Source organism: Lathyrus oleraceus, chromosome 7 (genome assembly GCF_024323335.1).
Source record: "Lathyrus oleraceus cultivar Zhongwan6 chromosome 7, CAAS_Psat_ZW6_1.0, whole genome shotgun sequence".
Lineage (NCBI taxonomy): Eukaryota > Viridiplantae > Streptophyta > Magnoliopsida > Fabales > Fabaceae > Lathyrus > Lathyrus oleraceus.
This window is the reverse complement of record NC_066585.1, coordinates 168,203,837-168,275,925: the sequence shown is the minus strand read 5'-3', so window position 1 is coordinate 168,275,925 and position 72,089 is coordinate 168,203,837. Positions and strand designations below refer to the sequence as shown.

The following is a 72,089-nucleotide window of genomic DNA, read 5'->3' as shown; positions in this document are numbered from 1 at the left end:
AACGAGTTACAATGTCTAGTACTCGCATCAACAACATTAGAATAATAACAAATAGTAAAAACAAAACGTTCGTTCGCTCAGTGTTACAGATCAGAGCAACAAAATCTAAAACACTGCCTAAAGCAGGAAAAAGAACAACAACCTCAACCACATCTTTCATCTTCTAAGCATTTATTCATTTACCTGCTCGTCTGTACCCCAAGAAAGAGCACTGAACCACACAAACAACAAAGAGGTGAGAATACACTCGAAATATATAATGGTGCAAAAGTATGTGAGGGTAGCCTAAACAAACATCAACAATTATTCAACATAATTCGTTCGCATACACCATAAAAGTATTCTCAATCACTAATATCAACATAATCATTCAATACATATGCAAAAATGAATGCAATGTACTCGACACCACGACTCTATAATGCATGCAATACCATCATGGACAATACAAGTTCATCTCGCACCTGAATTCCCGCCATAGAACTAGAGCACACCAAATCGCTACTATCAACATAAGTAATACTTCACCGATTCCCATCTGGAACCAGCTACTCGCTCCTAAATCCATATCATCGGACCAGAGCACACCAAAACTGGATCAAAGTCCGTACATCATGATGCATGATTCTCAACAACATGCAATATCACCAATTATCACCATAAAATCGCCATAACTATGCACAACATCCTAACAATTTCTTAATTCACCAATCAATAATAAACAACACCAAAATATCTCCAAACAGTGGCCAAACAGTAGCCTATTCACAACACAACCACAAAAATCGGAACCGACGTTCAATTCCAAGCAACTTAGCAAACGACGATCATTCTAACAGCATGACGGATTATCCGTCACCAAGGTGACGCCTGTCAGCTTTCACACCATCTCACGTCATCACCAAGACGCTCGCCTCATATAAAATTATGCCTGGGGACCATGACGGTCTACCTGTCAGGCAGCTGGCGCCCGTCAGCGTCTCAAAGGCCATGACGACTTGGTCGTCACGAGGGTGACGCTTGTCACCTTGAAGCAGAAACAAAACCTGCATTTTTGCCATTGGAGTTCAAATCAGAACTTCAATTTTCCCTTCCCAAACCCCAAATCGAACAACAACATCAGGGAAAATAACATCTTACATCAATACACCAATTATCCATCAATTAACATGAGTTTTATTGGATTAATCATGGATTTACATACGTTATTCATCAAAATCATCACTCACATATGAACACCAATTCATACCAACATCATGAACAAGAACACAAATTCCATGGTAAAATAGTGCACGAACATAATACATCATATAATTCTTGTTATTTCAGAATTCCATTCATGTTCATCAACCATTCTGCAAAAGGAAAAATTAAGGAAAAACCTAATGGGATTAAGGCTTCCCTCTACCCACTCATGCATTCTACATCATATTATGAGTAATCCCCATACCTTAGATTTTCCAGCAAAAGCACCTTCAAGCTTTATTAATGAAGGTCGCTCTATCAATGGAGGTCCTCATCGTCCTTATTTTCCTAACCTCTTCCTTCTCCTAATTCTATTTCTACGTACTAACCCCAAAAATCTCTACTAACTCCTTTTTAATAGAAACATAATTCTCATCAATTAATAATTCTCACATTGCCCTCATTTATTCCTCCATTTACCAATACACCATTTTCGTCTCTAGTTTTTTTTAGATAATAATAACCTTCATTATTCTCTAATTTCCTATTTTCCACCCAAAAATCTCTTTTTCTATTTTATTTTAATTATTAATCAAAATAGCTATACTTCTACTTAATTTTTAATAATTTTAATTAATAAACCAAAATAATTACAATTCTAATAATTTAATTATTTTAGTCTTTCTAGTCCTTCTACCACCCTACTAAGATTCTCACTACACCCTACCAATGCTCCACGTACACATACAAATTACCATACATATTTAATTAAAAATGTACCAAATTACCAATTAATCAAATAAAATATGAAATAATCCTATTAAGTAATTTAATCAAATTCCAGGGCGTTACATTTTGGATATGTGTGATTAATACGTAGAGAGTTAGAGACCGAGATTGAGAAACACTTTAATAAAAAAAATAGAATTTATTCTTGAAAACTTGAGTGATTATTTTCTCATAACTCGTTTGTAATATTTTGTAACAACATTTAGAAATATAGTGAATCAGGTAGCTCTTTTTCCCCATATATAAAATATATTGTTTGATCAAATCAGATAAACAAGATATTGAATTTCTTGTATTTTATCTTCTTCTGACTTAGTTATGATTTGCTTTTATTTTTGACATTGTTTTAAACTATTTATTTTGAATGTCATTATTTTTGACATTGCTTTAAACCTATTTTTTTAGTGTCATTATTTTTTGTCCTCACACATCTTAAATTTTTTTGTTATGTTGTGTATTAAACTCAAATAATTCTTCTATAGTGTTTTGATTTTCTTTTACCAATTTTTCACAACAAATATATAGTTAAGATAATTAATACACTTACAAAGTTGTAAATAGTCCTTAAAAAATATGAGTGTTGTATTTGTTTATTAAAGCAAGAGTATTGTATATTTGGGCAGATGTATTATTTTTTAATAACTACATGTAATTGAAAGTATTAATATTCTAGATTACTCAGTCAAACAACAAGGATCAGAGTAAATTTTTTATGTTATAAATATTTTAATTAATTGAAATTTTTCTCAAACACCTTGATGTGTACCAATAATAAAGGACAAATGAATAATAAAATCTTAGACCTAACATTAACATGGCTAGCTCAGACCCACCACTCAATTACTGTAACATCATCATCCAAGTCAGGTAAACTTCCATGCTTTCAATTAGGAGCATATTATATTTATGCTCTTTTAGTACACCTCTCCACTCTTAACTAAATCAACTTTAACAAATATATTATGTTATATATAAAGGTAAAAGATACATATTTAGTATAATGGAGATTTTTTTAATGTCTCAATCAGCATAAAAGTGACTAAAAATATTACTTGAGAATGTGGCAATGAAGTGGAAATATACCAAAATTCTACATTATGAATGAAACTGATCTAATGTAACTCTTGATTGCCTTGCACTAGCAACCTTTATCCATTCATTTTGATGTGTAGGCAGGTCTATAATATATGGGATGGGATAGATTTACAGTTTTAATATTATAAATGATCTTGTACCTAAAATTAATTAAGATGTTTCCTATGAAGAAACGTGTTCGAATCACGATCCAAGATTATTCTCGAAGATAAAATGGAAGAAGTGCTCCACGAATGATGGTTTTTGGCTGAAACTCATGTTGTGTTTTTTATATTTTAAAAGTTAAGAAGTCCCGCTTAAGAAAATCTAGAGCGTTTTTTAGTCTATATACATTATGTAATATAAGTTTCAAAACAAGATAAAAAGAGTTTAGTAATATGTACTATTCGCAAGCTCATACAAAAAGGTTTAAGAGCAAATTTTGAGTTAAAAGTCACAACATTTGTAGATCTTTGTGCTAATCAGAAGCATACAATTACATCCTCCAAGGTTCGGTCATTATCCGATTTAATTTGACGATTGTCTGTATAGTATGTCGCATCACACACGAGCGATTTAATCTGACGATTGTTTGTACAGTACGCCGCACACCGTATCACACACTAGCGATTTCAACTGCTCTTGATATATAAGAGTAAAATGCGTCATTTCAGACATTCAAATTCACTCTCACTCACACATTACGCCTTGTTTCTCTCACTGATTAGAGCGTTAGAATGTTATCCTTATAGATCCGCTAAATCCAATTGAAAATAATATTCCACAACAACAAGATACAACTTCACCACCCTGTCTTTCATTTTTAGTTCTTAACCAAACAGTGGCACCGTATGTGAGAATCGACTTCAAATTCCTACTAATTTCCACGAAAAACCACTATTTCTCCACCACAAATCCAAATCATTTATCTTCTTTTTTAAAGTTTCAACCTCCTCCTCAAACAAATGTATTATCAAATCCATCAAGCATGGTGACATCCAAAGTCACTCGAACTGTCATTCAAAAACCAGTTGCTCCTATAATCACTAGAGCTACCAAAATTATGCCTCTTCCCCTCCTTCTCCTCTAGTGGAAGACGATCTATTTTTGATGGTGTCTCCATCAAACCATATACAACAAGATTATGCTCCTCTAAAAGCTGGTCAAGGAGCATTCCAAGCTCTCTCGTTCTTCTTATCCACGTAACACCATCACCAATGAGAACTATCACAATGACCTTCTTCATTACCTATTATACATAAACAGGAGATTCTCTCAAGCTTTAAGTTGCTGCAGGAGAATCTTTGAGTACAGGGAGCCATCAACGTGTTAAACAGCGTATACAACCTAGTACGCCGACTCAACTCGCAATTCTTGACCGATAGACTACTCCGAGATTGAAGAGAATTTTTAATACACTCCACCAAGGGACAAAATTATAAGCGACCGTCACACTTGAGTAAGTTCCCAATGACATAACGACACCATTGAGAGAAGTCCTCGGGTTAGTAGCTTGCAATCGGCACCAAGGATACACGACTTTCCCACTCGACTTTGGAGGAATGAGAGGTAGTAAAATTATGTTCCTCAGGGGATGAATGTCGAACACGGTGTCTTAGACAACTGGTTCGACAAGTTAAACCAGAAACACCACAAAAGCAAGTACTAGATGATGGAGCAGAAAAGTAGTAAATAACACGATAGGTGTTTACCCAGTTCGGGAAAACCACACATATGTCTTAGGGGTTGAGTCCTTATCCTAATAAAAGAAATTCATTATTAGTAGTTTAGTAGAATTAGTATTACAACCAACAATAAATCATATATTGTTCAATGTCTCTTCCTAATATTATCCAATGACTTTCTATTTAGGGTTCCCCCTAAATATGATAACCTACTCATTTTTTTATCAATCACACAACCCGTGACTAGAGATTACAAATCAATAATCAATATTGAATACTACCGGTCACTAGACAAAACCTTTTATGCCAAGTTACTGAAACATAGAGGTGTACATAAAGATGTTGGATATACAACTCAACTAGACAAGCCTTCTCTGCCAAGTTATTGAAATATAGAGGTGTACATAAAACAACAAGGACTCTTGTAAATCCTAGAACTATAAAATTTTCAATGTACATGCTTGGCTTTCAATGTAGGTTTTGAGCTCCTTATATAGCATAATAACTCTGAGCTTTTCCCCTTGGATAATAGCTTTAACTTTGTCCAGAATTAATGCAGAATATGTTGGATATTATATGTTACATAAATATCTCCAACAAGATATGATTTGTTTCAATTTAAATCCAAATTTAAATCTTCATTTAAATCTGAATCAATCTTCGTCCAGTTGTCAAACAAATCATCTAAACATATTGCTAACCTAATTAGCAATAAAATCTGATCTAATCTTTAACCAGAAACTCTTCCAAAATGCAATAATATTGACCTTTTATGCAAGGCCCAGATGTCATACCTCATGTTGTGACATCTCCTCCAGCATGTGTCCCTTCTGCACCTCCATACAACTTAAGCAAGCTAGATAATCTTGAACACTTTGAATACTTCTCATGTTGTTGTTTTGCAAAATGCAGTTAATTCAAAGGGTCAATCCAACAGGAACTATAATCTCCCCCTTTAGCAAATTATGGAAAAACAATTGTCTTTCAAATATCATGGATAAGCTCAGCAGCATAAAATCGGAAGCATTCATCACAAATGCCACAAAAAATAATGCTCTAGAATCAATCATATAGACATGCAATCATTCACAACTTAGTCATGCATGACACTCAGTCTGCTTATAGTTAGTAGCACGCAATCCTACTAACTAATAATTATTAACACACAATCATTCACATACTTAGTCATGCATAACCCAAATAGGTAGTAGTTAATACATGATATGCAAAAAATCTACTAACACAAAAGCACACGTCAAAAGAGCCATATGTCTTGCCTGATGCTCCAACATGTGAGCACAACATTAGCACTTACTAGAGATGGTTAGCGTTAAGAAATATTGTTGGGCCTAACTCAACCCTACAACACCGGTCGGTAGAGTGAGGACTGCCCCCTACTTATAAACACATGTTCATGCCATATATTGTGTGATGTGTGACTCTTAACAGTTAGTACTAAACAAAAACTTGTGTTACCGCAGCACTTAGCAAAACCATACTACTCCCCATTTTTCCGTTATTTTGCAAAGGGTTAGTTCTTAAAATAAACATCTAGAGGTTAGTCATGCTGAGGTTAGTATGTTAGCAAATACACAGCCAAAAACATGAGTAGAACAACATCTAGAGATGCATAAGCATTATATCTGTTTTGTTGTACATGAGTTCAAATAGGCTATAAATCTTTTATAAAAAAAGGGCCCAGATACAAGGGCCGGAACAACGAAGCTAGAACATCTGACCTTATTCTTCAATCCTTCCTCTATAATTCTTGTCAGAAATACAATTTTCATCCGCCTCTGAGTCAAAATCATGTTTTTGAGCATGTCTTTTCTTCACAACCTTCACCTTGGTGACAAACTCCATTCTAGTTGTATGATCCAACAAATCATTCACCAGATGCATCTCCATCATTTTCAATAGAAGATGAACCAATCTCCTTCTTCGTTATGTCCTCATGAAATATTTCAGTAGATTTCATGATGGAGATTCAAGTATTTGAGGGTCTCTTCTTTGAATTTATAGATTTTTGACTCATTTTGAAATAGACAAACAGATGTGGGAGAGAAGAAAGGATAGCAAGAGAAATATTGCAGAAGATTGAAATTCTTGCTTGTAACGAAGGTTTATATAAAAAGAGGTTTAGAAACGAGTGAATTTTGCATTGTGTCATGTGTAGTGTGTGTATATATATATATATATATATATATATATATATATATATATATATATATATATATATATATATATATATATATATATATATTATATATATATATATATATATATATATATAATATATATATATATATATATATATATATATATATATATATATATATATATATATATATATATATATAGAGAGAGAGAGAGAGAGAGAGAGAGGGGGGGGGGAAACATCTATCACTATAAGTATAACTTAACATGAGGTTCTCCTTTTTTTGTCACACATACTTCTTTCAGTAATGAACCACTTCTTCAAATGTTAAAACTTCTTTTGACAACCACATCCCCTTCAATATTCTACCGTCCAACCTTTTCTAAATGTTGAACACAATAAAAAATATATTTTCTTCAGCATCTGAATCTGATAGAAGCATTCCAGATTCTTTATAGTAACCAAGAACTACTTGCTTGTCCTTCTTCTGAGTTGGTAACTTAGTTACTATTATGATACTCAAGATGTCTTTTACAACTTGGAACACATCTTCCTTATCATGTGTATCATCCTTCATTAACTTTTCTTAAAATTCAGGAAGATACCCAACATCTACTATCATGCTTAACTGAAATTCAAATTGCATCTGATGAACAACATGCTCCACCATGTTTTTTGACAAATTAACCACACAAATGAGAGATTTATCATTGTTTTTCATAATGACTTGCTCTAGAAACTAAACATCCTCTTTAGAGATCAAATATTATTTTGGCAACATCCTGTCAAGGGTTATCGTCATTTGACATAAATATTTTAGCACAATATCCTCATTAAGAAGAGACATGTTACCAAGATCAACATCCTTAGCAACACTAATCAGATTTCTTAACAACATTATGAATGTTGTTACTCAAATTATTATCCATGATGTTCTACATTATGCTGGCAAAATAGAGTTCTTTAACTTCCTAACTTAAGTACAAATTGCGAAAGGAATTATGCACATCCATTTTATATAGTTTGAACTTCAGAAAAACTGACATTCTTTAACTTAATCTGATGGTTCCAAGAAGGGAAAGAGAATCATGGATACTCATGTCTTCATCAGCAAATATCATAGAGTTTCTTGATTTAACAATAATAATTTGCTTCATATCAGCATTATGGGCAGACCTATCCTTTGGAGTAATAAATCTATACTTCTTTCTATTTGTAGCATATACAAGAAGAATGCTCCCATTCTTAATTATCATTCCTTCATTCAGATTATGATCATGGTTATCTATACCACCATCCTTATCTCTCGTTACATCAACCTCAACATCTTCATGACTTTGATTATCATTCTCCTTTTTCCCTTGAGACTTTGTCAACATGTTGGAGAAAATGTCTGGCACATCACCATCACCATCTGGACTACTCAAAGTTGTTTCCTGGGAATCTTTAACAAAATATATTTGAACGTCATGATGATTTCTTATTGGTCCATACTTGAGTGGAACATTACTCATATCTCTACTAGTAGCTAGATCAAATTATCTGATACATACACCTTGTGACTAAACTTCAACACACAAATTTCTACCTCACCAAACATCATATCACTTTGTGGGTTATCCATACACATGAGAAGGAATTATGTCATATCCATTATTCTTCTCTGTCTTTTTCTTATGAACCATTGAAGATTGTTCAAAATTAGGAGGACCTTCAGTCTGACCATCAACCATCCCTTTAATGACCCAATCGTCGCGAGATAATTCAGACTCCTAAGAAAGATATTGATACATCTTGTCTAACATCTTGGTTTACCTTTCTTCTTTATACATAATAACTTAATCAATCCCGGGGTCTTGCAAACCTATGAAGTCTTCCTCAAATACAACCCTCTTCATAAGAACTTTTTTGACTTTGTTGTTGACAAATTGTTCAGACCATTTGAAGTTCATATACAACCTTTGATCACATAGTTGGTTCATATTGATATGTAGCCATTTTCTCAGCAGAATCTCTTCTTGACCGAGATTAACCAATTTCTTTGAGCCCTTGATTCTTCCATTTGCTCGATTTCCATGAGTTGCCTTATCTTTAGCCATGTGCCTGGTACTTTCACCATTAAAATACCAACCTTTACTTGAGGAAATTATATGTTCTATGTGAGCTATGGATTCAGTTGAAATAGCATTAGATTTCCACTTCTTCTTAGCATGAACATCCTTGCTTCCTATGATCTTTAACTTAAACCATTTGAAAAAATAATGCCTCTTATGTCCATATTTACCATAGTGGTAACATATCAGAGGTTTTTTCTTATTGTGATGGGGTGACATATGTTGAGCACGATGTTGTGAAATGTGATACAACCTCAGAACCTCGGTCTTCTCTTTAGGAATAACAACCTTCATTGGGAGAATCTTCTTTTTTTTATCTTCCAGGCTCATCCCAACATTGATTCTAGACGATAGGCCTATATCTAGCGGGGGTGAATAGATCCCAAGTTAAAAATTTATTAGAAAATTTCATGGTGCGGAAGCTGTAACACCCCGATTAAAATAAGAGAATTATTTAATTGAGTTAATATTATTTTATTAATTTAATTAAATAAAGTTGAATTATTGGATTATTATTATTATTATTTTGGAATAATAATTATTGGAAAATATATAAGTTGGAATAAGTAAAAAGAATTCATTTTTTTGGAAAAGAAGGTTCCACGTGAAAACTGAGAAGCTGCAGAGAAGAGGAGAAAAGGGCAAAGAGGCAGAGCAAGAGGAAGAAGGTTGGAGAAGAGCTTGGAGCTTTGAGATTTTGCCGGATTATCTCAGGTAAGGGGGGTTTATCGTCGCTTAATGGGTATTATAGATTAACATGTCATGGGTAGTGAGAAACCGTTGAATTGACCCTAATTGGGATTTTGAATGCTGGAAACTATGTTGGATAAATTGTGTTTAGACTGTAATTGAATCCGTGTTTGAGTGTATTGTGAATTTCTGAACGTATAGCTTTTTACGGAAATTGAATCGGAGGTCCGGAAGTCCTCCAACGGCGGAAAATGCGGAGAACTCTGCATTCTGCCTTGTGTTAGCGCAGGAACTGCTGTTTCGTCTGCGTTAACCGGTTAACCCAGGGCGTTAACCGGTTAACACTGTTATATTTTGTGAAAAGGTGCTGTTTTGCCTGCGTTAACCGGTTAACCCAGGGCGTTAACCGGTTAACACTGTTGCGTTTTGCCAGAAAATGTATTTTTCCTGCGTTAACCGGTTAACCCAGGGCGTTAACCGGTTAACACTGTTGCAGTGTGGAAAAATTGTTAATTTTTATGTTGTGAACACAATTGGTGAGTGGCCTATTGTAGTTAATTATGATGAGTAATTTTGTTGGGTTATGTGATGAAGAGTTGATGCAAATATGTTGATAAGTTGTGTTAAAGTTGTTGAAAATATTGAGTTGTAGGCTTGATGAGCCAAAATTGATTATAAGTTGTTTTGTTGAAAATACTGAGTTGTAGGCTGATGAGCCAAAGTTGATTATAAGTTGTTTTTGTTGAAAAAGCTGTGGTGTTGTTGTTATTATTATGTTGTTGAAATTGCAAGTCGTACATGCCATATACATTCATATGCATAGAGTCGGAGCTTTGCTCACACCACGTTGGCCTGGATTGGCAAAATTTATGGAGCTTTGCTCACACCACGTTGGCCTGGATTGGCAAAATTTTAAGTTGAAAGTTGAAGGCTTATGCCTTGATGCCCACTAAAATGGCAATGATTTTAAGTTGGGAGTTTTACTCCGAATGGTACCACATGCATGACGAGTCGAGTCTCATTTGAGTTGCATTTTATGTTGTTATTGAGTTGCATTTTACGTTGTTATTGAGTATGATATTTGAGTTGATGTGCCGTTACTGAATGCATGATATGATTAGGGTGATTAACGTGTAAGATTACTTAACATAACATGATAAATTATAATGTTTGTTATATCGATTGAGGAACTCACCCTTACAACTATTTTTCAGGTAACGAGCAGTGAGTGAGTAGAAGCTAGTGCTTGGAGTCTAGTGTAGTCTCCGTAGTGGGTCATGCTCTGATAGATGTAACATCGGGACGGGATGTTTTAACTTGTTGAACAATTTTATGTGTAATGTATTACAGATGTTGAATGACTTATATCCGCTGTGTATTTTGCAAGAAGTGTTTATGTTGAATTAAATAATGAGCATGACGGTTATTATGGTGTGAAATGTTGTGTGTGACACCCTTGGTGCATGATTACTCTGATTTATATATTTGTTGTTTTTATTAAATATTTGGGGTATTTTAGAAGGGTGTTACATTAGTGGTATCAGAGCAGGTCGGTCTGTCCGGCCAGTTGTCGTGTCGTTACTGTCTAACAATTGTGTAATTGTTACTAGTCTAACTTTTAAGTTGTGTTGTAGTGATAAGTTGAAATGGCTGGAAGGAATGACGCTGCAATGGCTGCCGCAATGCAAGCGATGGCACAAGCTGTGCAGAACTTGCCAAATGCTGGTGGGGATGCTGGTATCAGAGCAGGTCGGTCTGTCCGGCCAGTTGTCGTGTCGTTACTGTCTAACAATTGTGTAATTGTTACTAGTCTAACTTTTAAGTTGTGTTGTAGTGATAAGTTGAAATGGCTGGAAGGAATGACGCTGCAATGGCTGCCGCAATGCAAGCGATGGCACAAGCTGTGCAGAACTTGCCAAATGCTGGTGGGGATGCTGGATCACGTAGCTTGGCGACTTTTCAGAGAGAGAATCCGCCGGTGTTTAAAGGGAAGCATGATCCAGATGCAGCCTTGGGATGGTTGAAAGAGATTGAGAGAATCTTCCGTGTTATGGATTGCACTCCAGCTCAGAAGGTTCGGTATGGTACTCACATGCTAGCAGTCGAAGCTGATGACCGGTGGCTAGAGACTCACGAGAGGTTGACCGTGGTAGGTGAAGTCGTTACTTGGGATGTATTCCGTAGGGAATTTCTGAGGAAGTATTATCCGGAAGATGTCCGTGGTAAGAAGGAAATTGAATTCCTTGAGCTGAAGCAAGGAAACATGTCTGCCACTGATTATGCTGCAAAATTTGTGGAGTTGTCCAAATTTTATCCTCATTACACTGGTGCTGGTGCTGAATTTTCAAAGTGCATCAAGTTTGAAAACGGATTGCGCTCTGAAATTAAGAAGGCTGTTGGGTATCAGAAGATACGCATTTTTACTGAATTGGTTGATAGCTGCAGGATATTTGAAGAGGACAATAATGCTCATTATAAGATTGTCAGTGACCGCAGGGGAAAGCAGCATCAAAATCGTGGCAAGCCATATGATGTTCCAGCTGGAAAAGGGAAGCAAAGAGCTGCTCCGGCTCAGAGAACTAGTGAGGGAGGTGCTCCTGCTGGTATAGTTTGCTTCAAATGTGGTCAGGCTGGTCATAAGAGTAATGTATGCACTGCTGAAGTAAAGAGGTGTTTTCGCTGTGGTAAGATTGGCCATGCAATAGCTGATTGCAAGCACAAGGAAGTGATTTGTTTTAATTGTGGCGAAGAAAGGCATATTGGAAGTCAGTGTCAGAAGCCAAAGAAATCTCAGACTGGGAAGGTGTTCGCATTGACCGGAACTCAAACCTCCAGTGAGGACAGACTTATCCGAGGTACGTGTTATATTAATGGCTTTCCTCTTGTAGCTATTATTGACACAGGTGCGACTCATTCCTTTATATCTTTGGATTGTGCTGTGAAACTTAAGTTAGAGATATCTGAGATGCTTGGAGGTATGGTGATTGATACTCCTGCGAAGGGTTCAGTGACTACTACTTCGGTTTGTTTGAATTGTCCTTTGAGTATTTTTGGTAGAGATTTTGGGATAGACCTTGTGTGTCTTCCACTAGTGCAGATTGACGTTATCTTGGGTATGAACTGGTTGGTGTTTAACCGAGTTTCTATTAACTGTTTTGATAAGACTGTGATATTTCCTGAGATTGAAGAAGGAAAGAGTTTATTTCTATCAGCCAGACAGGTGGATGAGGAAGTAGCAGATGGGGCAGAGTTATTTATGCTGTTAGCGACTTTGGAGGCTAAAGATAAACTGGTGATTGGCGATCTAGCAGTGGTGTGTGATTTTCCTGATGTGTTTCCTGAAGAAGTGAATGAATTGCCGCCAGAACGTGAAGTTGAGTTCTCGATTGATTTGGTACCTGGTACTAGACCGATATCGATGGCTCCGTATCGTATGTCTGCTGTTGAGTTAGCTGAATTGAAGAGTCAGTTGGAAGATCTGTTGGACAAGAAATTTATTCGTCCGAGTGTGTCACCGTGGGGTGCACCAGTGTTATTGGTTAAGAAGAAAGAAGGTACTATGAGGTTGTGTGTGGACTACAGGCAACTGAATAAAGTGACGATCAAGAATCGGTATCCTTTGCCGAGGATTGATGATTTGATGGATCAGTTGGTTGGTGCAAGTGTGTTCAGCAAAATAGATTTGAGATCTGGGTATCATCAGATCCGTGTGAAAACCGAGGATATTCAGAAGACTGCTTTCAGAACAAGGTATGGACATTATGAGTATTCTGTAATGCCTTTTGGTGTGACTAATGCGCCTGGAGTATTTATGGAGTATATGAATAGGATTTTCCATCCGTACCTAGACAAGTTTGTGGTGGTGTTTATTGATGATATTTTGGTGTATTCGAAGTCTGAAGAAGAGCATGCTGAGCATTTGAGAGTGGTTTTGGAAATTCTACGAGAAAAGAAGTTATTTGCTAAACTCTCTAAATGTGAATTTTGGTTAGAAGAGGTTAGTTTTCTTGGTCATGTGATTTCAAGAGGTGGTGTTGCTGTTGATCCTTCTAAGATAGAAGCGGTATCTAAGTGGGAAGCTCCGAAGTCAGTTTCTGAGATAAGGAGTTTTCTTGGACTTGCAGGTTATTATAGAAAATTCATTGAGGGATTTTCTAAGTTGGCGTTACCATTGACGATGTTGACTAGAAAGGGGCAAGCGTTTGTGTGGGACTCGAAATGTGAAGAAGGTTTCCAAGAGTTAAAGAGAAGGTTGACTACTGCTCCTATTCTGATATTACCGAGTTCGTCGGAATCATTTGAAGTTTTCTGTGATGCTTCATTGTTGGGTTTGGGTGGCGTGTTGATGCAGAATAAGCAGGTTATAGCTTATGCTTTGAGACAACTGAGAGTTCATGAGAGGAACTATCCGACGCACGATTTAGAGTTGGCGGCTGTGGTGTTTGTTCTGAAGTTATGGAGGCATTACTTGTATGGGTCAAGATTTGAGGTTTTCAGTGACCATAAAAGTTTAAGGTATTTGTTTGATCAGAAAGAGCTGAATATGAGACAGAGAAGATGGTTAGAGTTTCTGAAGGATTATGACTTTGGTTTGAATTACCATCCGGGTAAAGCAAACGTAGTGGCTGATGCATTGAGTCGGAAATCATTACATATGTCTATGTTAATGGTTAAGGAATTGGATTTAATTGAGCAGTTTAGAGACTTGAGTTTGGTGTGTGAGAGTACTCACAATAGTGTTAAATTGGGAATGTTGAAGTTGACAAGTGGTATTCTGGATGAGATCAGAGAGGGTCAGAAATCCGATGTGCTTTTGGTTGATAAGTTGACTCTGGTGAATCAGGGTCAAGGTGGTGAATTCAGAGTTGATGAAAATGGTGTTTTGAAATTTGGTAATCGGGTGTGTATTCCGGATGTTACCGAACTTAAGAAGAGTATTCTGGAGGAAGGACATCGTAGTGGCTTGAGTATTCATCCTGGAGCTACGAAGATGTATCATGATTTGAAAAAGTTGTTTTGGTGGCCGGGAATGAAGAAAGAAATTGCGAGTTTTGTTTATTCCTGTTTGACTTGTCAGAAGTCAAAGATTGAGCATCAGAAGCCGTCTGGGCTAATGCAACCGTTGGCTATTCCAGAGTGGAAGTGGGATAGTATCAGTATGGATTTTGTTTCTGGTTTACCGAGGACAATTAAGAATTTTGAAGCTATTTGGGTGATTGTTGACAGATTGACGAAGTCGGCTCATTTCATTCCGATCAGAATGGACTATCCGTTAGAGAGATTAGCCGAGTTGTATATTGAGAAGATTGTAAGTTTTCATGGTATTCCGTCTAGTATTGTTTCGGACAGAGATCCTAGATTTACATCGAAGTTCTGGGAAGGTTTGCAGAGAGCTTTGGGAACTAAGCTGAGATTGAGTTCTGCATATCATCCGCAGACTGATGGTCAGACTGAGAGGACGATTCAGTCACTAGAGGATCTTTTGAGAGCTTGTGTTTTGGAAAAAGGAGGTGCTTGGGATTGTTATTTACCTTTGATTGAGTTTACCTACAACAATAGTTTTCATTCGAGCATTGGTATGGCGCCGTTTGAAGCTTTGTATGGTAGGAGATGTCGGACACCTTTATGTTGGTATGAGTCCGGTGAGAGTGTTGTGGTTGGACCGGAGATTGTTCAACAGACTACAGAAAAGATTAAGATGATTCAGGAGAAGATGAGAATTGCTCAGAGTCGTCAGAAGAGTTATCATGATAAGAGGAGGAAGTCACTTGAGTTCCAAGAGGGAGATCATGTGTTTCTTCGTGTTACTCCGATAACTGGTGTTGGTCGAGCTTTGAAGTCAAAGAAGTTGACACCTCGATTTATTGGTCCTTATCAGATTTTGGAGAGGATAGGAGAGGTAGCCTATCGTATCGCTTTACCGCCGTCACTTGCGAATTTGCATGAGGTTTTTCATGTGTCTCAGTTGAGGAGGTACATTCATGATCCGTCGCATGTAGTCCAAGTAGATGATGTACAGGTGAGAGACAACCTGACTGTTGAAACATCACCTATGAGGATTGAGGATCGAGAGTTGAAGCAGTTGCGGGGTAAAGAGATTGCCTTAGTGAAGGTAGCTTGGGGAGGACCAGCAGGTGGCAATGTGACTTGGGAACTGGAGAGTCAGATGAAAGAGTCCTATCCAGAGTTATTTGCTTGAGGTATGTTTTCGAGGACGAAAACTCTTTTAGTGGGGGAGAGTTGTAACACCCCGATTAAAATAAGAGAATTATTTAATTGAGTTAATATTATTTTATTAATTTAATTAAATAAAGTTGAATTATTGGATTATTATTATTATTATTTTGGAATAATAATTATTGGAAAATATATAAGTTGGAATAAGTAAAAAGAATTCATTTTTTTGGAAAAGAAGGTTCCACGTGAAAACTGAGAAGCTGCAGAGAAGAGGAGAAAAGGGCAAAGAGGCAGAGCAAGAGGAAGAAGGTTGGAGAAGAGCTTGGAGCTTTGAGATTTTGCCGGATTATCTCAGGTAAGGGGGGTTTATCGTCGCTTAATGGGTATTATAGATTAACATGTCATGGGTAGTGAGAAACCGTTGAATTGACCCTAATTGGGATTTTGAATGCTGGAAACTATGTTGGATAAATTGTGTTTAGACTGTAATTGAATCCGTGTTTGAGTGTATTGTGAATTTCTGAACGTATAGCTTTTTACGGAAATTGAATCGGAGGTCCGGAAGTCCTCCAACGGCGGAAAATGCGGAGAACTCTGCATTCTGCCTTGTGTTAGTGCAGGAACTGCTGTTTCGTCTGCGTTAACCGGTTAACCCAGGGCGTTAACCGGTTAACACTGTTATATTTTGTGAAAAGGTGCTGTTTTGCCTGCGTTAACCGGTTAACCCAGGGCGTTAACCGGTTAACACTGTTGCGTTTTGCCAGAAAATGTATTTTTCCTGCGTTAACCGGTTAACCCAGGGCGTTAACCGGTTAACACTGTTGCAGTGTGGAAAAATTGTTAATTTTTATGTTGTGAACACAATTGGTGAGTGGCCTATTGTAGTTAATTATGATGAGTAATTTTGTTGGGTTATGTGATGAAGAGTTGATGCAAATATGTTGATAAGTTGTGTTAAAGTTGTTGAAAATATTGAGTTGTAGGCTTGATGAGCCAAAATTGATTATAAGTTGTTTTGTTGAAAATACTGAGTTGTAGGCTGATGAGCCAAAGTTGATTATAAGTTGTTTTTGTTGAAAAAGCTGTGGTGTTGCTGTTATTATTATGTTGTTGAAATTGCAAGTCGTACATGCCATATACATTCATATGCATAGAGTCGGAGCTTTGCTCACACCACGTTGGCCTGGATTGGCAAAATTTATGGAGCTTTGCTCACACCACGTTGGCCTGGATTGGCAAAATTTTAAGTTGAAAGTTGAAGGCTTATGCCTTGATGCCCACTAAAATGGCAATGATTTTAAGTTGGGAGTTTTACTCCGAATGGTACCACATGCATGACGAGTCGAGTCTCATTTGAGTTGCATTTTATGTTGTTATTGAGTTGCATTTTACGTTGTTATTGAGTATGATATTTGAGTTGATGTGCCGTTACTGAATGCATGATATGATTAGGGTGATTAACGTGTAAGATTACTTAACATAACATGATAAATTATAATGTTTGTTATATCGATTGAGGAACTCACCCTTACAACTATTTTTCAGGTAACGAGCAGTGAGTGAGTAGAAGCTAGTGCTTGGAGTCTAGTGTAGTCTCCGTAGTGGGTCATGCTCTGATAGATGTAACATCGGGACGGGATGTTTTAACTTGTTGAACAATTTTATGTGTAATGTATTACAGATGTTGAATGACTTATATCCGCTGCGTATTTTGCAAGAAGTGTTTATGTTGAATTAAATAATGAGCATGACGGTTATTATGGTGTGAAATATTGTGTGTGACACCCTTGGTGCATGATTACTCTGATTTATATATTTGTTGTTTTTATTAAATATTTGGGGTATTTTAGAAGGGTGTTACAGAAGCAAGTTTCAAATATTTCTCAGATCAAAATCTTCTAACTGAACCTACTATTGAAATGCCCGGATATGCGTAAGAGTGTCAATGGTATGATAATAATTCATAATTTGATTAACAACACTTCAAACACTAAATTGAATACTCTACTATAATAAAGGTTTATCTCTAGTGATAACAACGCAGAAAATACTAGTTGAAACAATTTATCAAACATTTTGCGTGCGATTAACAAAGTTTGGATGTTTGTTTAGTGTTTGTAGTTCTTAGAAATCCAATCACTACCAAATGGTATGTGATTACTACAACAACACAAATTTCACAATGACTCAAAAATTATTATCCAAACAATATTGATCAAGAGATCAAAGTAATCGACAATTTGCAAACCGAAAAATTATATATATATATATATATATATATATATATATATATATATATATATATATATAGAGAGAGAGAGAGAGAGAGAGAGAGTACACAAAGATTTGTTTAGGCAGTTCTGCAATCGATCTCGCTATGGGTGCGACTTCCCTCAATTCGAATTCAAATTCAGATATTAATATAAGAAATCTTACTTTGCAAATGTATGTATACAAGAGATGAAAAATCAAATCCCACAAACCCTAAGTTTGTTCTTGACTCTAGCACCTCCAAAAACCTTGATCAAAGATTGGTCAAGTCACCAACAATGGCACTTCAATCCACCTGTTGTTGCTACTTCCTTGCATGACCTCCTTGTCTCAAGGCTTTTACTCGGCTGAATTAATCCCAAGCGCACACTTGTTGAACCCAAGATTTGTCAACGCGGTCCACCGTTTCACGCTACTCTCTTACCGACACACCCAGTCTCAAGGCTTTCACTCGATCGGATATGAATTGCACAATCTTATCAAAAACCTTCAAACCCTAAAGATCTTGAAGGAAAGCCCCAACTCAGTTTTCTTATTTGAATCCCTCAAAGATCTGAACCCAATATTCTTGATACAACAAACCTAATTCGACGTTATCAATCCTAATCTAGATTACACTCAATCAAAAAATGATTATGTGTAGTTTGATTGTGTGTATGCATAGATTGAATTTAAGATGATTAGATTCTTTAAAATCCTGGATTCCTGTAGGTTTTACTCACTCAAGAAATCTTACTAGAGAATGATGCATGTGTGAAGTATATATATGCATGGGTGAATGAGAGCAAAAAGGAATGCAATTAACTTTGAGAAAATATGAAAATATGCAAAAAAAAATCATCGTATAGGTCGACCTGTTGAATTCATGTGTCGACATGTACAAGGCATAGGTCGGCCTGTTGAAGGTCATGTGTCGACCTCTCAATGTCATGTGCCTCCTATGTGTCGACATGTGGAGTTATCACATGAAACAGTAGCTACGGGCTTTAATATTGCAGTATATGTGCCGACCTGTAGCAAGAATATGTCAACCTATAGCCTGGAAAATTTTACTATAGGCTGACTTGTTTACATGTGCGTCGACCTATCATATGCATGTGTCGATCTATCAAGCAATTTTTCATAAAATTTGATTTTTCATGCATGTTTAATGTATGAGACCTTTTCAAAGATGTTCCCAACGACTTATGTGCTTCCTAATCCTAAGATGCACATATAGAATAAGAGGATATCGTCTAATGTACATAGACGCTAAAGAATCCTAGTTTTGACATCATGCAAAACACTCCTAACGGAACTTAACGGAAGATGCACTCATAATTGATTCCTTTCATATCTCTGGACAACTCGCTGGTCTTTATTTTTCCATCAAGTATGTTTGAGTTATTTATCAAATTACTTTCAGAATGAGAAAAGTTTTCTAGTTGGGAGTTTAGTGATGAAATCTCGTTCTCTACACTTGTGATGGTTGAGGAAATCTTCTTGGCTTCCTTCTGAAGTAATCCTATGGTTTTATTTTGACTATCTATGGTTAAGAACGCTTCTTTCCATTTTGAGAGTAGGAGCTCGTATGATGTATCAAGATCTTCTTAAGATAGGTCTTCAGTACTATATTCACCATCAGACTCACATCGACCAGAATAAGCCATCACAATTTTGGTAATTTATTTCTCACTTTCAAAATTATACCAAGTGTTAGAAAGTAGCTTTTTATGTTTCCTTATAAAGGATATTCTGCTTTAATGTATTCATAGCCTTCATATTCAAAGCACTGAGTACCCTTGCCACCATTGGGTTCGTCTTCACTCCTATCTTTGATATGGGGAATGATGTTAGACCTCTTGTCTTGAACAATTATCCTCCACTTTCAATCCAGATATTTCTAGGAATTGTTGAATTTCTTTTTTAAGAAGAGTTATATCATCTTCCAAGCTCTCTTCTTTATCACCTTGAGTCCCAACTTCCTCTATGTTAGAAACAAAAGATATACATTTGTTCTTCTTTTCTGACCATTCAGTGATGGACATAACAAAGGTTCGCATGGAACCAATGAGTTCGTCAACCTTATATATACTCAAATCCTAAGCTTCTTCAATGGCGGTCACTTTCATCTCAAACCTCTTACATAATGATCTAAGAATTTTTCTAGCCAGCTTTTCTTCAGACATCTTTTATCCTAAGGCAAAAGAGGTGTTAGCAACGTCGCGTAATCTAATATGTAATTCATAGATCTATTCTTCTTTATTCATCCTCAGATTCTCAAACTTAGTGGTAAGAAGTTGCAGCCTTGACATACGAACTTTGGATGCGCATTCATGCCTAGTTTTAAGAATATCCCAAGCTTCTTTAGTTTCTGAAAATGTATTAATAAATTTTTACATGTTCTTATACACACCATTTAAGATAGAATTCAAGGTCTTGGAGTTTCCAAAATCTTCGTTATCTTCAGCACCAATTCATCCATCTTTTGTTTTTAAGCTCGTAGTTCCATCTTCATAAGTGATCACTGGATGTTTCCATCCTTTTATCACAACTTTCATGCTTTATTTCCCATGGATTTGAGAAATACCACCATCATATCCTTCCAATAATCATAATTGGTGTCATCCAAGACAGATTTTTTATTGACTGATCCTACATCTTTAATTGTCTCAATTTGAGTAGAACATAACTTCCTTATAGCTCACCCAACAGGATATGGTGTCTGCTATGATGACAATTGAAATTCTATTCCTTATGGGACATGTGTCTAACATGATGTCCTATATAACTGGTTCGACAAGTTAAACCAAAAATACCACAAAAACAAGTACTAGATAATGGAGCACAAAAGCAGTAAATAACACAATAGTTGTTTCCCCAAGTTTGTGAAATCACACCTACATCTAAAGGGTTGAGTCTACAACCCAAGAGAGGAAATTTACTATTAGTAGTTTAGTACAGTTAGTCTTACAAATAACAACAAACCAATGTTGTTCAATGCCTCTTCCTAACACTACCCAATGACTTTCTATTTGGGTTTCGACTTAAATATGAGAACCTACTCACTTTCTCTCAATCACACAACCCGTGATTAGAGATTACAACTCAATAATCAATGTTGAATATTAACACTCACCTAGACAAACCTTCTATTCCAAGTTACTGAATCATATAGGTGTACATAAATATTTTGAATATATAACTCAACTAGAGAAACCTTATATGTCAAGTTACTGAGACATAGAAGTGTACATAAAACCATAAGGACTCTTATAAACCCTAGAACTCTAAAATCTTAAATGTGAATGCTTGGCTTCTAATGTATTTTTTAAGCTCCTTATATAGCATAATAACTCTGGGCTTTTCTCCGGGGATAATAGCTTTAATTTCGTCCAGAATTAATGCAGAATGTGTCAAACAAATCACCTAATCATATTGCTAAGCCAATTAGCAATAAAATCTGATCCCATCTTTGACCTGAATCTATTCCAAAATGCAGCAATATTGACTTATTGTGCAAGGCCCTGATGTCGTACCTCATGATCTGACATCGTGTATAGCATGTGTCCCTTCTACACCTTTATACAGCTTAAGCAAGCTAGATAATCTTGAACCCTTTGAAAACTTCTCCAGGTCGTGGTTTTAGAAAATGCAGTCAATCCAATAGGAACTATAGGTAGTCATTTTTCTTATAAGTTTCATCATTCTTATCATTAACCGAAAGACCATTCCCAAATATGGGAAATACATGACACGGAAACTCCATCTCTAGAGCAAAAGAAGAACCTGTTGTTTGTGCATATCCTCGACAATTGAATCTCAATGTATCTAGACAAACCTCCAAAGTTGCAAAGTTACAAAGAAACCGAAGATCCAGGCGAACATGTTTAGCATGTAGACAATGGGATGTACTACTACGACTTCAAAAGGGTGGTGAAGTACACGCTCTTCACACTAACCCTGACCAAAGTCTTGGTGACGTTGTTTAAAACCCTTTCAAATGGGACTATAGATTCATGGAAGGATTTGTGTGATGCCTTCACTGGTTAGTTTACCGTCCAAAACCAGAAATTTGTAACCTTGGTCGTACTCAATGGGGGCACTCAGAAAAAGTAGAAGTGTTATGAGTATTTAGCTCCTCCCACTGAATATATGCATGTATGTGAGTGCATCTTCCGTTAAGTTCTGTTAAGAGTGTTTTGTATGATGTCAAAAGGGAGGAACTTATGAGAATTATCATAAAACACGCATAAACGAATATAAACCACACAAAGGCGAAATGCAAAGATAAGAGAAACAATACGATAGCGCTCATGATTTTCATATTGAATAAGAATGCCTGACATAAATAAGAGCAAAGAAAGCAAGAATAGAATATAATTGTTATATCAACTGCTTAAAAATAAACAAAGCACAAGAATGAACAATGAAGAATAAAAAGTGAACATAAAATACTTGACATGCTACAAAAGCAACACAATTATGTGACATGTGTGCACACGCATGTGCTCTAGCAAGGCGATAAACGAAGTACACCATACAAACCAAAAACAGAGATGAAGACATAACAATAACATACAATCAAGAATATTGTTAACAATGTAACATGTTCAATCACAATTCATGATAGAATAGATATCAAACCGATGCACCAATCACTATATATCAAGTAAAATGAAGATAGCATAAATTTAATATAAGTATATAATTGACATACATCAATTAGACATTTTTTTAAGTCAACATACATGAACTATCTTATACGTCAAGAATATCAATTATATGGACCATAAACAACATCTGAAAGGAAAAGCTTACACAAAAACGGAAAATGAAATGATAGTGCCTTGCTTGGGAAATGATGAAGAATGCATTATTATGAAGTATGTATGACTTTTAAGGAAGGTTAGATGGACAAGGTATATTCAAAGTGCATATACATAACATTTAGGCAAGTGTTGAGATGTCAAGAATCCTTAATTCCCGTTGAATGTTAAAGAAGGGTTCGGTCGCAAGTGGTTTTGTAAAAATATCGGCAAGTTAATTTTTACTATCAACATGCTCAAAAACAACGTCGCCTTTCTCAACACGATCACGTAAGAAATGATGATGAATCTCAATATGCTTAGTACGAGAATGTAGCATCGGGTTCTTAGTTAGGTAAGTGGCACTAGTTTTGTGGCACATAATTGGAATACGACTTAGTTTTATATCAAAATCAAGTAATTGCTGTTTAAGCCACAAAATTTGAGCACAATAACTACCAGTCACAACGTATTATGTCTCGACAATTGACAATGCAACCGAAACTTGTTTCTTGTTATGCAAACTAACTAAGGAATTTGAAAATATGTGACAAGTCCGACTAGTACTTTTCCTATCCGATTTGCAACCGGAAAAATCAGAATAGGTGTAACCAACTAAGCTACAATCACTCCCTTTGGAATACCAAAGCCCATAACTCGAAGTACCATGAAGATACCTAAAAATGCGTTTGACGACTTTGAAATGGGATTCCTTAGGAGTCAATTGATATCGGGCACACATACAAACACTAAACATGATATCTGGCCTAGATGCAGTGAGATATAGAAGAGAACCGATCATACCTAGATATATTTTCACTTCCATACCCTTACCAATTTTGTTCCTTTCCAAGTTATTGTTTATAGCCATCGGAGTGTCAATCGACTTTGCATCAACCATGCCAAATATATTTAGCAGGTTCTTGCAATACTTGGTTTGACAAACAAATGTACCTTCATTAAGTTGTTTGATTTGAAGACCTAGGAAGTAATTTAAATCTCCCATAAGGCTCATTTGAAACTCTCCCTGCATAAGCTTAGAAAACTCTTTGACAAGTTGCATATTAGTAGATCTAAAAATAATGTCATCAACATATACTTTTACAAGAAGAGTATCATTTTCATGGCTCTTAATAAAAAGACTAGTATCAATATTTCCCCTTAAGTACTCTTGATTAGTAAAAACTTGCTTAGTCGCTCATACTAAACCCTAGGTGTTTGTTTGAGACCATACAAAGCGCATTTTAATTTGAAAACATGATTGAGATACTCGTGATTTTCAAAACCGGGAGGTTGAGCCACATACACCTCTTCATTAATGTAACCATTTAGAAATCTACTTTTCAAATCCATTTCAAATAATTCGAAATTCTTAGAGCAAGCAAAGGCAAGAAGAAGGCGTATGGCCTCATGTCGGGCGACTGGAGCATAAGTTTCGTCACAGTCAATACCATCATCTTTGTTATACCATTGAGCGACTAATCGGGCCTTATTTCGGGTTATCACTCCATCTTCATCAAGTTTGTTCCTAAAAACCCATTTTGTGCCTATTGCTTGATGATATTTTGGATGCGAGACAAGGTCTCAAACGTCATTCCTTTTAAATTGATTTAGCTCATCTTGCATTGCCATGAGCTAATGCTCATCAAGTAATACATCTTTAGCATTTTTAAGCTCAACCTGTGACACAAAAGCAAAGTGATAACAAAAGTTACTTATCTTAGAGCGTGTTGTCACGCCTCTTGTGATATCTCCAAAAATATTATCAATAGGGTGATCTTTGTATGTTCTCCAAGTCAAAGGAAGGTTATCCACTGCAGCCAGAATCTCCTCATTTTCCTCTTCTTGATCATCATCTTCTACTTTCTAATTTTCATCCATTCGAAGTTGATTAATCCCTTTATCAGCTTCCTTGAGAATTTCACGCCACACACTTATATCATGAAAAGACATACCTTTCCCAACATTTTTTGGAAAAGACTCATCAAAAGATACATGAACGGACTCCTCAAAAATAAGTAGCCTCTTGTTATAGACCCTATATGCCTTACTAGATTGTGAGTATCCGAGGAACATACCCCCATCGACTTTAGTATCGAATTTATCTTAATTATCCTTTCCATTGTTCAAAATAAATCATTTACATCCAAATACATCAAGGTGAGAAACATTAGGTTTTCTACCTCTAAGTAACTCATAGGGGTTTTATTTAGAATAAGACGTATTAAAATCCTATTCAAAACATAACACGCCGTGCTAATAGCATCGGCCCAAAAGTACTTTGGTAAATTACCTTCATTAAGCATCGTCCTCGCTAACTCCTCTAAAACTCAATTTTTACGCTTCACGGCCCCATTTTGTTGTGGAGTTCTAGGAGCCGAGAAGTTATGCTCAATACCATGTTTTTCACAATACTTTTCAAAGATAAGATTTTCAAACTCTCCCCCGTGATCACTTCGGATGGAAACGATTTTTAAGTTCATTTTATTTTGGAACAATCTAGCAAATTATTTGAAAGTCTGGTAGGTCTCATTTTTACTAGACAAAAACATAACCCAACAAAATCTAGTATAATCATAAACTATAACAAAGCCATAACAGTTTCCACTTAAGCTTTTGGTCCTAGAAGGAACAAAAAGGTCCATATGAAGAAGTTCAAGAGGTCTAGATGTTGAAACAACATTTTTTGATTTAAAAGAGACCTTGACATGCTTCACATAGGTGGTCTTTTGTGAACTTCATTTTAGGAAGACCAATTACTAGATTCTTTGAGGTTAACTTACTTAGAAAGTCAAAGTTAATATGAGCTAAGCTCATATGCCACAACCAAGAGTTTTCACTCATGGTAGCAAGGAACTTAGTACCAACAAAGGACACATCATCTAAATTTAGCATATAAGTATTATTGACTCTCAAGCCCTTAAACAAACAATCCTTCTTCTCATTATGCTCAAATAAATAACAAGTATTAGTGAAAGTGACTTTAAAACCCTTGTCACAAAGTTGGATAATGCTAAGAAGGTTGTGTTTAAGACCATCAATAGGCATTACATCGGAGATAGTAGTGGATGAGGGATTACCTACACTACATTTTCTAAGAATAACTCCTTTATTGTTATCTCCATAAGTGATGAACCCCTTTTTCTTTGGCACAAAGTCAATGAAAAGTGATATGTCACCCGTCATATTCCTTGAACATCCTCTATCAAGATACCATATCTTTTCGGTAGATTCAAGACATTCAACTTGTAGAATTAAACAAAGGAAATAGGTACCAAATTTTCATTGGGTCCTTGGAAGTGAGTGCAATCAATATTGCATTTGGGCAACCATTAAGAGGCTTCTTTAGGAACTAACATCTTCCTAAATTTGCACTTTTCAATAGTATGACCCTTTTTGCAACGATAATGACAAGATTGATTGCGATGAGATATGATTTTACCATTTGAATGCTTTTTGAAATTTTTATGATTTTTGTTTGAATGTTTCAAAGATATTTCATACTTAGAGTGATCAATAGCAAATGCACTCTTAGGTTGTAAAGCTTTGTCTAATTTTACTTAAAGAGCATTTATCTCTTTTTGCCAATTATGACAAGACTCACAACCAAACCTAGAAGGTTATTCACTCTCATTCTTGTCACTTTGAATACCTATCATAGATCTTTTAATAGCTTCTAACTTCCTTTCGGATTCTAACACTTTAGCTTTCAATTGCAAAAATATCTTTTCATGTAAAGCTAGTTTCTTAAAAGCATTTAATATTTCTCTATGAAGATTATCAAAAGCGTCTTGTAATTGAGAATAAGATAAATCACTAGTAAGCTCAAGTTTAGAAGGAATTACTTGTTTCTTCTTTCTACCATTAGCCATAAGAGAAATATGGGCCGATTCTACACTTGAAGTGGAGCTTTCATCGCTTGAGAAATCACTTGCATTCTCACAAGCTACATAAGCTCTTCTAGACTTACTAGGCTTCTTGTGATTCCCTATTTCTTTGTCTTTCTTAATCATGGGATATTTAGGTCTATAGTGACCAATTTCACCATAATTATAACAAGAGCTTCTAAATTTACCTTTCATATTCTCACCATCTTTATAAGACTTGAACTCCCTTATAAATTTGGCTAAGTTTCCTTTGGAGTGCTTAACCTTATTCTTCTGAATATACTTTTGGTATCTCTTGACAAATAGACAAACATCATAATCATTGGAGATCTTGTCACCCATTTCTTCATAATCACTAGGCTCATTCTTTGAGGACTTGAAACCAGAAGTCTTTAAAGCAATGGACTTATTCTCTTCTACCTTGTCTTTACCTTTTTCTTTCTTCATCATTTTCTCGAATTCTTTTTCATGTTTTTCCAAGCAATTGAGTTCTTTCTCATGTTCTTCCAATTTACCAAACAAAGTAGTAAGATCAAGTGCTTTATGATCATTTGCCTCTTTGATAGCAGTGACCTTGGGTTGCCATTCCCTATTAAGACATCTTAAAACTTTGTTAGTAGCAATAGCATAGAAGACAGGATTACCTAGAGCATTCAATCTATTAATAATATGTGTGGGTCTCTTTTGCATGTCGATAATGGTTTCACCATGCTTCATATGAAAGAGTTCAAACTATTGGTTTAATGTGTTGATCCTAGCTTGTTTGACCTCATTAGTTCCCTCATGGGCAACTTCTAATGCGTCCCACATAGCTTTGGCGGTTTCACAATGAGAGACACGATAATACTCATAAACACTTAATGTGGATATAAGAATATTTTGTGCTTTCCAATCATGAAACCACAACTTCCTATCATTATCATTCCATCTATTTTCCAGTTTTTGTACGATGACACCTTCACCATTGGTCATTGTAATTTCATTAGGACCATTGGAGATGATGTACCATACACCCTTATCAACGAAGTTAATATGGAGCATACAAGCTTTTCAATAGCCATAATATTCACCGGTAAAAATAGGTGCTCTATTATACGCCCTTTTTAGGTTCGATAGCCATTATCTAATAAGCAAATCTTAAGACGGAAAACAACCAGAGCTCATGATACCACTTGTTAGACGATATCCCTAGATCTAGAGGGGGTGAATAGATCCCAAGTTAAAAATTTATTATAAAATTTGACTTATAAAAATTTATGGTGCGAAAGTAAGTTTCAAATATTTCCCGTATAAAAATCATCTAACCGAACCTACTATTGAAACGCCCAGATATGCGTAAGAGTGTCAATGGTATGATAATAATCCACAAGTTGATTAACAACACTTCAAACACTAAATTGAATACTCTAATATAGTAAAGTTCTATCTCCAATGATAACAACACACAAAACACTAGTTGAAACAATTTTACAAACATTTTGTGTGCGATTAACAAAGTTTAGATGTTTGTATAGTGTTTGTAGTTATTAGAAATCCAATCACTATCAAATGGTATGTGATTACTACAACAACACAAATTTTACAATGATTCAAAAGTTATTATCCAAACAATGTTGATCAAGAGATCAAAGTAATCGACAATTTGCAAACCAAAATACACACACACACACACACATATTATATATATATATATATATATATATATATATATATATATATATATATAGAGAGAGAGAGAGAGAGAGAGTACACAAGGATTTGTTTAGGCATTTCCCCAATCGATCTCGCTATGGGTACACCTGCCCTCAATTCGAATTCTACAATCGATCTCGCTATGGGTACACCTGCCCTCAATTCGAATTCTAATTGAGATATTAATATAATAAATCGTACTTTGTAAATGTATGTATACACGTTATAAGAAATCAAATCCCACAAACCCTAAGTTTATTCTTGACTCTAGCACCTCCAAAAACCTTGACCAAAGATTGATCAAGTCACCAAATTTTTTGCTTTGATTCATCTGTTGTTGCTACTTACTTGCACGACCTCCTTGTCTCAAGGCTTTCACTCGGATGAATTAATCCCAAGCGCATACTTGTTGAACCCAAGATTTATCAACGCGATCCACCGTTGCACGCTACTCCCTTGCCGACACACCTAGTCTCAAGGATTTCACTCGATCAGATCCGAATTGCACAATCTTGTCAAAAACCTTCAAACCCTAAATATCTTGAAGGAAAACCCCAACTCGGTTTTCTTATTTGAATCCTTCAAAGGTCTCAACCCAATATTCTCGGTACAACAAACCTAATTGGGCGTTATCAATCCTAATCTAGATAGCACCCAATCAAAAAATGATTATGCGTAGTTTGATTGTGTGTATGCATAGATTGAATGGAATATGATGAGATGCTTTGAAATCCTGGATTCATGTAGGTTTTACTCACTCTAGAAACCTTACTAGAGAATGATGCATGTGTAAAGTATATATATGCATGGGTGAATGAGATAAAAAGGGAATGCAATTAACTTTAAGAAAATATGAAAATATGCACACACAAAAATCATTGTATATATCGACCTGTTGAAATCAAGTGTCGACATGTACAAGGCATGGGTCGACCTGTTGAAGGTCATGTGTCAACCTATCAATGTCATGTGCCTCATATGTGTTGACTTATAGAGTTATCACATGAAACAATATCTACAAGTTTTAATACTGCAGTATATGTATCGTTCTGTAGCAAGGATATGTCGACCTATATCCTGGAAAATTTTACTATAGGCCGACCTGTTTACGTATGTGTCGACCTATCATACGCACGTGTCGACCTAACAAGCAATTTCTCATAAAACTTGATTTTTCACTTATGTTTAATGCATGAGACCTTTTCAAAGATGTTTCCAATGACTTGTATGCTTCCTAATGTTAAGATGCAAATATAGAATAAGAGGATACCATCCGATGTACATAGACATTAAAGAATCCTATTTTTGACATCATACAAAACACTCCTAATATAATTTAACGGAAGATGCACTCACAATTGATTCCTTTCACATCTATGGATAACTCACCAGTCTTTATTTGAGTTATTTATCAGTCTTTATTTTTTTATCAAGTATATTTGAGCTATTTATCATATTACTTTCAGAATGAGAAAAGTTTTCTAGTTGGGATTTTAGTGATAAAATCTCGTTATCTACACCTGTGATGGTTGAGGCAATCTTCTTGGTTGCCTCCTAAAGCACTCTTATGGTTTTCTTCTGATTATTTATGGTTGAGCACGCATCTTCCAGTTTGGAGAGTAGGAGCCCATATGATGTATCAAGATCTTCTTAAGACAGGTCTTCAGTACTAGATTCACCATCAGACTCACATTGACCAGAATAAGCCATCACAATGTTGGAAATTTCTTCCTCACTTTCAGAATTATACCAAGTGTCAGAAAGTACCTTTTTATGTTTCCTTATAAAGGACATTCTACTTTAATGCATTCATAGCCTTCACATTCAAAACACTGAGTACCCTTACCACCATTGCGTTTGTCTTCACTCCTATCTTTGTTATGGGGAATAATGTTACACCTCTTGTCTTGAACAATTATCCTCCACTTTCAATCTAGATATTTCAAGGAATTATTGAATTTATTTTTTAAGAAGAGCTATATCATCTTCCAAGCTCTCTTCTTTATCACCTTGAACCCAAACCTCCTCTGTGTTGGAAACAAAGGATATCGTTTGTTCTTATTTTCTGGCCATTCATTGATGGACATCTCAAAGGTTTACAAGGAACCAATGAGTCTGTCAACCTTAATTTTACTCAAGTCCTGAGCTTCTCCAATGGCAACCACTTTCATCTCAAACCTCTTACGATATAAGAATTTTTCTAGCGAGCTTTTCTTCAGACATCTTTTATCCTATGGAAAAGATGTGTTGGCAATGTCAAACAATCTAATGTGGAATTCACATATTTATTCTTCTTTATTCATCCTCGGATTCTCAAACTTAGGAGTAAGAAGTTGCAGCCTTGCCATACGAACTTTGGATACACCTTCATGCGCAATTTTGAGAATATCTCAAGCTTCTTTAGATTTTGTACATGTTATTATACACGCCATTTAAGATAGAATTCAACGCCTTGGAGTTTCCAAGAGCTTCCTCATCTTCAACATCAGTCCATCTAGCTTTTGGTTTTAAGCTCATATTTCCATCTTCATAAGTGATTACTGGATGTTTCCATCCTTTTATCACATCTTTAATGCTTTATTATCCATGGATTTGAGAAATACCATCATCATATACTTCCAATAATCATAATTGGTGTCATCCAAGACAGATGGTTTATTGACTGATCATCCATCTTTAATTGTCTCCATTCGAGTAGAACATAACTTCCCTAGAGCTCACCCAACAGGCTAGGGTGCCTGTTGTGATGACAATTGAAATTCTATTCCTCGTAGTAAAGTTGTCTAACATGATGTCGTATATAACTGGTTCAACAAGTTAAACCAGAAACACCACAAAAGCAAGTATTAGATGATGGAGCATAAAATCAGTAAATAACATGATAGTTGTTTTCCCAGTTCGATGAAACGACACCTAAATCTAAGGGATTGAGTCTACAACCTGAGAAAGGAAACTTACTATTAGTAGTTTATTACATTTAGTCTTATAAGCAACAACAAACCCTATGTTGTTCAACATCTCTTCCTAACACTACCCAGTGACTTTCTATTTGGGACTCCACTTAAACATGAGAACCTACTCATTTTCTTCTCAATCACACAACCCGTGATTGAAGATTACAGCTCAATAATCAATGTTGAATATTAACATTCAACTAGACAAACCTTTTATTCCAAGTTACTGAATCATATAGGTGTACATAAAGATGTTGAATATACAACTCAACTAGACAAACCTTTTATGCCAAGTTACTAAAATATAGAGGTGTACATAAAACCACAGGGACTCTTGTAAACCCTTGAACTTTAAAATATTAAATGTGAATGCTTGGCTTCTAATGTAGTTTTTAAGCTCCTTATATAGCATAATAACTTTGGGCTTTTCTCCTATGATAATAGCTTTAATTTTGTCCAGAATTAATGCAGAATGTGTCAAACAAATCACTTAATCATATTCTAAGCCAATTAGCAATAAAATCTAATCCTATATTTGACCAGAATCTAATCCAAAACGCATCATTATTGACTTGTTACGCAAGGCCCTGATGTCGTACCTCATGATGTGACATCGCGTCTAGCATGTGTCCCTTCTGCACCTCTATACAGCTTAACAAGCTAGATAATCTTGAGCCCTTTGAAAACTTCTCCATGTCGTGGTTTTAAAAAATGCATCCAACCCAATAGGAACTATAGGTGGTCATTTTTTTTATGAGGTTTATCATCCTCATCATTCACCGGAAGATCATTCCCAAATATGGGAAATACATGACACGGGAGTTCCAGCTCTAGAGAAAAATAAGAACTCGTTGTTTGTGCACATCCTCAGAAGTTGAATCCCGATGTCTCTAGAGAAACCTCCAAAGCCTCAAAGTTACAAAGAAACCGAAGATCCAGGCGAACATGTTTAGCATGTAGACAATGGAATGTATTACTACCACGTCAAAGGGGTGGTGAAGTACATACTCTTCACACTAACCCTGACCAAAGTCGTGGTGACATGGTTAAAAACCCTTTCAAATGGAACTATAGATTCATGGAAGGATTTGTGTGATGCCTTCACTGCTTAGTTTATTGCCTAAAACCATAAACTTGTAACCTTGGTCGTACTCAATGGGGTCACTCAGAAAAATTAGGAAACCCTGCGTGAATATATTGATCATTTCACAAAATTGATAGTAGTGGGGACTCAAATGACATACTAAAATGAAGAATGTTCAATAAGAAAGGGAGAACGAATTGCATGTTTTGGGAAAAGAATGGGCTCGATGGAGTCTGTAATCTAAGTGATTTGCTTAATTTCAGACAACCTTATATCAATTACGAATAAAATCTCTTGGACGAATATGTACAAAGAGGTCGGGGAGTGATGACACTCTGTAATTACATAATTTTTATAAGCATTTTGTATCATTTTGAAGTGTTTTTGAGTTAATCAAGAGGAAATTGTAAAAGATATATAAAATATTTATTCAAGGGAAGAATATAGGAACATTGATGAAGAAGTACAATATTTGCAAGCAAAAACTAAGAAAACTACTAGAAAATTGTGTGGAAATTGTGTAGCATCGTGTACACGATGAGAGCTTAAAAAGGTATCGTGTCCATGATATGAAGCAATGTGTGCATGATGGTGAGCTAGCTAGACATTGTGTGCATGATATGAAGCATCTTGTGCATGCTAGATTACTCTTTGGATACATTTTTAGTTGTTTAAAAGGAGAAAAGTAGACTTTTGCAAGGGTTCGGAAATTGAGAAGACGAAGTGACAGACATGAGTTCTACAACAAGGATTTTTAGAGTTTTTGAGCCATTGAAGTCATTAGTCTTCCTTGATTATCAAGTATTCTTCATCTAAACTCATGGTAATGATTTTTATCACTATTAGTAGCTAGATTTCTCTTGATAAGGTCTTAGAAGATGAACTTGTTTTTACTTTGTTGGATCATATGATTGTTTTATGTTATTTGAATGTTTTGATTATTTAATTTCTATTCAATTTATTTTATTCTTAATGCTCTATGGGTGTTAATGAGAACACAAAGTGAAATTAGATGAGTAGGGATTATTGGCATTAAGTATACCGATTGAAAATAGAGAAATTGCTTAACTTAGTAGTTAACCAGTGTCATACCCTAATTTTTAACCCTAAGATCCCACATATCATTTGCATCCTTGCATACAAACAAGGTCACATCCTTGTCCTCTCCCTCTCATCTTTGGGTTTGCCTTTTTCAGAGATCATCAAGTACCTCTTTGTTGGTATTCTACCTTTGTATTTAATTGTTCATTTTTTATCTAACGACTTATCAAAATAGCAAAAATATGTTTTATTTTCTTGAAGTTTATTGTGAAAGGTAGGACTTTTCATCAAGAGCATCAAGCATGGCTCCTTAGCTAGGGATCATCGAATTTGTGATGAGGAGACGATCACATTGATGTTAGTCTCGTGTTCTGAATTTACCAAACGATAAAACTTCGATGAGGGATCATCGGGAAAAATGGTCGGAGTTATCTCAGTCCATCTGAGTTTGTATCCACGTTGGCTATTTGAAATGTTTTGATTGGTCTATTTGAAATTGGATTTCATGTTTCATTTTTGCTAATTTCTATCGTGCACCCCAGCCTGAGGATTCTTGGATTTGTCACTTCAATTAATGAGATCAGATCCAACGCTTCGTGTTTTTTCTGATTTTATTTATTTTATTTATTTCATTTTAAATTGCTTTTTTCTTTTAAAATTCATAGAAAATTCATTTTGCATCCAAAAAATACCAGAAAATTTTCTAAAAATTTTCTTTTATTTTTCTTCATCTGATTTTTTTTCAATATTTTATTTTCTTGAATTTTCTCTTTTCTCCTTTATTTTAATTGGTTTAAAAATACGTTTATGCATTTTTAAATTCTGAAAAAATTATTGTATGCTTCTTATTTTATTTCCAACCTTCCATAATTTTCTTGGTCGTTTATTTGGTGTTTTGAAGGACTTTATGGATTTCCTCTTTTATTTCCCTTTTAAAATTCACTTTAAAAATGTTTTTGATGCATTTTATATTTGTTTGGCCTTAGTTGACTTATGTTGGCTTTGGATCTTAGTTGATTTGATCATTGGTCTCATCAAACTCAATGGATCTTGGGTGTTGATGGGGTGAAAACCCAAATCCACCAAGATGGATGATTGATTTTGATAATTATTTGATCCAGCATTTGATACAATTTGGGTGTGATCTCTCTTGTCATCTTCTTCTTCATCTCTTTCTTTTCCTCTTGATCAATTGGACAGTTTGTGTCCATCTTGTTCATGATATGTGGATGGGTACTTGATGAACTTTCAGCATTTCAAATCTACCTCATAATTGATCATGGATCATTTAAGGTACTTTGGATTGATACATAAGTTTGTCCTAAGTACTAAGAAGTATTGATTGATATAATGGACCACTCTTATAGCCTTTGTGCTTGATCAATTCTCTTTTTTTATGGTATAGCTTTAGGAGAATGATTTACATATCAATTATCTAGCAAGTATTAACACAAACGTTATTATTGACCGGCCTCAGATAGTTGTGACTTCTACATAAGTCCAATTATGATTGCTTAACATAGCGCTAAATTTGTCCCGAATCTAAAAGCAAGTCATTTTTATAAGTAAGATTGTAAGTCTTATACTCCTCATGGTATTGTGTGAAAAATATTGTTTTCTTCTCACCTATGAGAGCTAGTGGCATACTTGTTAATTTTATCCAAGTTGGAGTCCTTCTTATATTGATGTAAAGGTCCATATTTTCATATTTGTATGTGAATAGTTGAGTATTCTCAAAAAAATGACAAATCATCTTTCTCTTTTTGATCACTAACATCACTTACTAATATATTATTGTATTAACTTTACTTTAATGTCATTTATCTTATGATCTTTACTTTATGCTTTTATTTTAGCATCCCATGTCATATTGTTTGTGCTTATGCTATTTTCTCTTTCTCCACTTGGACCTTTATTTATGTTTATGTTCTTTTTCCTTTTGCCCATTGGGACTTATTTTTATTTTAAAGACATTAATAAAGGGAAAAAAACCTAAAAAATTGGTTCTCTTGATCCATGGACTTGGGGTTACTATTCTTAATATTGTTGTGAAGTTATGGACTTAGAACTAGGACATTGACCCTTACTTTGGAAGCTTGTGATTTGAGACCTTGGGATTCATCTAGTACCTTTGACTTTGGACTTCTTTTGAAGACTTGGCTTGGTTACTTTGATTTCATTTGATGCATGCTTTATTCTTAGCTTATTTAGTTTACTTAAGGTTTAATCCAAAGGAGAGAATTCTTGCTTGACTTATGTCATAAAGCTTGCTATCTCTTGGTTAGATTTTTCCTCCCTAGCTTTTACTTTATGCTCTAGGATAGTCTCTTCTTCTCCTCTCCTTCTTTAATTTTCAAAATCTCCTCTCTCTTTTCAAAACTTTTTTGTTTTCAAACTTGAACCACTTTCTTAATAAACCTTGACTTTTGTCAAGTGATTTTCAAAATATTTTTCTTAATAAAATACTAACATATCTTAAGCATATTCAGACCAATTTTAAAAGACTAAAAAATGTATAACTCATTAAAATTATTTTGTGCCCTTTGTGCATTTTTTTCTTTTAAAACTTTTTCTCAAAGTTTAGACATGAGTCATTTCCATAGTTGATATGTAATTCTCCTATCCTCATAGTATTAGTGGTAATTCTTTTCCACTCAAGAGAGCTAGTGGCATACTTGTTGATCTTTATCCAAGTTGGAGTCCTTCTATGTGATGATGAAAAGTTATCATACTTGTGGGTGGCTAGTTGAGTGTTCTCCTTAAAATGATAAAATGTCTTTTCATTAAAAATGAATCCAAACAAACATCTTTGTTATTTTTACCATGAACTACGAGGTTTTGATCCTCCATTGCATTTTGTTGGTACGTAGGCATGAGACTCAGAAAGTCTTGGCAAACACAAAAATTATAAAAATATTTATTTTCTCATCTCTCCAGTATTTTGCAAACAACATCATTTCTACGCCAAAATGCACATATTTTTAAAGAGATTCCTATAGAGTACTATAGATGTTTAGAGTGATAATATCTTTCCTTTGCATAACTAACCCCCAAACTCTTATCTCTTTTTATTAGTTTTATTTTAAAACTTCTTTGGATTTTGTTCGTTCTTTTTCCCTTTCCTTTGGAAATAATAAAAGCACGGTGGCGACTCTTGCTTTATGAGTTAAGTTAATCAATAGCTTAATCTTAAATTTTTTACCGCTAGAGAATTAATGCACATAGATCTCCTAGTTTTACATCAAATTTTCCTAAGGAATTAGGGAATTATAGTTTTAATTAGTGATTTATGCGCCTAGTAATTGGGTACACTAATATTGTTAATTTGCTGTAAAATTGTGAAGCCGGTTCAATTCAAATAATGCATGATCATTGATAGGGGAAAATTAAGGGATTCAAATAAGATCTAACTACTTTCTTATTATCATATCTTTTACCAACTTTATTTTTTCACTTTATTTTCGCAAACCATTCTGAAAACCCCTTGTATTTGTGAATATTGTTTTGCAGGTGATATGCTTCTAACAAGAATAACATATTTGTTGAAGTTTTGATTATGACAACTTATTTATGATGACTTCAATGTCTTCAAACAAGTCAAACATAAGTGCTTAAGCGGATAAAGATGCAAACCTAAGTATTAGGGTTCGATGAACTTCACTATCTGATGATGGCAACTAACTGGAATGTAAGCTCAAGCCTTTTCTCATATAAACTCAAGAAAGTGTCTTAAAAAAGAAAACATATGACAAAGTCTTGAAGTGAAAGGAAACCTTACCTTAGTCCGAGTGAATATTGTGTAATGCAAAAGAGCATTCTCGTAAAAATACATGGCTAAAACACACAGATTAAAACTTATTTTTAAACTGATATTTCTCAGGAAAATAATTTCTAAAATGTCTTTAAGTTTTGTCAGATGAATTTGGAACAGTCAAAATTACTATGGGCAAAGTTTTGCCTTTTCTAAATGATTAAAGCACTTGTCTAATCGATTAGATCAGCTCAAAATTGAGCTTTAAGCGATTAAGACAACGCCTTAATGATGTACAATAGTAAGATACATTTTCTTTCCTTTTTGGAACTGGTAATCGATTACCATTGAGGTTTCTAATCGATTAGCATTAGGTTCTAGTCGATTAGATTGTTTTAAAAGACATTAAAACCAATTTCCTTTTTGAGTCAACCTCTAGCCTATAAATAGAGTTTTCTTCCCCCATTTTACTTCATCTAGAAAGGTGATTTAAAACTTCTCACTCTCTCATTCTCTCTCTAACTTGTGTGTGTGTGTGTGTGTGTGTGTGTGTGCGCGTGCGTGCGTGTGTGTGTGCGTGCGTGCGTGCGTGCGTGCGTGCGTGTGTGTGTGTGTGTGTGTTTTCCTTTTTTTTCATATATACATTTAATACATATTTTGTTTCCGTACGGAACATAATTTTATTTTGTTCTGAGAGGTTTCAGAAATACATCTCCAGAATAAGATAACAGGGCGGTATTGGAAATGCATCTCCGGAACATCTCCTAGTACAAGATAGAATTTTAGAGGTTCATATTTGTCTACAACTACTATAAGTATGAGTTTTTGTCTCATGTTTCATGCCAAAGCACATTACATCAAAATGAACATCAATTGGCATGTCACATATGTCTAATTCAATAGCGTGAAACCCTTAATTGAATTTAAGTTCAATGAGTACATCCCTCTTGCAGATCTGAAATACGTACTGCAAAATCTTCTACCTTACGAGGACAATCGAAAAATTGTGAAGTTCAAGTGTCGTTCACCGTCGATTGGCAATGAAGGGAAGATTGAGTTTAACAAATTTAAACCGAAGACAAGTGCAGATGTATGTGGAGTACTTTTTTCGTTTAGAAACAAAAGTTCTTATTGGAGTGGGTGCAATAATTTCAAAATTGATCGAAGGTATTATGAAGATGTTGAAACGTCCATCTGAATATTGAAATGTAATGTTTGATTTATGTTAACAACATATATATAATACTTATTTTATGTTATCAATGATAATTTTATTTTGTCAACCTACACCTTGCTAGTTTTTTTGCTTTTTTATTTTAGTATGAAACAGAAATGTAACTTCGTAAGGTTTGCAGAGATGCATCTCCAAATACAAAGTACACACAATTGAAAAGTAACTCAAAATCAGCTTTGATTGTATGTGTTTGAGATACATCCGAAAATATATCTTCGAATTTTAAAAATACTATTATATTTTTACAAGATGGGCTAGTAATATACATGACATTAAAAAATTCCATAAATATTTCATCTTATACCATATAGATAAGATTTCAAATAAAAAAACAATTAGTAGTGCGCACTAGTAGTACCTTTGTGGAATATGGATTGGCAACTCATAATCTGATGAATATGGTACATAGTACCAAAGAAAATGGGGATGAAGTACTTCCATAATTTCACAAAGTTGGGAACGTTTTGTTCTCCAGGCATGGTGGACGGAATTTTCCTTAGAAGTTGAAGTATGTCTATTAACTATTGGTCCACTAGAGCCCAGAAATGGGCCATATATTTTAAGACACTAAAGTTAAAGGACAATAGTGTGTGTATGTGATGCATTCTGAGAAGTTTTGCATCTGTTAGCGAACCAAACTTAGCGGTTAATGTCTATTAAAAAGTTGTTGCTTATTGTCATTCTCTTGGTAGTTGGTAGCAACTCAACCCAAAGGTAGAGAGACAATGACATACTACATAGTATATAAGAAAAACACCGTAAAACCTTGTACTCAATATAGTAAATCTTTATACATTTATTATAACTCACTCTCAATATTGGACTCAAATGGAGTAACATTTAGATATTTTCGATTAGTCATCAGAAACAGAATAATGTTGTCTACTTGAATGGAACAACAATTATAATTGCTGACCTCGTAAATCCAAAAGAGAAACCAATGAGCTACAAAACGCAATTCATGGTTGGAAAAGTTATAAGCAAAGTAGTTCAACTTCAATCCTAGTGAGCACTTATTTTCTTATGCAAGATTTAATAATTGATTAATTATATAAATAATGTGGGGGCTTTTTTGGCCCCAACCAAATCAGTTTAAAAAATCACTTGATTGGTTTGTTTCCATGTGGAATGTATGTGCAGTTCCCACTGTAGTACTCCTACTAATTTGTTGATTACAAAGCAAGGCAAAAGCATATGGGTAGAGAGAAAACAAAAAAGCTATTGTATTTAAATGTGGAAAACTTATGATAATTGCTTATAATTATGATGAACCATATGTAGGTACATTCCAACAGGCCCAACACCAAATATATACACTCTCTTGCCACGTGGATTTTGTACTTGGATGATATCAGCATGAAGTATGATGATGACTGAAAATAAACTATTTTTATTTTATTTTTTATTACATGTTTTTTAAGGTATTTGTTGTCTTGTGTAGATACAAATGCAAAATCCAAATGTTAAAAACCAAAATAGTATATGTATAATATTAAACTCTTAATTGCTAGGGTATTACAATTGTGCAACTTTTTGTCTTTTATATTTTATTTATACAAATATAATCTTTCATATGAAAATATCTAAAATGTTCATTTGACTACTTGTCCAAATATATTAACACTAAGAGTTTATGTGACTAGTTTGAATTTAGTGTGAGAGATTATAAATAACTAACATATGTTTTGCAAATTGCTTAATGCTTTTTATTAGAGGAGACTCAATTTCTGTGTAAATCATGATGAGAGTTTTTCAAGATTTTTCAGCCGCAATATGTCTAAAAGTTAATCTTGCAAAATGCAAGATCTACTTTGAAGAAGTATCGGGTGAAAATCAAGGTAAAATTCTTGAGGAGATTCATTTTACAATTGGTAAGCTACCCTTCAAATACCTCAGAGTGCCTCTGGATAGCAGAAAGTTGACAATTTATCACTGCATGCCTCTCATTGATAGAGTGGTGGCAAAAATCCAACATTGATCTGCAAAATTGTTAAGTTATGCTAGCAGATGTCAATTGATACGTAGTGTGCTCTTTCCTGTTGTTGGCTATTGGATGTAGGTATTTTCTATCCCTAAGAAAGTCTTAAAACAAATAGAGAATATTTTTAAAACTTTTCTTTGGACTAGAAACGAGGAAAAAACTAGGAAAGCTTTAGTAACTTCGGGTGTAGTATGTAAACCTAAATTTGTAGGAGGCCTCAACATTACATCTTTAGTTGAGTGGAACCAAGTAACAATGGGAAGCTTCTTTGCAATATTCAGAGTAAAATTGATAAGTTGTGGGTAAAGTGGAACAACACATATTACATTAAGGGCCAAGATGTAATGACCTTGCAAGTAACTCAACAATGCTCTTGGATTTTGAATAGCATATTGAAAAACAGAGAAAGAATAGTAAGAACAAAACACTGGGAAGTTGTTCTGGATAATCAAAAATATCAAATAAGATATTCTGTATAGAGGATTCAGAGGTGAAAAGGAGCAAGTAACTTGGAAGAACATTATACTCAACAACTATGTTAGACCAAAGGCAACTTTTATTCTTTGGCTTGCACTTATGGGAAGACTCAACACCAAAGATAGATTTGATATAATTGGAATAACAACTAATTGGAACACCAAAGATAGACTTTTATTCTTTAAAAGGTTGATAAATTTGTATTATAATAGTTTATTATGAATTAAATTGAATATAAGTGTATCATAAATTAGTACAAAGATGTACCTCTGTAAAATTTACGAAAATATACTTATGTAATAACCGTTAACCAGTAAGGTTTGACATTTTTTTTTAAAATACACTGATTTCTACCCACAAAAAATCAATTCACAATCCATAATATTAACAAAATGACAAATTAAAAACCATAATACTATCCAAAATCCATAATATAAATACTATTAGGCATATATGACCCCTTGTTCCTTTTATGTCTCTTGTATTGCTATATCGTATGTGCCTTGGATAGAATGGCATATAAAATAGTCCTTGTAGGAGTTCCTTCTGGAAACTCTTCTCTCTCTATACCTGCTCTCGCAATATCCATAGGACGACATATAGGTAAAACATCAGTGGCGTTATCAGAAATAGTTTGCTCATCCTCTAATATCTCCTAATGAGCTGACCTAGATGGATCTATGTGAGCATCTCATGTCATGTAAGGATGTAACAGTCTGAAATACCATTGCATGTAACTGAATGCACTATTCTATGGTTGAGGAGCTGGCGTACTTCATGCTTCCTCTAGTACCATATGATTATAGAAATCATCATATGTCGCGTCAATATCTATATGAAGCTGAAGATACATGAACTCTAGAAGTAGACGCTTCTATATCAAATGAATTGGTACCAACTGATGGTTGCGAGGGTCGGTATCTCTCCCTACGAATATATGCATGTTGGGACACTCTATTGAGCCTCAATCGTTTTTGGTTGTCACTCATTTTACATATAATTAAACCAGACAAAGCTGTAAAATTCAAACTCAGATTAAAGGCATTCAAAATCAAACAATGCAGACATAATATGGAAATGCACTTTCCTATTTCTAGAAAATAAAATTATGGGAAAAAACGGAAGTGCACTTTCCTGTAACTCATAAAACACAAAAATGGCAGAAAAATGAAGGATCAAAATAATGGTAGAAAATGCACGCCTCATTAAATTACCTAACTATGAGTATAAGTGTTTGTTTAGTAATGCACCTCAAACTTCCTAATGTACCTATTTAATAATGAATGAAGAGAAATAAAAAAAGGGAAATCAAAAAGTTTATTAAATGTATAGTTGAAGGAAGCACTTAGATTGAATGGATGTCGGAAAGTGACAGATAAAGCACTTGGATTGAATGAAGTGGAAAATTTTGAACACTGATTTGAGAAATGGTGGATTTAGGGGTATTAAAGAAGTGATTGATTTGGTTTTTTTTTTTTGCTAGAAACAAGGAATGTAAAAGGTCTGATTTGTATTTGACTCAAAACCCATCTAGAGGTATATTTTTGTATTTTTTTTTACAGAGATATATATCTGTATTAATTTTTGACTAAATGAGGGTGTGCCTCACTTACAAATGGATGAGCTATGTCCGAAAATTCATTTTTGAATTTTAGGGATATTTTGGATTTTTCACAAGGGTGCGCGAGCACCACTAAAGGTGCAATAAGCAACCCCCTTTAATGGAGGGATACGCTGAAACATGACCGGGTTGTCTATTTTTTCATTATTATTATATATTCATCCTAATGTAAAATTGATGGAAAGTTTTTCTATCTGCTTTTATATGTTTAAATCAACCAAAGTACACTAGTGGAAGAATTATTCTTGTAGTCTATTTTGATGGAAATTTTAGATAAATACAAGTATTTCATGAGGTGAATGAGAAGTATAATAGAGCTAAAAAAATAGAAAATTGGTTGATTGAAATTAATAAAATTGAATAAGTTTATAGAATTGGCAATAAGATGTGCCTTACATAGTTACCCTAAAGTATAATTAATATAACAAATCATATCAGCTTTCACATTTAACAACTATTGGATCGATCATATCAACTTTCAAGATTTTATGGCTGAATTTTGGAGGTCCTTTAAGATCTCAGGAAAAAAGGGATTGTTATTAAATAAAATATGAAACTACTCAAAGGAAAACTTATAGTTCGGAACAAGATTTTCGTTAGTTAGATTTGGAAATGGACAAATCAATGGCAGATTTAAATTCTTTAGACGCTTTGGTAGTAGATACGGCTTCAAGGTTAAACACGGTCTTTGTAAAGGTAGTCAAAGAAAATTCTTGAAGGATTTAAACCTCAAATGTAATCTCTTAAGGAACTCTAGGTACTTTCATGTGAGCATTAAAGGTAGAAGAAGAAATCAGTTAATCGTGTTTCACTCAAACACAAATATGATAGAGGAGTGAAAGAGATAAAATAAATAGTGAAAAATCACTTTGAGAACAAATTTAAAGAGGTTAATAATAGAGAAAATCTAGATGGTAAAAAAAGGATGTTGTAGATTTTGTAAAGGAATTCCATAGAAACGATATCTTTTCTGGGGATGCCATCATCTTTTCTATCCCTTATCCTGAAGGTAGATCACTCTCAAAGTTTGAATAATTACCAACCAATTTATTTAATTGAGATTCTATATAAAATCCAGTCAAAGTTACTTGATTTAATGTTGATAGGATAATAGGTCTTGTCATCTCAATGTGTAAATCAACATTTTTTTCGTGAAGACAAATTCTTGAATGAGTGCTCGTATTATGAAAATTGATTGATCTAGCCAAGAGAAGAAAAAGACTTGTCTTTCTTACTAAAAGTAGATTTCAAAAAGGTGTATGATTGTGTAAATTCGACATATTTAGAATATATGTTAGGTCGGCTAGGTTTTGGTGTCAAATGGATCAGTTGCACAAAGGTTTGTACCTTCTGTGAAACATACTCAAAGTTAATCAATAACAACTTGGTCGAAGAATTCAAAATCTATCGCGGGCTACATCAAGAGGATCACATTACTCCTTTCTCATTTTTCATCGTTGTCGAATGAGTGGTTGGCTTGGTGAACAAGGCATCAATTGTCGGGGATCTTGTGAGCTTCAAAGTAAATAATAGCTTGAGTTTCCAAGTACTATAATATGATGACAATACAAATTTGTTAGGTGATGGTTCTTAGAGTAATTTATGGAGTATAAAGATGGTTCTTCAGAGCTTTGAATTGGTTTTAGGTTTGCGTGTAAATAATTTTCAAAAGTAAGATGTATGACATTAATGTTAAAGAATTATTTCTTAGAGCAGCATCATCTTTCTTATCATATTGCATAGAATATATTCTAGTTAAATGTTTGGGTTTGTCGGTTGGTGTTAACCCTAAATGGAGCGGTATGTGTCTTTATGTCATTGAGTCGTTACAAAATAGATTATCCCTTTAGAAAAGAAAATACTTGTCAATCGGAGGGCAAGTGACTTTTATAATTTTTTTCTAAACAGTAATCCATTATATTTCCTCTCATTTCTAAGATTACTGATGAGTGTTATTTACAAGATAACTTCCATTCAAAGAAGATTTTTATGGGAAAATACAAAAGAAAAGAAGAAAATTTGATGGATTAGTTGGAAAAATATATGCAAGTCTAATGAAGAAGACGATGGCATAATAAATCTAGACTTATTTAACATTTCCCCGTTAAATAAATGAAAATGGCACATGTTAGCTTATCACAATGTTATTTGAAGTTATTTGTCGAAATATAGATACGATCCTATCTATATAATATATTAAATCTAAAGCGACAAATCATATGCCACATACTCAATATTTAACACATCATCATTATTCTTATGTGGCACCTCTAAAAATTCACCTTTATTTTTCAAAATGCCAAAGTACATTCTTTATTGCGGTCATGAGTTCGAACTTTGACAAAAACAAAAATATATTAACCTAACAACAATTTTTTAATTTTGATATATATTAATTGCTTAAATCTTATATAACATTATTATTTTTCTTGAAATAATTTTTGAATTATAAAAAAAATAGAGAGAAAATAACTTTGATATATTTTTTCAATATAATTTCACACCCATTTTGAATAAAATAATCTAACAATCCAACAATTACTTTAACTAATTATATTTTCAAAGGTTTGTCACTATTTATTCATATTGAAATATGATAGAGCATGCAATACTTTTCAATCTTATTGATAAACATCACCATTACATTATTCATATTACAAAAAACAAATAAAATATAGACAAAGAATAAAATTATTGATTTCTCACATATAAGTGTTAGAGAGACATGATAATCAAAATATAAAAAATGATCACAAATAAAAATTAATTCATGACCGCGTATCGCGCGGGTTCTTATCTAATTATTCTAAAAGTCTTAACTACGCGGAAAAAAATGACGTGATCTTTAAATTTTGAAGTTAATTTGAGCGAGAAATTTGATCTCACTCCATGTTTTGCATTAATTTGTTTCATGTTTTAGATTTTTTTTTAAATTATTTATTATTTGTTTGATACTTTCCTTATTAATAATACTTTTGTTTATAAAAAGAATATAAACAAAATATTGAAGTAAAATACTAATTGATATGAATTAAGCAATACTAATGAAAAGTATAAAAGAGTGATGATTTGCATCAATGTCTCTCTCAGAAACCCTTTTCCACTAAACCGATTTTGGTTATCCCGTTTTATGCCCAAAGTATCTAATCCTAATCCATCACGTTCCGTTATCCGCCGCCGTACTTCCTTGGTGGAGTTAGTTCTCAAAATCAAAACTATATACTTTATACATTTCATCAAAATTATTAATATTTTTGAAAAATACAATAATCAAACAACACCTTCAGTTTCACGTCACTCCTTCCCAATAATATAACTCCAAGTTCAAATTTCTATAAATACCAAACCTTGACACCCACCACCTTCATCTATATCCTACCTATATCTAACCTCTTTCATTCAATTTCTTATTCAATGGGTGATACCAATAATAACAACAACAACAACAATGTTAATCTTCCACCAGGGTTTCGATTTTATCCTACTGATGAAGAACTTGTCGTCCATTTCCTTCATAGAAAGGCTTCTCTTTTGCCTTGTCATCCTGATGTTATCCCTGATCTTGACCTCTACCCCTTTGATCCATGGCAACTTCAAGGTATGTTTCATTATATTATTTTAGTACTATAGTATAAATTTACATTAGTTAATTCTAACTTTTGTATAGGTAGAGCTTTGGAAGAGGGAAATCAATGGTATTATTATAGTAGAAGGACGCAAAATAGAATTAGTAACAATGGTTATTGGATGCCAATGGGAATGGATGAACAAGTTGTAACAAGCTCAAGCAATAAGAGAGTTGGTATGAAGAAATATTATGTTTTTCATATTGGTGAAGCACCTCATGGTAACAAAACTAATTGGATAATGCAAGAGTATCGTCTTTCAGATTCTTCTTCATCGTCGTCTTCTAGGTCATCATCCAAAAGAAAATCACACCCGAAATCGGTTAGTAACTCTCTGTGTGTCAAAGATGTCACATACGAAACTGAAACTGACACTGACACGTGAAATATGAATAAATATGTATATTGCAGTTTAGTTTTGAATCTATGTAGTTAATATTGGTTTTTTGTTTATTTAGGAACATAGCAGGTGGGTGATATGTCGAGTTTACGAGCGCGATGAAGACGATGATGAAGATGGAGATGGAACGGAGTTATCTTGTTTGGATGAAGTTTTCTTATCATTGGATGATCTTGATGAAGTAAGCTTGCCGAATTAGAAGATGCAAATGCAATGCAAGTGATAATAATAATAATACTATAGAGAGAAAGAGAGTTTAATTAGTAGCTACATTTTCCAAATGGGAGATAATTAAAGGTTTAAGCTAATTGTTGTTGTTATGAATATGATTAATTTTCATTTTTTTTTATTGTAGTTACTTAAATTAAATGTAATCAGTGAAGTTGCTATAGCTATAGAATTCTACTGCATAGCTAGTAAGGCCATTGAAGTGGGGCACTATATGAAATGAAATTCATGACCAAACAATATGCAATATGACGTTATGCTTTCAAAGATCCCATTCTCTATTTCATTTGAATTTTTTTGTTTAGTTTTTGTGATGACACGTGGATAATCAAATACCCTCTTTTGCCACTATGAATATAGAACATAACCCTGCAAATCCAATTCAGATAATTTAGGCAAAAAGTTCATATCTATTTTTATACTATGGAAGTAACGTGTGGGATTTGTGTTCCCTACGAGTGCGTGGGAATAAGATGATAGAAAAAAAAAATCTTTTTTTTATATATATGAAAATGAAAATATATGGAGATGGAGATCCTGTTTTATTGATACTACATATCATTATCATTTTAGTCGTTAGTAATATTATATGTATATTGAATAATTTTTATGTTGAAATTACGAAAAATTTAAAATAATTTCTTGGATTAAAAATTCTTGTGATCAATTTAAATTTTTTAGAATATTTTGAAAAATTATATTGACGAAGTGACAGAAAAAATAATAAATCTTAAATATTTTGTTATAAAATTTGTGTTTATAAAGGATCCTTATGAATTATTTAATATCTCGCCAAACTTATATCAAACCATATCGATTTAAAATTCAGGTTTCAAATTAATTTTTTTTATTCAAGTTCAATATCATATTTTCAAAGTTATTTAAGTTTGACATCTTATAAACTTTCTAACATTAAAAATTTGACAGTATGAATGTCAGAATATTTGAAGATACTTTTCATATCTTCCACCATATTCAACGATGAATATCAACATTCTCATCGAACTATTATTCCTCGGTATGTTGTCACTGTTTTAAATTTGAATTTTATTAAATATGTAATTATTATCTAAAGATTGAATAACCAAGTAATTATCTCGAGATAATTGTTAAATCAATCAAAAATAAGAAAAATCAGATAATTCATTATTCAAAAAATATTGAGGTCATCAAAGTAATGATATTTCACTTCATAATAATAATTTAAAAATAATTAATATGAAAAAAAATCTTAAAATTTGAAAACTAATTAAAAATTAGATAGAAAAAATATGTGACATACAATACAAGTAAACTAAAAGAATGATTGACCCTTTTTATGTTAAAGAGCTAGGTAGGATGATGAAAGGCATAGGAAGGAAGCATTGTTTTTGAGTTGGGAATGTCACCTCTCACGTGCAAGGAGTGTTGTTGAGAGAATTATAATTAGATTTATATATTCATCAAACTTGAGAGAAATGAATAGTGGGTCCATTCATTGTGGGAATGCTTGCATCTTAACATTTGGGGAGGCCAATAGTCCTATTAGACTTTTATAGCATTTGCCTACTTTGATGGTATTTGTTAGCTAGTTGTCTTGTATCACAACAACAAGAAACAAACAATTTTTCTTTTATTTTTTTTATTTCATATAATAAAAAATAATAATAATAGTAAAAATTGGTTCCTGCTTAGGGAAGCATCAAGTCATGTGTGATGAAAGCATTCGCATGCTTTGAAGCACCAACACGAGCACTATATTTTATATTGTCATCACAAAAGAGTGACAGACATGTCCATGATGTTTACCTTATATTCATCACTTTCTTTCTCTTCCAATATATACAGACAAGATAATTACCTTAATTTCTCTAATTATATATTATTATCGATACAATTATCACAATTTATAAGATTGCTTAATTATCTTTCTCAATAATACAAGATACTTTTTTTAATCAATCATAACCGAAGCTTGAGCAATATTTACATTATTTGAGATTTTAAACGGTGTACAAATATTTGAGACCTAAGCTCAAATCACATCATATTCACTTTAAACAGTTGACTAAATTTTAATTATTGTATTTTCAGATAATTTTAACTTAGTTTCTAGTTGACGAATAAAATCTTCGACTATTGATTAAAGTAAAACCATTGTTTAAGTTTTGTGATATTCCTACGGTAGTAATGCATTTCAAATTGAAGAGAGAAAATGTTAAAAGGAGAATACGATGTTGAAAAAGAATTACAAATGTGAGTAGTGTGGGGAAGTCTCGTATTGGTTATGAATGTGGAGATTTGAGCATTTATAAGTGGGAGAATTCACACATCTATCACCTTAAGATTTTGGATGAGTATGTGGTGTGTTTCTCACAAAGATGTGTTGCTTTTAAAGAAAAGTTTCAAAATAAAAATGATATTTCATGTTGACCCCCTAATTGATCCCAACAAGTCAAATCTCAAGTTAATAATTCATCTTAAAAATTTATTTGATATTTTATTTAAGAATATTCTTAATATACTTTTTTATTTAAAACAATTCTTGACAATTTTATTTATATTTTGATAAATCCTCTCTCTCTCTCTCTCTCTCTCTCTCTCTCTCTCTCTCTCTCTCTCTCTCTCTATCTCTCTCTCTCTCTTCTCTCTCTCTCTCTCTCTGCTCTTCTCTCTCTCTCTCTCTCTCTCTCTTCTCTCTCTCTCTCTCTTCTCTCTCTCTCTCTCTCTCTCTCTCTCTCTCTCTCTCTCTCTCTCTCTCTCTCTCTCTCTCTCTCTCTCTCTCTCTCTCTCTCTCTCTCTCTCTCTCTCTCATATTTATTTATTTTATAAGATAATTGAAATTATTTTGTTTAACTATTTTTTTATTTTTTTAAGAAATAATAGAAGTTATGGTTGAACAGATTTATTTTATAAAATCGACTTATAAGGTGGATGTTATCCTTACTTATAAACATATAAACATATGTTTACATCATCTAAACAAACTTTCTTACTCCAAACACTATTTAGTTTAGTGTGTGAGTATAAATGGTAAAATGGTTGACATTCTGATAACAAAAACTTGAAAGCACATAGTCCAACCGATCTTGAAATATACTCTAAATCATATTACTATTTTTGTATGAAAATCGTGAATGAAAGAAAATTAAAGAAAAGTATATTGAGTAATGAGAGAATTGTTATTTTTACATGAAAGAGTACAAATGTTATAACTAGCGAGTGTTATATGAAGGAAATCTCTTGATCTTATTATTATACGGGTAAGTTCTTATATACAAAGAGAAGGATATTACTTGTAGTACAAGTAATCTCCCTTGGTTAGGTAACTAACTCAAAATTATTTATGTAACCAATGTAAAGACCAATACAAAGATTTTCTAACAAACACTCTCCTAATCTAAAAATAACTAACAATCAGGTTACAACATGGTGCAACCAACACATTAACACTTTCTGATTCTAATTTTCTCAAAGATAACATACTTCAAGTCTTATCCTGATGTTGCAAAAAGAATTTAGCTTCAAGGGTTTTGTTAACACATCTGCAAGTTGTTGTCAGACCTTTGGTGTCTGCCTAAGTCCATAGAGAGTCTTATTCAACTTGTAGACCTTTTTCTCTTCCTTCTTTCTCATAGTTTAAGGGTTGATCTACATAGACATGTTCCAGCAACGCACCATGTAAGAAAGCACTCTTGACATTCACTTGATACACTTGTCAATTTCTGTAGGCTGCAAGTGCTAGAACAGACCTAATAGTGTCCCGTCTTGCCACAGGAGCAAATACTCCATTGTAGTTTATGCCATATTGTTATGAGTACCATTTGGCTGCAAGTCTTGCTTTGTACTTCTTCACTTCTCCTTTTTCATTGTATTTTGTCTTGTAGTTCCACTTAAAATCAATCCTCTTTTACTCTTGGTGGTAAGTTAACTAGCTTCCATATTTCATTTTTTTTATTGATTGAATTTCCATATCCACAACCTTTCTCCACTTATCATGCTTGACTGCTTCATAATAAGTGAGGGGATCATTTTTATTACAAAACACCTCCAGATTTGTGAAATTGTTCTTCTTACTCACTTACTAGATTTGTTACATAGTCATCTAAGTAACTTAGTTTTCTTCTTTGTCTTATTGTGAAATCTCATTCTTCTTGTCTTTAAGGAATATCTCCTTCTTCAGTTGCATTATCCTCACTTGCACTTTCTACATTGTTTCATTCATGATGATGGTTGTTTTTAATGTGCACTTAACCATGTGCTACACCGTTTTCATTATTCTCCATATTTTTTCTCCATTATCAGCATTGTTAATTGACTGAGTATTTTTCTCCTTGTTACTCGTGTCTCATTCACAACCTTTGGACTCTTGAAATACTAAATCCCCACTTATTAGAACCATTTTCTCAGTTGAATCTTAGAGCTCGTAGGCTTTGGATTCCTAACTTACTCCCAAATGCACACACTTAACACTTTTGACATCTAGTTTTTTTCTATGCACAAAAGCTACACATACAAAGGCCTTGAAATGATGCATTGATAGGTTTCACACCACTTCATGCTTCCTCTAGAGTCATGTCATTTACATCTAAGACGGTACTTCTATTGAGTATGTAGGTTACTCATTTAGTTGCTTCAGGCCAAAAAAAAATTGGGAACTTTTCTACTTGACATCATACTTCTGATAACATTCATCAAAGTTTTATTCTTTATCTATGATACTTCATTTTGTTGTGGAGTATATGCAGTTGTCAATTTTCTCTTAATGTCGTGAAGACTGCAGAAATTAGAAAAAACATAGATGCAAACTCTCATCATCTATCTGTCCTAAGACTAGGCATGACAACATAACCCGTACCCACGGGTACCCACCCGAACCTGCCCCGAAGTTGACGGGAAAAATCCGTTTTGACTGGGTTTGGGTTCGGGTTTGGATTTTCTCCGATTATAAAATATGGGGACGGGTCGGGTAATGAGAACACTAGTATTCACCCTGAATCCGCCCCGTTTATTTCATTATGTACGTTATTATTTATTTTTGATAACTTAGAATATTAAATATGTGGTCAATATTTTAATATTTCAATTTGAATTTATTATTTTAAATATTTGAAATGTATGTATGGAATTTTTTTAGATTATTTTATTTTATTATTTGTAATGTAATTTTATTTTGGAAAAATAAATATTTCTATTAAAAAAATTGATTTCACTAAATGAATGGTGACGGAGCGGGGATACCCGAACCCGTTTGTGACGGATTTGGATTTTGATTCTCCATCCCCGTTTGGGTTTGGGGTGGGGAACGGGAATTGTTTGGGGATTCGGGTTTGAATTTGGGAAAGATAAAAATCGTCCATGATCCGTCCAGTTGTCATGCCTACCTAAGACATTTGATTGACCTGACTCTTTTTCAACTAATGTCTTGAATTGTTTGAAAACATCAAAAGCATCATCCTTCTTATCTAGAAAGTAAATCCAAGTTTCTCTACTAAATTCACCCGTGAATATGATAAAATACATGTTTCCACCATTTGATGCAGGCTTGATAGATCCACATACATCTGAGTGAACTAGCTCAAGCTTTACTTTGGCTCTCCATTAGGCATGATTTGGTATGGCTTATCTATGTTTCATCTCCATTAAGCAATTTGAACAAGCTTCATATAGATCCTTCAAACTAGGCATGCCTTTCACCATATCCTTCTTGATTAGTGTTCCAAGCCCCTTGAAACCCAAATGACCATATCTGCAATGCTACAAATGTGTGGCATTGTTTATAGTAACTTTCATGCACATGGGAAGAATCACATGTGCAGATACTGCAAACATCCTATTGGATGAGATTTTTGTGGTCATGATCAAGCCTATGTCACTATGAAGCTCTCTACAACCTCCCTCTTTGAACACAATTGTTAGATTCTTTTGCATTAGCTTCCAACACTTAGAAGATTGTTCTTCCGACCTAGTAGGTAATACACATCAGTGATCACTTGAATGATGTCATTCATGTGAAACTTCACATTTCCCTTTCCCATCACTTGCATCTCGGAGTCATCTCCCAACTTGACATATTCTCGAAACTTTTTATCAAAATTGAAGAGTCGTTCTTTTGTTCCCACCGTGTGATTTTTACATCCTGAATCAAGAAACCAAATTTGATTGTTGGTTTTCATCATTTCTTCATGTTATGCCATGAGAAACAGTTCCTCACTTTCATATCCAGCAAAATTTGCATCATATTCATGTCACATTGGGCACTCACTTTGATAGTGTCATATCTTGTGACAGTCGTAACATTCAATATGATCTCTACTTTGCCTTCCTCTCCCACGGCCACGAAATTCACCACGTCCCCTGCCTCGATGGCTGCCACCACCACGACCATAATTTATGATTTTCAACACATGTTCTTCCTCTTTTTCTTGATTAATCATCATCATTTGTTCGTGAACAAAAAGACTGCTCTGAAGATCATCAATGAAAAGAATTGTGGCATCATTCGATTCTTTTATGAAACACACCACATAATTGAATTTTGTGGTCATTGATCTCAACATCTTCTCAACAATTAGGGTTTGCTCCAGTTTTTCACCCTGCGCAATCATCTTGTTTGCAATGGTTGGGGTTCTTACGATGTCCTCTTCAACTGACTCATTATCCTTCATGCAAGCACCTCAAATTCATGACGCAAGGCATGCAATTGAACTCTATTCACCTTCGTAGAACCTTGATACTTCATGTGCATGGAATCTCAAATATCATTTATTGTGTCATGAATCAAGATTGTTTTAAGAATTGTCCGATCAATTGCTTGAACAAGTAGTTCTTGGCTTTGAGATCTTTTTGTTTTTTTTTTGCAATTTTTCTTTATTCTGGCTTTGCATCTGGTGGGCTAACAGTCACACCATGCTCAACCAGAACCCAATACTCTTTGGATCGAATAAGATTTTCGATGAGCATGGCCCAATAACCATAGAAACCATCGAATTTGGAAATTACAGGAGTTAAGAATTTTGAGGAATACGCCATGGGAAGAACTTGAATGGTGAGACACGAGGAAGAAGATAACCGAATTAACAATATTTTCCGCTTTTAATCAAGAAACTACGTTTGATGGTTGAACGAAACTCATCGGGACGTTTGATCGGGGCTCCTGATACCACTTATTATGTGAGAGAAATCTCTTAATCTTAGTATCATACTAGTAAATTCTTATATACGAAGAGAATGATATTACTTTTAGTACAAGTAATTTCACTTGGTTAGATGACTAACTCAACCAACTCAAAGTTAGTTATGTAACCAATGCAAAGACCAATACAAAAACTTCCAACTAGTAAGAGCAACTAACTAACTTAATTAACTAAATAACTAAGTAGTTAGATTACAAGCATTTAACTAATATAACTATATCTCTGATACAAAGACTTAAAAATAAGTTGAATCAATGTTCGGTGACATAATCGGTTCAAGGGGTCGAAACTGTGAGGATATTCTAGTCATAACTATTTGCAATATGATTGATAAAGAATAAAAGACTAGCACACTGGCCCTAAAAAAATCATGTTCATTTATAATTTGATTTTGTTAGAAAATGTTGTGAAAATGAAATTTCAAGATTCCTATAAAATAGATTTAAGCTTTTACCGAATTGTCTTTTATTTTGCTTTATGCTAATTGATTAAAGAAGCATGATAATTGACATCTTGCCGCTAAAAATTAAAAAGTAAGAAAATATCATACATGTGTTTTATATCCACTAACAAGTGGAAATCAAAGACATACCATCATTTTCAACCACTCTTGAATATAAAACTTTTCTACTTCCATCTTTACTACAAACCTTTACAATCAGAATAATAACACTCACAAGTCAAAACTCAAAAGCTGCAAATGAAGTAAACCTTGACTTCCAAGCCATTTCATAGAAGTGAGGTTTCAATTAAAATGGCAATTTCCTCTTTTTTTATTAGTTTATTTCCACATGGCTCTTCTAGCATTGTAGTTTGAAACCTTAAGATAGAATCCAACTTCTGAAACTTAGTACACAAAATGAGTATAATAATATAAAAATACAATAGAGGTTTTGTCCTGTCTAACTATGTTGCTCTTCGATCTTTGTTTCTTATATAATAATAATTTACTATTTCATTGCTTAATCAGCTCGTAACCACTGAACATGTTAATCATATCTCACAAGTGCATGCTTATTAACATAGCACATGTGAGTTGAGTGAGACCAAAAACTCATTACTTAAAACACAAAATTATAAGTACTTTGTGGCTTTCAATGTCACACAAAACAATATGCTCAAAGTTTAGAGTCATAGAAAGTTGAAAATGCCAAATCATATTGGAAGTCATTATGATTGTGTATGATGAAAACCCTTCCAAATGGGCCTAAGTTATTTCATCTTATATACAAAGCTTTGGTTGTTTCCAACAAAAATTGTGTGTAGGTAAAGACATAAAAGAGGAAGTGAAGGCAAGATGTTAGTTTGACATGTACCAATCTATCCTATAGCCCTCTTGGCCTTTTGCTTGCTTGTTTTTTAGGTATGATTATTATTCTTTTTTTGGCAACGAGTGGAACTTGAGAGAATCATTGTGAGGCCAATAACTAGGTAGCTTTTGAGTGAAGTTTATTTATACCAATCTTCCATCCATGCAAGTGCAACCAACAAAGGTCAACAGAAAAGTTCAAAATAAGTCAACCCCACATAAAGGGGTAATCCAATAGGAAAAAAGGTGATTAAAAGACAAGGTCTCTTAATATACAAATACAAAGAAAAACAAAAGGAGGACAAACTTTTTGTGGTTTCACACCTTGGAGTATAAAAGTTTGAAATTTACAACCAAATAACATGTCTTTGTATTGCAAATCTACTTGGTACAAGAAACTTTATTACATTACATATAATAACAATTGTATTTGAGTATCTATTTCACAGCAGTATGAAATTGAATTATGGTAAGGATCAAATATTATCTCCTTTCTATTTTCACTTTACTACTAACTAGTAACAAAAAATGGGTTACAATTTGTGGCAACTAAGTCAATCTAGAGGCAAGATGATCGACAGCGAATAAATAACTTCCTACAATCATGAACGAAGCAATACCAGAGCGGGCCATCCGCAACCCGAGACCACGGAACAAGACACTTCTGTCAGAAGGATGGATTCCGGTAAACCTTTCAAACTTGTTTCCTGGACGTTTCCATTTTAGTAACTTTCTCTCCATTGAAACATACTGAGGGACCACAGAAAGTATAAATTATTACTACTATTGAATATTGGTTGGAATTTCGAAACATAAGAAATAAAAAATTTATTTTACTTAATTGAGATAATATTCATTGTATGAGATGACATCATCAAGAGCTAATCATCTAAAGTTAAAGTAAATAATCAATGGTAACCACAAATATGCTTTGTAACCGTAAACGGAAAAAAGTGAAGGCCGTCGGGGAAAGAGGGTATGATAGGCCCATTAAGCAAGTACGCAAAAGGGAAGGAGGGGGCTGGAGATATAGGAGAGGGATTAAATGGGCCTAAGAGACAATATCTGCTGTTTATGAGAGGAAGAAAAGTGGAAAATTAGTTGAAGGGAAGGAATGCAGAGAAATGAGAGGCATAACTGCAGGGCTTGCTCCAATCATGATCAAGTTTCTGTTGCAGTCATTATACTAGCTTGTAACAGGGATTCATCCTTGTTTTTTAGTGTATTCAGTGTTTAAAACGTACAAAACAGAATTTCTATTCATTACTTTCCGTACTATCGGAGTATAGAGAATCATCTCTGGAAATAAAAATGGCTTCATCGTACTGCTTAAACAGAAAATTTTATTCGAGGGTAAATAACATGCTGAGTTTTTGGAATTTAAAGATTATGCAGGGTTCATACCTTTGGAAGCACAGTACATTGTGATCTACTTCTAGCAGTATCAAAACCATGAGAAGCAGCGGCAGCAACTGAAGCAGAAAATCCAGCAGCAAGACTAACGGCCCAAGGAGACAACGGACCAACTTCTTCATTTAACCTGAGTCAAGACGAGCACTCATAAACAAAAAAGGAAAATTTAACTCATTTGCAGTTGAAGTGATTAGTTTAAAAGCACTAGTAGAAGATAAAATATATCATTTAATGTATCATGTATCCAACAGTTATCATACCTTTTCATAGACCAAAATTACAGTGAGAATAACATTAAACCCCAGTCAAACACATAATTTAACTCATTTGTATCAGTATGTTTGATGCAGAAGATTAATTTAATTGGAAGTGGAAGATTGGAGGATACATATCCATTTAAAAAGAAGCATTTCAACCTTATTCATAGTTTACTGAACAGGGCCTCAAAATGAACATTAGCCATCATACTTATAAGGCTTTAAGGTTATCGCAACTCAATCTAAGAACAAAGAAAACAACTGGACAACTTGACAATATAAAGCTCCAGTCATAGTGAGGTCCAAGCAAGGGTTGGATCTATTATGAATGATTATAGGCAACCTTAATATTCATTTGCAAGAAGCTGATCTCACAATTGAAACGTGAGGTCCAAATCATATGGTAGTAGCAACTCTAACCTTAGCACTAAGGCTCAACTTCATGTACGAATTGAATAAATATAGGAGAATATGGACGGAATGCTATTGAAGAACCTTTTTAGTTTTAGTCCAACTAAATACAATATAAAGAAGAATGATACAAAAGTCATGTTCCTTTGATTAATGAATTAGAGATGAACCTGGGTGGAGGATTCATTCCTACGGCCTTCCAATCAAGCATTGCTTGGTGCAAAAATTGCCAACTTGAAAAAAATATGCCACCAAAGACAGAATCTCGAACTATTCCAGAACGGAGACCTCTCCACAATGTGCTCCATCCTTCCAAAGATATAATATCTGATGGCCTTTTCACATTGCAAACTGATGGTGGCCTCCCAGATCCTGTCATTGCCCATGGATGCTCAAGTAAAGCACCTGTTATGTTGGTGTTCTTGGTTGTTAGGGTTGACATGAGACCAACATATTGATTCAAAGACCTCTTGTCTGGATAGCAGCCATTGAGTAATCTTGTAATTAGCGGTTTGCGAGCCCCCTCTTCCAAAGCAAAGTTAGAGTTTGGAACATATGAAGCGGAGGCAACCTGGACACGAAGCTTAATGAGTTCAAATGGAGAGCTTATGAAAGTCTCTGCGGCACCGGCAACCATGCCAGCCAAAAGAGCCTCAGAAGCAGTGACATAATTATCTTCCCGACCATCTGCCAAAAGTGTACTCGTGAGCACCCAAGTCAATCACTCACCACCCAGAAAACACCAGGTCTTGTAATCCATGAATAACAAAGTACAAAAAGGTATTGGGGGAAAAGAAAAATAAGCACACATGACTTTAAGGTCAAACAATCAAAAGGCGTCTAATATCAGACATTGCTACACAACACACATACATGATACCAAAACTTCAATCTTGAATGACTGAAACGATGATAAACATGTCATATTCATCTAAAAGAGAGTGGTGCTATTTTCTTTTATGCATATATATATGAGAAAAAATGAAGAAAAAAAGGAATGTTAATCACGCACAAGAACTAAAAGAAGATTAAAAAGAACATACCCTTACAAACGGCTGTCAAAATCTCATAAACCCCAAATCGTGTTCCTAGACCAAAAACCCTCCCAAATGCCAACCAACTAAATCCACCAAACATACCTGAAACACCCAAATACAACAAGACACCAGAGTTAGAACACATAATAATTTCCATGCACTGAGCCAATAGGAGCATAAAATTAGTTTCACAAAACCAGTAACACAGAACCGAATCTGCAAAAACCAAACCGAATCTGCAAAAACCAAAACAACCATCACTTAATATTGACCTAGTGCTCAAAATACTTAGCATATCAAGTCTATTCAAGAATATTTGAAACTAACGCCCAAAAAAAAACATAAGAATAACGGAGGAAACATGGTTTGGTCCAGTCTAAACACCCATAGTATATCCATGATGCAAGTAGAAATGATACTAGAGAGCAACAATTCAACACCAATGACTATCGGTTACCCGTATACACATTAAAATTCAATTCTATTCTCTTAGACAATTCATCATTCCGATGGTCGGTCCCCGCATTAAACAAAAAGACATACCTGCATTACCAGACACAGAGATTACCCTCGTGACAACCTGGTTAGCATTCAATTCTTTACCAGCACTAGAACCAACCTTTGAATTAACAAGCAAAAAATTGATATAAGCATAATCAAATTAGTAGTTGCTAATTAGAACATGTTAATAAAGTTATTAGAACCTGAATGAGGACTTTGATAGTATCAAGAGGATAAGTGAAAGCCGTGGCTAAAGCTATTGACCCAGCACTGGCAATCCCGTGAACAGCAAAAATTTGGTTTTTTGATAACTCCTCCATTTTAGTACCTGAAAAAAGATAGGAAAAAATGAAAATGATTGAAGATTCTATGATTTATATTGATTGGAATTGGAATGAATAAAACCTTGGTTAAACCCTACTAATTATCACTGTATTTAATCAATAATTCTCAAACAGGTGCTACCAACACAGTGGTTTACCTCTGCTTGTGGACGATGATAGGGACTGTGGTGCAACTGGCAACTTAACAATGGTGGTGTGAAGGATCTGTCATTGTGACGAGACTTTTTTTTTCAAAAAATAAAAATAAAAATTCCGGTGAGTTGTGATTTTAGCTATGTTTGGTTTGTGGAAGACATGAAGAAGGAAAATAGAAGAGAAGAAACAAATTTGACAATTTCATTAGTTTGTACTCGGAATTTTTTATGAAGTTGGTCTCCCCATTCAAACACTAGGTTTTGTTTGGATCGACTAAATGTGATAAAATGTAGTATAGGGGGAATGAGAAACGAAACCTCTAATCCACTTTGATCCATTCCGCTCATTTCCGTTCAGTTCGTTTTAAAATATCCAAACATGACATTAGTGTTCATTCCTTTTATTTGTTACTAATGAAAAATTATGAAATGAAAATTTCCTTGTGCTTCGGTTTGCACCGACGCATGTGTATTAAAGGCAGGACAAGACTTTTGGATGATTCAAGCTCAACATCACAATTTCAAGGTTATATAAGTTTAAGACTACCAACACTCATCGTAGACATTTTCTAACCCTAGAATGTCTCCTACATTTGTTAGCTCCTGACTTGAATGTCTGAGTGTTTCCCGGTACTACACCCTCTGACATCGGACCACCGTCAAGGCATCAAGGATCGTGCAACTTTGGCGATGTTTGTGGGAACGATGTGTTCTCGTCTTCTAACCCAACAATAGAAACCCCCCAATGTCACTCCGTTATAAAACGTTATAAAATTACAATATAAAATTACAATGGCGGTATGACGGTTCTACCACACACAGTAACAACAAGCTTAACCCATATCATATCATTATTAAGAGCCACTATGAGTCTATGACTAGAATAAATCAATTACCTATTCATTTTGATTATGGAACAAATTTATACAAACTACAAAGTGATATAAAGAAACAGAAGTTTCAATAAAAACAACAATTCAGTGACAATAATCAAAATCCAGGAGCATCAATAAAAAATCATGATGAACAATTCCATCAATAATCACATGTTCCAGAAGCATCAGAGGTGTTTTTAAACAAAACAACAAGATAAACTTCAACAACTTCTTAAAATACAAAAATCACACTTATTACGGCGGAAACACAGAGTGGCACAAAGCAACGTGGTACGACAAGAATGTCAAAAATATTAGTGGAGAAGAGTGAACATTGCGTACCTACGACGGCGGCAAAAACACGGAGGTGAAAAAATACCGGTGAGAGGAAGTAAGAATATGATAGCGGTTCGGGTAGTCGGCGAGAGGACGGGAGAAGAAGCGGCGGGGTGACGTGGAAGACGGCAGCATTCGCGGAAACAAGGGTTTCGCCTTTTTCTTCTTCTCCTATTCTTTTTTTTTTCTTTTTCACTTCAGTTTTTTTTAATAAAATAAGTTTAAAACCATTTTTTTTCTTTAAAAAAAATGGATGATGCAACGATAAATGTAATTTATATTTATCAATAATGACAATTATATATATTTTTTAAATAGAGAAAATGAAATAATAATTTTACATTGTTAATTAATCATTTCATTTTGCTTAAGTAAATAATATAGTATGGCTGAATGAAAAAAATGTATTGAATAATAGGGTAAAATTAATTCATACATGTTAATCTCTTTCAAATTTTTAATTATTTTATAATAAAATAATATATTTGTATTAGATGTAAAGCTTTCATTAAGCTCTTTCTTTTAATTATTTAGTATAATTTATAAGAATAATATTTTCCAAAAACAATATTTTATAAAAATATATAATTTTATTATAAAGTCATTTAAAAAATTTAAGAATAATTTTAATATATATATATATATATATATATATATATATATATATATATATATATATATATATATATATATATATATATATATTAGCTGAGAATTTTCCTAAGTATTGGAAAACTCAGTCTTCAAGAAGGCAGTGAAGACGTTTGACAGAGTTTGTCAAGTCGAAGTGTCGAAGCCACGTTTAAAGACTTAGTGAAATTCTTGAAGATAAGAAGTGGGGGGTTTTCGACAAGTCAGGGTTGTGTCGAAATCGATAGCGACGAAGATCTTCCGAGGCGGGAGATTCAAAGTTCAAACATTTCACGTAACCGTATTTTGGCTCTACTATGGAAGACGTGGCCGCAAGTGAGGAGAATTGAGCATGCGATGAAGACGCGTCAACAATAGAGAGTGACACGTAGCAACGACGATTATTTTATTCAGCATTATATATAATAGTTCTAATGATAGGATTCAGTGCACTGACTTGTATATAAAAAATCACTAAAACTCAGAAGTACCGTGTTATAGAGTGAAAATGAGTTTTCAAGACAAAATAAATGAGTTCAGTTATCAATTTACTTTCCAACCAAGTTTTTACCTTTTCGTTAAGTTTTTATCTTCCTTTATATTTTCTGCATCTTTACTCCTTCTCAAACATTTACTTTTACAACAATCTTTTAAATACTTGTCATTTATCCTTCGACACCATTTACTTTTCTTTACATTTTTTATGTAATTTTATTCCTGTTATTTTCTTTCAAGCCATTTTTGCTCAAACATTTTGTTACAACTACCCAGATTCTGGCCTCGTCAAAATCGTTAGACGTTTATCAGACGTTACATCATTTTTGCAAATATTGCAAAAAAATAAAGTAATTAGCACATGTCTCGGGATTCAATGGTTGATCCCTCAAGTCACTTTTTGTAATAAAAATATATCAGCGCTTGTTTACCAATTTTCATGATAAACAAATTGGCACGCCCAGTGGGACTATGCTAACTATCTTTTATAACTTGCAAAAAAAAATTCTACAAATTTTCACTTTTTGTAGTTTGTTGGTACTTTGTGAGCATAATGTCGTTATTTACTCTTGTCGATGTATGCACTTAAGAAGTGGTAAAGCATTGCCAAAAATGACATGTCCGCCAACGGATATAAACGCTCATAACACACCACAAAATGTTATACCAAAAACCAGTGAGGGACCTATCCTTACCCCATTATAAAATATGGCGACAACCGGTGGCATAACTGCCACTACAAGATTGACAATGACAACATCAACTGTTGCATCGCAATGGGTCATTCCCCTGCCACAACCAAGCGTCCTTATACCAAATCCTTATGAGGCATTGGAAGTGAAGATCCAAGATCATCATTCCAAACAAGATTTATAATGCCCCCACTAGGAAGAGAGATGCCATATAGTATCCTACATCTATGACGGTGGGCCTAAATAGCAATCAACAGTCGTATTTAGATATCGCAACGGTTGGGAGTTAGCATTTAATAGCCATAACGATTCTACGTCGAACGCAAGCAGAGTTTTTAGGCCAGGGGGAATTAGTTATATTCCTCATGATAGACCATCATTAAATTCGACATCCATGATGGCCATAAAGCCGCAAATGGATGAGAGTAACCATAAGTTAGTAAATACTCTAACCCAACAAATGGGAATAATTTTTAACCCTTTAATTACAAATACTAACCAAAGTTACGAAGCGTTGGCAAACCATATGGGTTGAATAACCGATTTCTTCGACGCCCCTCAAACCCAGACGCGACCAACGCCCCAGATGTCGGATGCTAGGCAAATAGGGATGAAGAGGAATACATAGCGCAACACAATTTTAGGCCTATTATAGTGCAGAGGAATCATGATGTTGACCATGTACTAAGAAATGTCCAGCGAAACAATATCGCAAGAAAAAATAATATAGCTACCATTGTTGAAGCGATTATGGCACAAAACAGGTTCAATATGGGTTTGTATATACCCACTTTCGTGCCCCCTTTGCCAAAGTTCATTTGACATACTAAGTTGCCTAGGGGAATTACGTTGAGCCCTTCGAAGTCATGATGGTCGATGCTACTAATGGCTCGACAAAGAATGGATCAAATATAGGTTCTCCAAAAGATGTTGACTTGATGAATGCAATTTATCCAGATGCCGAGGAGAATCTGGTCGACTTCTTGTAAAGGTGCAAGATTTCTCACTCAAGGATAATGATGTGCCCTCGCTGCAGTGCAGTGTTTGATGAAGAGGTCGCTATGAAGATTGAGGGATATCGACCAAGAAAGTTCGACCCAATGAGGCTTCCCAATGGAAAGAATACTCTGAGGTTTGTTTATGATGACGCTGGTGCTCTACATAGGATCGGTGAGTATCACAAGGTTTTCACTCAGTAGGGGCGAAAGACCTGCAAACCTGTTGCAAACGTACCAAAGATGTTTTGGTAAAACCTACTGGACAAAGGGGTGGTGGTCAATCCAAGTGGACCGAAATCAACCCCAAAGTGGCTCTTCCCAGCCAGTTGAGGGCAAAGGCCACTAGCAGCATGGTGCATATTCCCGAAGGTTATAAAGGAAAAAAAAACCCATGACCAGGACGCAATGGAGGTGTCATTAAAGGAATAAGAAGGCCCAGAGGAAGGCCTTGGTGCTGAAAACTCTGACTCATCCTCCTACTAGAAAGGGAGTCAAAAAAATGGCCAACAAAAGGCTATTTCCAGAGATACCTTTGTGTACAACAACCCCATAGGCAGAAGAACCAGATTTACCAGTACCTTTTCTGGATGCAGATAGGAAAGGTGAAAACTTAGCTTCATCACTAGATGACAAGATGGTGAAGTCTAACTTTGATGATGATTTTGATATCCTCCTTGTTTGTAGTATAGTGTTTGTGCTCCCTGCGGAGTTCGACAAAATCTTTGAGGTGTCTGAGAATAACAAAGATGTCCCAGATGACGTGGCTAACCAGAAGCCACTATGTTACTACGTCATGGATAATGGCGTGGTCGAAGAGAGGACAACTATGTTTGAAGAACCTTACCTAGGAATGACATATCATCTGAAACCTTTATTCATTAGGGAGAAATTTGATGGAACCCATGTCAGTAAAGTTTTCATCGATAAAGGAGCGACAATGAATTTGATGTCGCATTCATTGCTTAAAAAGATTGGAAAAAGTGATTTTGATCTACAGCAACACAACATGGTGTTATCCAACTATGAAGGGAAGACTAGCCACATCTTATGAGTCATCCAACTCGACTTATCTGTAGGGTCGACAACTAGATCGACGCTGTTTATGGTCATACCTTCTAAAGCCAACAATAATATACTCCTAGGAATGGAGTTGATACATGGCATTGGCGCAGTGCCATCGACTTTGCATCCGAGAATAGCTATTTGGAGACCATATGGGTTTGTTGAAAATATTGAAGTAGGTCGAAGCTACTATCTGACAAATGTTATCCAAGTGAGCCAAAAATGACTTTGAGAGGAACTTGGCTAAAATACATCCCTGTTACTCAGCGTCTAATACCTATATTCCAAGAAAGGGTGCAACGTATTCATTAAACCTCCATCCTAACCATGGTTTCCTGTGGGATCAGGAGGATCTTGGTGAAGGTTAAAAGAGGGAGATTCCATCAACAAGGTGGACTATGGTTGATGAGACCAATGACTAAGCCAAGTACCATGGCCAGAATCTCGGCCTATATGGCTGAAAATAAATTAAAAGCAGCCTTTAAGGCTGAGTTATGTCAAAACATGGCACCCAAGGGCATGGGCTTTTTGAAGCCTGGAACTTCTGTTGATGGCCCAATGGACCAAGAAACAACTTCAGAAAGCTAGAGGCTCAACTGCATCTAGGATGATGAGCCTTTGGATTCAAAAATGACCCAATAAATTTTTATGTGAAGATGCATGTGCAAGATCCTCTAGAAGAGGTTGATCTCGAAGATAGGGGCATCAAGAGGCCTACCTATATTAGCACTAAAGTTAAAGACAACTTGAAGAAAGATGTGGTCGAACTATTGAAGGAGTTTAAGGATTGCTTTGCATGGGATTATAACGAGATGTCAGGACTGAGTCGAGGTATGGTGGAACATTCTCTACTAATTCAACCAAAGAAAAAGCCAGTCAAGCAACAATCCAGAAGGTTCGCTCCAGAGATCATGTCCAAGATCAAACAAGAGATCAAAAGGCCGCTCAATAGCAAGTTCATTCGAACAGCCAAGTATGTCGAATGGTTATCTAATATTGTTCCTATAATAAAAAAAGAATGAAAACTCTTAGATTTTGCATAGACTTGGAGATTTGAATAGTGTTACACCTGAGGATGAATATCACATGCCAATGGTGGAAATGTTGGTTAATTTTGCCACATACCGTGAATACTTAAGTTTGTTGGATGAGTATTCAAGGTACAACCAAATCTTCATAGCTGAAGAGGATGTATCCAAACTGCCTTTCAATGCCCTGGTGCATTAGGAACATATGAGTGGGTTGTAATGCCCTTTGGTTTGAAAAATATCGGGGCAACCTACCAAAGAGCCATGAATTTGATGTTTCATAACTTCATAGACACGTTTATGCAAGTCTACATAAATGATATAGTAATTAAATCGTCAACAAGAAATTGCCACCTTGTCCATCTTTGACAGTCCTTTGAAAGGATTAGGAAATATGGATTAAAAATGAATCCATTAAAGTGTGCTTTTTGTGTTCAAGCGGGTGACTTCTTGGGCTTTGTCATTCATGAAAAAGGAATTGAAATCACAGAGAACAAGACAAAGGCCATCTTATACACCAAGCCTCCTTTGACGAAGAAACAATTACAGTCGTTGTTGGGAAAGATCAACTTCTTGAGAAGATTCATCTTAAATCTAAGTGGCAAGATTCAAATGTTCTCGCCATTGCAATTTCTACCTAAGCACTCTTAGATATGAGAACCCACTCACTTCCTTACAATCACAGACGCGACAAGCACTCTTAGATATGAGAACCCACTCACTTCCTTACAATCACACCTGTGATTTTAAACAACAATCCCTTGAGAAAAGAAAACACTTTTCAATAACACACACTTGATTTTACTTCACAATTTCAATCAAGTAGATACACACTTGATATTGCTTAACAACTTTGATCAAGTAGACACACACTTGATCTTGCTTCACAGCTTTGATCAAGTAGACACACACTCTTGCTTAACATCTTTAGAGTGACAAATTACAACCACAAATCAGGCCAATTCAATCATAAAGGATGACTTGAATGGCTTACAAGTCTCACGACTAAACAAGACACAAACCCTAGCTCTCTCTCTATATTTCGCTCAATATCGATTGTGTATCAAATCAAGTTTTCCATGTCCTATTTATAGAAGCATTCAGCTGGGCTTGGACATCTTGAAAACCCTAAAACTATTTTCCAATTAAATCTTCTCATGACAGCTGGTTAGATCTCCTTGGAAAATAAGTAAATCAGGTTGTAATCAATGGTTGAATGCGTCTGCAAATCAGATTTTCAATCATACATAGATTGCCATTAAATGCGCAATCACAAAACACCAGACATTCATACTGAATGTTATGTGTACATGATGTCATGACATCGGGTCTGACATTCTGGAACAATCCTGCATAATTCCATAATTCCTTTTATAATTTCCAGCAGGTACATACATATCAGATGCCATGAAATTGTGTATGACATCCTGAAACAACCCTGCATAATTATGTTTTAAAACTCCAGCAGGTACATAATATCAGATGCCATGACATGGTGTATGACATTCTGAAACAATCCTGCATAATTATAATTTCCATTAAACTCCAGCAAGTACATAGGATATCTCATGTTAAGATATCACACACAACATCTTGTGAACACTCTTTGTTTTACCAAAGTTGCTGCCAACACTTAGAACCAACACATAGTGTAAGACCCCAATTTTGTCCCTAAGATCCCTCAAGGCATCATATCATATCATATCATTGCCTCAAGGATTATTGTGCACCTTTGCTTGCCTCCTAGTGGGTGGGTATCTTGTGAGTGTGGTTCTTGATCACCAAGCATGTTTAGCACTTGTATATCATTGCTTTTCATTTGTTTACTAACCAAAAGTACAAAAATATTGTCATTTAACCTTGTTTCTTGCAGCTGAAGCAAACTAGGTCAAAATAGTCAAATCATTCATTGAGCAATGGATGGTGGCCATTCTTGAAGAATTTGGGCACCATGATCATTCATAAGATATTCATATGAGTTATGGTATCATTTGGTATCAAGATCTCAAGAGAAAAAGGCTTGAAATTCATCAGAACATGGCTCAGTCAACCAAAACCCTAGCAAAGTCAACTATGGTCAACTGTGCATTTAATCAGGGATTTGAAGGTGTGAGATGGTTGGAAAGGTCTCATTCATGTCCGTACAAGCCTCATATAACATGTCAAACATCATCATTGAAGAATTGGAGGTCAGACAAAAAGTTTCCTAAAATAGTAATGACCTGTAATTTTCAGCTGCCAAAAATGGAAAGTCATTCTCCTCAAAATTACATGTCCAAGCAAGCTTCAAATCAAAATTTGTCCAACATGAAAGTTGAAGATCTTGCTCTTGCCTTTCCAAAAAGTCCAAGAACACTCATTTCTCATTTATGGTTGGCAAGTTATGATCAAATCATTTTCAAGAATTTTGGAATTTCAAGGAGGCATAACTTTCAAACCATTTGGCCAATTTGGGTGATTCTTTTTTGAGCAAATCCCATTTGACATGTACTACCATGATCCATCATTACATTTCATCAAAAAGGATACTCAGGAAGGTCTCAGTGCTCTCCCGAGGGCGGCACGATTTCCAACAGGTAAGACATTTGTTCATATTCCTGGCATGGGGTTGTATCCTCTTTCTCCACTTTGCTGTTAAGGTTGTTCCTCAAGCAGAGTTGTTGTTGGGGTTGTTCCCCAGATAGAGTGTTTGGCGAAGGCTTCGTTTTCTTCTCCAGCAGTAATCTCCCCAGCATGAGTGTTCTTCTTGTGGTGGATTCGGTAGTTGGTGGTTTGAACCCAGGTACTCCGTAATCTCCCCGGGGCAGTCGCCAACGGAGTTGTTACTCTCCTCAGCATGGTTGCTTTCTTTTTGAAGATGCAGTGGTTGGTGGATTGATATCCCGACACTTTACTGTTTTCCCAACACAGTCGCTAGCAGGTTTGTTGCTATCTTTCCTCAGCACGATCACTGTTGAAATCTGTGATATTATCCTCTGAGCGGAATGTTGGTGAAGACTTAGCTCTCTTCTCCAGCGGTAGTCTTTGCCCCGCTGCAATCGCCAGCAGAGTTTGTTGGTGGGGTTGTTCCCCAGTATAATCGTGAGCAGAGTGTTGTTGAAGACCCGGTTTTTCTCCAGCGACAGTTTCTCTCCAGGATGGATGTTGTTTTTAGAAGATTTAGTTAGTGGGTTGATATCCCCGTACTTTATCCATCTCCTCAGCACCGTCGCAAGCGGAGTTGTTATTCTCCCTCTTCAAGCATGGTTTCGTTCACCTTTGAGTATTCAGTGGTTGAATGGGTGGATATCCCAGTAGTTCATCCATTTTCCCCAGCATTAGTCTGCGGAATGGTTGTTGTGGCAGCTTTTGCCTGTTGTTACTCTCTCAATTCCCAGTAGGGTCGGTTGGTGGTTCCAGCATCCCAAGATTGGAGTGATTTCCTGATTACTTTTGATCCTCAATAGAGTGGATTATTGCAGAATCTACTTGTGTGATCCGTCAGATGTATGTTCTCCCCGAGTAGAGTGGCTTGTTGCAGAATCTACTTGTGTGATGTTTTCTCCTTCAGTGGTTTGTGCTCTGAAAGGATAGTTGATAGCTTTTCCCCAGTAGAGTTACTTGTGCAGTTAGATTCTACTTGGATGATTCTCCTTCAGTGGGTTGTTCCCCGGAGTTGTTTGGAGTTGTTTTTGCAGCAGTTCTTGGTTGAGCCGTGAACTCTTGTTTCTCAGTTGATACTGGGATCCCCTGCAGATGTCCTCAGGATTATCCTGATCCCCTGCAGTACTCGCAGATCTTTGCTTTACAGCATGTGGATCTCTAGCAGATTGGCTTTCCAGTTGGTTTTTCCCCTGGAAGTATAGTATCGGGCGTTTGATTCCTGGGCCTGGTTGTGTTAGAACTGTCTGTTTTGTCAGCATTCATCAAACATAAATCACGCATATTCATGCATATTCAAAAACATTCAGATATTCATGTTGCATCCTTTTGCCATATATCTTTTGTTTGTTGTCTCCTGCTTTGGGTGATATAGATCTCTCCTATAGATCTTCCCAAGCAGATGTCGGGTGGTTAATCTCTCCATATAGAGTCAGCCCATAAGCAAAAAGTGTCTGTTTTTTCTTCTGCAGTTCCCCACTAAGATTATCCTCGTGGATGGCGGTTTCTTCCGTTTCCTCCCAACACATATATTGGGATGGATTTTCCTATTGAGTTATATCCTCATAGGACGTGTTTTGATTTAGTCTGTCTTTTCGGATCAATCCCGAATCGACGTTGTGTCAGCTGTTTCTTGTGCTTCCCCGTGGAAGAAATGAATGGTTTGCCCAGTAACCGGCATCAATTCATTTATCCCCAGCGGAGTTCTGTTGGGCCTCTACCCGGTAACCGGTAGTTGTAAGTCCTATGTTCTTGCTTCTTGGCGGAATTTGTGGTTATATACCTTTTGTTCCTCAGCAAGAGTTGTTGGTCTTCTACCCAGTAGTCGGTAGTCGTAAATCCTATTTGCCTGCTCTCCAGCAGTTTGTGGTTTGTTATAAACCCTATTTTATTTCCCGTGCGGATTTGTGATTCGTTCCATCCCCACGCGGAGTTGTTGGTCTTCTACCCAGTATTCGGTAGATGTAAACCCTAATTTGTGGTTATTCCCACCAGAGTAGGGCTACTACCCCGTATTCGGTAGTTGTAAGTCCTATCTCTTTTCCCCTATCAGAGGTAATCTTTGTGGTTCGTTCTGGTTGATGGTGGATTTTCTGTTGTTGTGATTTTTTATCCCCAACAAAGTTTGCGTTTCCCGGTGGTATAAATTGAATAAGTGCTCAGTATTTGGCCTTTATTCACCCTATCCCCGGTTGAACCGGTGGTCCTCTACCCCGTATTCGGTAGTTGTAAATCCCATGTTGTGATTGTTCTCCCCATCGGAGTTTGTGCCTTATGGTGCAGGTGGATAATTGCCGGATGCTAGCAATTTATCCCCAACAAGTTGTCTTCTGGATCATTGTCGTATGCTCGCAGTGTTATCCCCTTTTGAAGTTGCCAGTGGGTCTTTTCACCGTTTGCTAGTGATTTGTTCCCCGGATCATTGATTGTTTATCAATGTATCCCCAGCCAGTCCCTGTGGATAATTGCCGAATGCTTGCAATTCATCCCCAGCGGATCGCCTTTCATTTACCCGTTTGCTCGGTAATGATTGTTGCTCCCTTTGATTGGTCATCATTATATACCTAGTTTGGTATCCAGATGCCTTTCTTTCCGGTCGATTTATCCTTTGTTAACCCTTATACCGGTTGTGGATAATCGTCCATGCGAGTATGTTATCCACGTTCTGACGGTAATGGATAATATATCTCATGCACTCTTCAGTCGAAGCCCTTCGTGTTTCCCCTAGTCGAGTAAGATTCGTTATTTCCCTTTGCGGAATCGAATATTTGTTGGATAATTGCCGGTTGCTTGTAATTTATCCCTTTGAGTTGTCTTTCGTTTACCCGGATACTTGGTATCGATCGTCTCTCTTTTTGGTTAGTCACCTATTATATACTTCGGTATCTCTGGTGTCTTTTCCTTTTGAGTATATTATTCACGGTCTGCCGGTAATGGATAGTATGTCTCATTCACTCTTTGGTAGGAATCCTTTGTTGATCTTCCCCAATAGAGTAAGATTCGTATTCTTTGTAGAATCGAATACCCATCCTCTAACCAGTTTGTGTTTTGGATGATGAGTGTTTTGGCATATATACCAATCCACGTTTTCGGTAGATCACCTATTATATACTTCGGTATCCCTGGTGTTTCTTACCATGCGAGTGTATTATCTACGGTCTGCCGGTAATAGATAATATATCTCATGCGAGTATTCTATCCACGTTCTGACGGTAATGGATATTATATCTCATGCACTCTTTGGGTTTGTGTCCCCAGTTGAGTAAGATTCGTTTTTCCTGTTGTGGATTCGAATGTCCATCCTGTAAGTCGATTTGCTTTTTTAAGCCCTCCTTTCGGATGATGAGTGTCTTGGCATATATACCAATTCACGTTTCGGTAGGTCACCTATTATATACCCCGGTATCTCTGGTGTCTCTTCCTTTTCGAGTATATTATTCACGGTCTGCCGGTAATGAATAATATGTCTCATGCACTCTTGGGTCAATCTGTTGATTATTTTCTCCGCAGAGTAAGATTCATATTCCTTGTGGAATTGAGTATCCATCCTATAAACAAGTCTGCTTTTCTAGCCTCCTTCAGGATGATGAGTGTCTTGGCATATATACCAATTCACGCTTTGGTCGATCGCATATTATATACCTCGGTATCCCTGGTGTTCCCTCCTTTCTGCTCCCTATTATGACCTCGGTCCCCTGTGGAGTCAGATTTTCCTGAGTTTACGTACCTTTTTCAGGTCTTTCTCAGATGTTTGGTCGATTGATATCTCTCACCCTTATACCGGTCTTAGATATTCATTCTTCCTGAGTTTGTTGCCCTTATACCGGTGACATCTCATCCTTGGCT

General features: G+C 35.1%; 2 protein-coding genes across 3 annotated transcripts; one reads left to right on the top strand and one right to left on the bottom strand.

The window, feature by feature from the left end:
* Window positions 1-45,896: 45,896 nt before the first annotated feature.
* On the top strand, window positions 45,897-47,175 carry LOC127100776 (NAC domain-containing protein 104). Its single transcript, XM_051038048.1, has 3 exons — window positions 45,897-46,250; window positions 46,320-46,600; window positions 46,737-47,175. Exons 1-3 carry the CDS (start codon window positions 46,067-46,069, stop codon window positions 46,875-46,877), a joined length of 606 nt encoding a protein of 201 aa, XP_050894005.1. The 5' UTR covers window positions 45,897-46,066; the 3' UTR covers window positions 46,878-47,175.
* An 8,561-nt stretch (window positions 47,176-55,736) lies between these two features.
* LOC127100775 (uncharacterized) lies at window positions 55,737-60,911 on the bottom strand. Of its 2 annotated transcripts, none has more exons than XM_051038046.1 (7): window positions 60,705-60,911; window positions 59,213-59,337; window positions 59,052-59,127; window positions 58,515-58,610; window positions 57,642-58,158; window positions 56,795-56,930; window positions 55,737-56,140 (listed from the first exon to the last, which is right to left on the bottom strand). In XM_051038046.1, the coding sequence occupies exons 2-7, from the start codon at window positions 59,327-59,329 to the stop codon at window positions 55,940-55,942; spliced, it is 1,143 nt and encodes a 380-aa protein (XP_050894003.1). In that variant the 5' UTR covers window positions 59,330-59,337; window positions 60,705-60,911; the 3' UTR covers window positions 55,737-55,939. The 2 variants fall into 2 exon arrangements, with proteins under 2 accessions (XP_050894003.1, XP_050894004.1); XM_051038047.1 differs by lacking the exon at window positions 60,705-60,911 and adding an exon at window positions 59,491-60,376.
* Window positions 60,912-72,089: the final 11,178 nt, after the last annotated feature.

Bases quoted from the DNA above. Each gene is read 5' to 3' on its own strand.
- LOC127100776 (XM_051038048.1), top strand. From the start codon at position 46,067: ATGGGTGATACCAATAATAACAACAACAACAACAATGTTAATCTTCCA. The intron at 46,251-46,319 runs GTATGTTTCATT...ACTTTTGTATAG, and splicing joins TGATCCATGGCAACTTCAAG to GTAGAGCTTTGGAAGAGGGA. The intron at 46,601-46,736 runs GTTAGTAACTCT...TTGTTTATTTAG, and splicing joins GAAAATCACACCCGAAATCG to GAACATAGCAGGTGGGTGAT.
- LOC127100775 (XM_051038046.1), bottom strand. From the start codon at position 59,329: ATGGAGGAGTTATCAAAAAACCAAATTTTTGCTGTTCACGGGATTGCC. The intron at 59,128-59,212 runs GTTCTAATAACT...GTTAATTCAAAG, and splicing joins CTATCAAAGTCCTCATTCAG to GTTGGTTCTAGTGCTGGTAA. The intron at 58,611-59,051 runs GTATGTCTTTTT...TGGGTGTTTCAG, and splicing joins CTCTGTGTCTGGTAATGCAG to GTATGTTTGGTGGATTTAGT.